The following is a 72,089-nucleotide window of genomic DNA, read 5'->3' as shown; positions in this document are numbered from 1 at the left end:
CAATCCAAGATTAAAAAAAAAATAGTTGGTTTATGTACAGTGAAGGGGTTGCTCGTGCAAGAAAAGCATGGTAATTAGCTTATTTACAGACAGAGTGATAGATATTGGAAGACTGTGAAAGGTAGAGATGGTGGAGTGGGGATTACAATGCATCATAAATGGCACATACAAATGAAGATCCAGAAATTATAATGCAACACAAAAGCAATGCCTACATTGTTCGCCTGATTTTTGGTATTAAGTGTGATCATTAATTATAGCTACTGGTAATATGTTTCTTCAAATTCTGTAGGCTTAGGTGTAGTTTTAGAATACATAGGAGCTGGTAGCAAATGCAGTCGTGTAGCTTTCTTGGGAGGTCAAGCAAGCGTCCTGGGGAAATAAGTCCTTAATTTTCACTCACATGATGGTAAAGCTGAAAATACTGACAAAAAAAAAAAAAGTAATTAAGAAAAAAAAAGTGTTTTAAGACTTGAAGTGTTTTATTTTATTTTATTTTATTCTTTTGGAGAAGCCTGAAGTGTTATGCAAATTATCCTGACACCACAACTTTGAAATAATTTGTAGTAAAGAAAAAGTGCTTGGAGTTTTCCAGTTTGGGGCAAGAAGAGTGTTCGGAGCTTTATGAGTAATATGGAAAAAAAATAGCATGGAAAAAAATCATATACATGACAGAGGAAGGTCATGAGATCACTGACTTCTCATGTAGTATGTGTGCTATGTTCAGTATTTGACCTTTCACATAAGGCAGAGCAGTGGCAGAAGGACCACCACCAGGGATTTCTTTGCTTCCATTCGACAAAGACCAACACTCACCCTTCTGTACTTTCTTCTGCCTCTCAGAGGCTTCCAGTTAGAGAGTCTTTTCTGCTACGCTATGTCTCGTTGGCTTTCCAATAAGATGTTGTATACAACAGTGGAAGGCTTTATAAATAAAAGATGGAATTACAAGAGAGAGAAGCAAAAATAAGGAGTTAAGGATAGCAATTTGCTATCTTTGAACAGGCAAGAACCAAGGGAATCATTTTGCCAAGTATACTGATAATGCAGAGCCTTTGCTTCTGAAAGGAAACTAATAGGATAGAAAAAAAAAGTTAAGCTTTCTAAAATTGCAGGTTAACAACTTATGTTTCCCAGAAAGTACATAATAAATGAAGCATTTATACTGCAGAAACTCAAGATTAACTCTGGGATTTTCTTAAATCAAGTTGGTGTTAATTTGTAATATACCACAGTAAGATCTCATATATCTGATTTAATTTATTGGCTTGTGTTTGTGAATGCAGTCACAAGTAACCCCAAGGCTAAAAGCATGTGAATCACTCCCAAGACCTCCACATCCAGGGAGTTACCAATAGTTCCAAATGAGACATGAAGTAAGTTCTTCCACGTAGACAGTCACCTCTGATTAGGCGCCCAGTTATTGCTGCTGATGTTGACAACTTCTGAGTGCCAACTTGCTCGCATTTTGCTGTTTTATGCCATGACAGCTCGCTTCTCTACAGCCTACCTCCATCACAACAGCATGCCATGGATCAGCAGAAGTGCTGAGACATCTCAATTGTATTACTTGATGAGGACAAAATGGCCAATAATTTGTGAGAACGTAAACAGGAATAGGATTTGAAGGGATAACGCTGTCAAAAGCTTACAATATCAGGAACGGTGGAATAGAAATATGTTGGTAATGGGGAGGATTCAATACAGCCAGCAAGATGCCTTTTGTCCTACAGATCCAAAGTGCTCTCTGGGGTTTAAAACATGGAAAACTTGATCCAACTAGCAAGCACAATGTCTGCCAACGCTACCTGGAGCTAACTGCCCCACCTTTTCATCACAGCCTGACCTGGGTATAGCAGTCATCACAGCTTCTGAAGTTCCCCTTCTGGTTTGGGGCCAAGTTGCTTCCTCCTCCCGCAGCTCCTCCTGCCACTGCTCCAGCCTTGCTGCGTGGAAACCCTCTGTCCTCTCCCACAGGTGCTACCATCCTTACCATTTTCCAAGATTCTCCTGCTCTGAGAACTGCTAATGTGACATCAAGGAGAATTAAGATCTGCTATCTGAGCTGCTGAGCATCTTGAAAGAGCCAAGGAACATCTTAAGACCACAGTTTTGGTCATGGGCTTGTGTGCATTGAAAGGGGGATGAAGAAGACAGTTTCTGATGGAGATAGATATTCTGAGGAAGATTTCTTGACTCATAGCCCAAAGAGAGTTCACTTTAAAGCCTTGCTCTCCCTTGTGGTAAGACTGTTGATATAAGGAATCCTAATTCCACCAGAAGGCTCACTCACCCCTCCTACATCACACCACAAAGCCACATATGAAGCAGCAGCACCCTTACCTGAGCTGGGGATCGGGAGTGCTGGCACTGCAAGCTGTTGGCCATGGTAGAAACCAAGCTAGAAAGAATGATACAACTCCATCTGGGGTCTTCTGCACAGTGCGGGGTGGGTACTGGGGGAACAAGTCTCCTCTGAATTTTCCTATATGGTGATTCTAAGACTTTAGGTACAAAAACACAGAGTGAAAATTAGAAGCATCCAGGCAGTTAAAAACTTCATAACTAATACATGTATTATTGATACCAATTTATCAATTTTTGTTCTCAAATTTGTACTAATGGGATAAAAACGGAAGAAGACAGACCCAAGGAGCTACCTGATAATACGATAGAATTTGCTTTCACAATAAAACGGGGCTAAAGACAAGAAGAAATCAAGTGAAAATCGATGGCTTACGTTACACTATAATATCTAACTTTTCCTTCTGGCCCACATGTTGTATAAATCTATGCCACCGCCACATAAATTTTATTGGCCTAAAACGTTATCTAGGCTTTGTTAGTGTAAATTCCCTTCCAACCACAGTAGTCAGATCATTTGTTTCTGGAACTATATAACATCACCTATTAAAATCTAGTCTGACTTTCCCACTGATCAAGAGAGAAACAGTGTTAGGAGACATATTAATAGCTTGAATGCAAATAATTCCCTTCTCACTTCCCATTAACATTAACCATTATAATTCACTGTCTTTACATACCTTCCTTGTGTACTGAAACTACCAGAAGTCACGAAGCACAGACATCCTTTATTTAGATGAGAAGGTCAAAGTTAGAATGGAGGACAACCAGGAAAGAGGGTTTCTGCTAACAGGAATCATCCACCTTTTTTCAAAATTGAGTTTCAGTTTGAATTAGATGAAGTCTTTTTTTCCTCCTAACCCTCCACTCAGCAGGAAGCTGCCCACTGAGCTGCCTCTGCCCAAATACCAGCAGCAAAGCCAGGTGTCAGTGTCACTGAGGGCTGGGGGCTCCCAGACTGCCTGGCTTGGTGGCCAGTCTCCCAGGGACTGCTGTGGGCAGATGTTTGTGGGAGATGGGGTGACCTCAGGACTCCGCTTTGGATATGCTGCAGAAGTTCACCAAGTGCAAGAAATTTCAGTCTCTAAATCCTGGAATCTGCCAAATAAGATTTGTCACGTCAGCAAACTTTAATCTCTTTGTCTGGAAGCTCTGCCTAAGGTAGCAGCTTTCACACCAGGAAACAGAAAGACAATGGATACCAGACCACAAGTCGTGCAGTGAATCACACCGACAAAAATGGGAATGAAGCTGTGCTTTCAGTTTACAGAAACTCCCCGAGCATAAATGAGTATCAAGAACCTCTTTCTAGCGGTGCCTATAGAGTGGCTGAGCTTTGGCTGGCTGCACTCCTCCCTCATACTGCCCAAAGACATCTCTTTTGCACCCTTACACACCCAAATCCTTGCCCAGGATTCCCCTGCTCAGGCTGGGGACTCATAGCAAGGATCCTCCTTTTGAACAGGGTGTGTACAGCACCCAGCACAAGAGGGCTCTCCAGCGCTCAGCTACCACAAGCAAGAAGAAAATACAAATAAACCTCCCATTAAAACCATTATCAAATTATATAATTCTCTGACAATGGATATTCAGCTATATTATTTTTGGAGCTGCAAAAGACTTTATGTTTAATTAGCAGTCCAACTACCAATATATAAGAATAAGAATACTATCCTAAGAATATTCTTGAATATTGTTGAAGGATAATATTCTCAGCAAAAGAATCAAGTCCTGTAGATTGCTGACTTCCCTTTAAAACAGAAATGAAGCCAGGGAAGGTCAAAGGATTTCATTACCTTGCTGGAGGTGCTCAGAAATGGTGCAGGAAGACGCTTACATTGCTAGCTGAACCTTCCAGCATGCTCTGCAAAGGGACAACCACCCCATTGAGCAGTTATCCTAAAGAAACCATCTGAACATTAGGCTGCAGCACACTCATTATGGATTGTTTCAACTTGCAGCTGACATGCTTATTGAGCAAAAATTGCTTGGAGCTATGTCTCAGTTTCATATAATCCTCTGCTAGGCAGACCTTTTACAGCCCTAATTTCTACTGTCAGCTAAAGTAAAAAAAAATATGACTTGTTGCATGCTTGGAGCCCGGATCAGGCTGGAGCACATTTGCATTTTTTCCTATCTTTTTGGAGGTGCAGTGACCACAGTGAATAAACTCCCAGTCTATACATGGTCTTCTGCCTTTGAGCCAAACAATCAAATGTTCCCTGGAGGTTCGACAGTGCAAGACTTTCTGCACAGAGCCAGAGGCTGACTGAAGTTTTTGGAGTTTTCATGCCAGTCTGTCACTGTGTGGTTATAGTGAGAAAACAGTTCATATGAAAAACTACACCTTCTCCTTCTGCAGATGTGCTTCTTGTGTGTCTGAGTCAGAGCTGCTAATGTTATGGACACATCCACACCACCCACCTCCTTTTTTATAAGAAAACAAAACAAAAAAAAAAAAAAAAAAAAAAAAAAAAAAAAAAAAACAACCCTGAAGTCCAATCAAAGAGTGGATATAATTTTTTTTTTCCCCCACTCAATTTAGAAAACAGAGACCACACCTGACACCTAAATCAAGTGTCTTATCTGAAAGCTGCAGAATATCAGGGCATGCTGTGAAAAGGCAGCCAGCCTACCTCATGCTGCTTAATTGGCTCATCTGAGATAGGTAATATCAGTTTTAATTTGCATTGCCTAAAGCTAGAATCAGTGTTTTGTTTCCACATTGCAGGAGCATTTATAAAGGTGAATGCTATGTCAGACTGGATGGTGAGAGGATGCCTGTTCTTTCCTTCAGTGGAGGACTGAAGGATCACCACTGAGGATCATTCCTCAGAGGAGGAATGGAGGATCATCATGAAACTACCAACAGCCAGAAGGTTCAGAATAAACAAATGGAGGTGGTTCCTCATGCCATGTGTAGCTAAGCTGCAACAACATGCTGGCAAGAATTTCTACAGATGCTTAGGCTGATATCAACATCAATTCAAAAGGCTACTGAACAGATTCAGGAAAGGAAGTGGATCTGTCCCGAGCTCAGGAAACCCCTGCACTTCAGATGGCAGGCATGCTGGCCACCACTGTACACAGAGGACGGGCAGTGGACTGAGCCTCCAGCCTAGCTGCACGAATGCTGTGGCTGCTGCCAGCAGAAACACCTCAGCAGGAGAAGGGGGAGAGAGACATGAGCCTGCTTGGAGCTGACCCCAGGCAGCCAGCAGCACTGCCAGGGTTTGCAGTTTGCACGTTGGTTCTCATATCAAGGTGAAAAATGCTCTGACCTACAGAGATGTAATTGAAACATCAGGTGAAAACATGAAAAGCACCACACTGTAAGCCTGTCACTTGGTGAATTTGGCTCTTACATCTTTACCGGGCATCTGAACAGATTTCAGTCTCCTTGAATCTGTTAATTAATGAAAACAATCTGACAAAAACTATCCTAGTTTGTGAATTAAAAGTACAAGTCACCGTGTGCAATTCTGTTTTTTAATGGAGAAATAGCCTTATCAAAATCAGTTTTCTATACAGGATATTCATAGGATGTCCCCAATTCTAAGCATAGTATGTGATAGTATCTACTTCTTTGCTCTCTGGATTTCAAGATATCAAATATATTCCAAATGAGAAAAAAAAGTAGTATTTTGCTAATCCCTGCACAAAGTACAAACACAGAATTTGGCAACTCCTTCCCAAAGTTAGGCTGAAAATTCCACCAAGAGAGAAAGATACTCTGAAGGCACCCAAAGTTCTATTGCTGAGCCTTGACACAAGGCAAACCCTTCCTGGAGTAATGCTCCATTGGTAGAAGTATTTTATGGTAATCATTGCTGCATGGTGGCAGCATGCTCTAATGCTCTAGGCAGCTGACAGACAGTGGGCTGGGGGCAGCCCAGGCTTGTTAGATGAAATTTCAGGTCTGGAGAGAGAGAGAGAGAGGGGAAAAAAAAAAAAAAAAAAGCCACACAAAAGTGGCAAGGTGCCTGTTTCACAGGGTTTAATAGCAAGAATATTTTCACCAGTAGTCACCAAAATGTATTGCACTGGAGGCTGTGCTGGCATGAGAGAGGAGAGGTTTCACCTATCTGTATCCTAATGAGTGGGACTTAGCTATGCACAGGGCACTGAAGCTCAGGTCAGGTCACCAAAAATAATAAAGGATGAAAGCCACCTGCTTTCGTTCAGCTGTGTTGAGGTTGGCTCCAGGACCTTCTACATCCCAGACCAAAGCCCCACCACTGCTCTGACACCCTGCCTCACCTAGACCCACCCTGCCATTTGATTTTCCCAACCCACGCCTGTTTTCATTTAAGCTTTCAACAAGTTTTGATTATGCCCCTATTCAGGAAAAAAATCTCAAAAGCTGTTCTGCTTGATCAAGACCTTCTCAGAGAAGAGATTTAAGGCTTTATGGAAGAAGAGGATCCAGACCTGGTAGCTGGCTCACTAGTTCTTCTATGAGTCCGGCTCAAGTCATTTTTCATTAGTGACTCTCACCGCATTTCCTTTACTTTGTGACATTAACATGATGCTAGACACTAACTCACCACTCCAGAGACATATGTTAGAGAGGCAAAATATCTAGTCATCTTTAGGCAGCTTGCCACCATCCATCACCAAACCCATTTCAGAGACAAATGCAGAGAGCTGGATCCGAAAGTAGATTGCAAACCACATTACACATGGGAAACAAATACTATCCAGGAAACCTTTTTACAGGTCTAAATTATAAATTACTCCTTGGAAGAATTTTTATTTTGGAGAAGCATTTGGTGAAATGCTGTATTTGACCACAGACAGCTGGGCTACTTAATCATTTTGTATCATTTACATCCATAGCAACTTATTTAATCCAGAGTGCATATATGACTACAAACTTTCAGAGAAAAAGAACAACATATATATACCTCTACATATAAGTATATACTAACATAAATATATGTATATTTGTGAGTAGACTTACACACACTGCAGTATCTGATATGATATTGCATCTCATCTTACATTAAAGAAATTACATGAACAGGATTTTTTTAAAACTCAGTTCACTGAGGACACTGAAATTTCAAAGGCAAGAAAAGTTCTTATGTTAATAAACATTTCTTTTCAGCTGTAGCAGTTAACAGTTGCATGGAACTAATGCTACACAAGGAACAAGTCTGACTCATTTGTCTGCACCAAAACGATCATACAAACAAATGCCTCAGCTGTTATAAAGCTAACTTAGTTTCCCAATGAGCTCTTAGTGAAATATGTAAATACACTTCTATATGTATTGCAGTAATTTAATATTCAACACAGAGTGATACTGCTCACACAAATATAAGTAAAGCAGTACATGAAGAAGCAGAGGAAAAGGTAAAGGTATTTGCAGGAGTGAATGTTATAATTTAGAAAAGCACCTGATGAAATGTGTAAGGGTATATGGAACCAGAAGAATAAGGAGAAAACTCTGGCTTTTTCTTTCTAATCATTCAATGTGTCCTTCTAGAGGTTGATCACAGCCTCCTCAGAGCTGTTTGGTTTGAAGGAAAAAATCACGGCCTGCAAGAAGAGTCAGTTTTAAAGATGAACGTGAACACAACTCTGGCTAGTGAACTGCGAGTCTTCTGGGTAGCAGCACAAAGCATCCATCACAATGGTGTAAAGAGCCAGGTGTGCCCATCAGGGGAGAGGATTTACATTCACAAGAAGGCTTTGTGGTTGTAATGTTAACTTTGTCCACAACCACTAACAGGAAATTCCAGTGGTCCCCTTTTGCAATTTAGGATAAGCTTGTGTCTTGTATAGGACCACTACTTTCTAAGTGCAGTTCAACCTTACATTTGAGAAATATTCTTTAAAACAGAGGAAAATTTACACTTGGTACTTGCCCTCTTTATCAAAAAATATGCTACTCAGGGGCAACTGCGCAGTAGAAACCAAAGTCGCACTATCCTATATATTTGTTCCAGTAGCCTTCATCAAAGACAAACCGATTAAAGTTATTGACAATAAGCAAGATCCATATCAGGAACCGAGTAGTGAGCAGCCCTCATGCCAATGCCATGCGTCATATGAGAATTATGTAGGTTACCAGCAAGAGCCATTCAATACAGCACAGTTGCCATCTATCACGTTTATCTGCGTGTATATTTGGGTGGGATTTTCACCAGTTCTCAGATCTGCTTTACTTCAGCTATCATTTAAAACATGGGAAAATCCTCTTGATTTCCTGAGCAGGATGATGCTGGGAGTCTCACCTTACAACCACAGGGGCATCTGGGCAAAGACCATGCTCTCACTGGCATCCTCTGCATGGCTACAGTCACTGGCAACAGCACCTGTAGACCTAGCCCTGCCTTCAGCTCTTGTCTGCTACAGTGTGAAATGAGCACTGTGGTGCTCTTCAAGAAACTGTTTGAAAGAGGATAGGCAACCTGAAAGCAAATAGGTGATGAAAGCTTTCTGCTTTCCAAAGCAGCTAGGTCTGCTCAAGATGACAAAAGGCAAGACACTGGCATGTGTTTTACATAGTTAACAGCCCCCTGTGTGCAGCATGTTCCAGTTGAGGTTTAAGAACAATTCATCCCTTTGTAAAGATTGCCCACTGCAGCCACACTACTGCAGAGGTCGGGAAGAACTGGCTTATCTACTACCTGTGTGTTAGTCACACAAACTAAAGCCTACGGATTGAGCAACCAGCTGTTTTGCACTTTGGGGTTCAGAAGTCTGCCCTCTGTTAAGGACCCCCCATCCTGCTTATATCTTACCCATACTATTCCTCAGTGCTTCATTTCAAGTCCATTTCCCATAGACAGAAAGTGGTACAAGGCTGTCTTTTTTGTCTAAGCTACAGGCACACTCTGTATAACTCAGTTTTAAAAAATACTCAGTTCAAAGATGCAACATAAACGGGCTGGGTGACATTGGTATAAGCTATTTTGACAGTTACATATCATAGCACTAGGGAAATGAGCAAGCCTGCATGCTATTAAGCAAGGAAAATTCTGCTGAAAGTGATCAGGACAGAATTCAAGCCGGCTCCTAAGAGGCTGAGCTCTTTGGAGCATTCACAGTACCTGCTGCAGGTAATCAAATGCTCAGTGGGGCCAGTGGAAGGGGAAGGACTCCTGCAGAAGACAGTTCAGAGCACATACACTGCATGGATCCTCTGCGAGAGCTTTACTCTCTCCAACCACTGACTGTATGCAGACCCTGGGAAGACTGGGCTCTGGGTTTAGTCATCTTCAGTTAAATTCCTCACATAGACAGGTCTGAATATCTGCTAACACATACATTTGTGCTATGATTCTCAGCAATCCCCTATCAGTCCAAACCACTGTCAGCATTTTCACATTCAATAAATTCTTGGCATTTCTGTTGAATTTTGTTCATGGCACATGCACATTAGCTGAGCTCCACAACACATCTGTTGCGCAGCTAAGTAGATGATGCAGCCCAGGGGCTTGGCCACACTTCCAGGACTTGTTTAAGACTACACAGTCCAGTAGAGAGACTGGGAATAGTAACCTAGGGGTCCCATTTCTCAAATTGTAAAGTGACTTCCCTCTCTGTTCCAACCAGTATTTTGTGTGTTTCTCTTAATTTTTACAAGATTTCCTTAAAAAGGACATCTAGGACAAAGTGACAGGGTTGAATTTGTAAAGCAGGAACTCATTCTTTCCTTTAAAGTTTTTGTTTGTTTGTTTGTTTTCCTCCCCTCCCCCCCTATAGTTTTGGGGCTTGTACCTCAACCTTAGATGTTTCAAATCCAGAGATCCACAATTTCTGAGTACCTTGTGTGGCCATTTTACAGAGTCCAGATTTTTGTTAAGTGCAGAGCACTTTCTTAGTAGGGATCTGACCTTGTTAACACACACCTGAAAAGGGAGGTATCCAAAGGTTGTGGCCACTCTTAGAGACGCTGTGAACTGCTCTCACAGTGAGGCATGCTCTCTGCCACCCCAAAAGCTGGGCTCTCTTGACCTTCATTTCAGGCATTCCAGACGAGCAACAAGAAAGCTGCCAGCTTCACAGGGACATGTTAAAGATATTTTTAAAATCCTCTGCTCTCTGTCAGCTATAACACCCTTTCTGAAGGTTAAAATAGTAACCAGTTTCCAGCATCCACAAACCAAACCCCAATAGCTACTTTTGGCACCATCTGACACATTCTTGGCAGTCTCAGCAGGGAGGCCAGGCACAGGCTGGATGCAAAGCCACTGACATCCCGTCTAGAAACAACTCAGCCATGCTGGTGAAAACGCTTTAAAACACTGTATGCAAGGAAAATATCTTCAAACAAGATTATCATCTTATATGGACAAAGCACTACTTTGAAATCCACTGTTGCAGAACATGGCACACTCTTCTCTCTCAGCAAGGCACAAGCGCCGAGATCTGTAATCATAGCAGTAGCACTGCTAAAACCAGCACGACAGAATGTAAACGTGCTCCCAAGTCAAACAGAAGACACCAGAAGAGGGAAATCATGTTCCCAGAATTCCAGCCTACAAAAGACGTCCAAAAAATCAGATTAATTCAAACAGACGCTCAGTAAATTCTAATCGGGGCAAAATGTGGAGCGTTTCCCCTTTTATCACATTTTTCCATCAACTGTTGCTGTTACGCATGTGAAGTACCAGCAGTCCCTTGTGAGAAGCAAATACGCACAACCTCCAACAAAAGCCCATGCTTCAGCAACAGCACTCATTAACCAGGCCCTGGCCCACAGAAGGGCCTTGTTATCAAGAACCCCCAAACAGTGCTATTCAGTGCGCTCCTTTATTGCAAGCTACAAAGCAGCAGTGACTACAGAAGGTTATGATGATCTCTTACAAAGGGAAATCCATTAAATTATGTGCCTTACCTCAAAGGAAAACCAGGGTCTTGTCCATGCGGAAGAGCACTTCTTCGGTTTTTCAGAGAGGGAGGACCAAGAAAATTGGTTAGCAAGAGCATCACTTCTGTTTCTTCTGTACAAGGAAAACATAATTCATTCCTTCTCAGCAGTGAAAAGGAGAGGGCATGTAGTAGGAAAGAAGGATCCAATGATGTGTTTGCCTTGGTAGCATCATCCTAGGCTTTGAAATCAGCCCCTACAGGAGAACGCAGGAAACAGAAAATTAGAGAGGTATTTGCAAGGGACCTTAACCAACAGCTTGCCAGTTTATGCCAGCTTTCTTTAAAACGTCATTGTTTTATTTTACATCTAGTTAAAAATCTTCATGTTGAGCAATTCTTGAAGAAAGTCACTGAGAAGGCCTCAAATTCAAAATGCTAAAACAGAAGGATTTGCCATGTGGAATGACTTAAAGATGGAGGATACCTCACTGTAACTCAGCCTGCTTGATTCTTTTAACATGGTTGGGAATTTAACAAGTTAATGCTGAAAAAGGTCTCAAAATCTTTCAGTGGAGGACATAACATTTAAGAAAAGCACGCTTAATGGTACCCTTGAAATCAAAAACTAGTATGAAGAAACTACTCCATCAAAATATTGCTTAAATTTTGCTATCTCTAGGGTGCTACCCATACATTACACACAGCACAGACAACAGTATTTTAACCTTATGACAACAATAAACCAGGAGAGAAATCAGCTGGACTCCAGCTCAGAACAGGTAAAGGTACTAAAGAGAGAACAGATGAAATGAGGTTAGCTGAAGTTTCTTTCACAGAAGAGACATTTGAAGCTTTCAATCCCAAGCTCTGATACAAAACAGCTGTGTCTTTCACTTAAATGTAACAGAGCTCATTTCTAACCCTTGGGGCTGCACTAAAAAAGCTAGAGAGATCTGACCTGGGTTCACTATAAAGGTTAAAAAGATCAGGAGACAAAGGAAAAGAACCCAAAGTACACATAACCACTAGCCAATCAACCCAGTAATACCACTAGTGACTTTTAAACTTATCTCAGCATTTTGAGAAGAGCTCAGTTCATGACCTGAGCCTCATTAACAGATGAGTTTGGACCATAAATCTGAGATACAGGAGTAAGCATCTCCTAAGCCAGAAGAATACTCCAACTAGCTTGGCATAAAGGCTCATGAATTTGGAGAGAAAGTTAGTTGCTGCCACACAACTACTTTAGGTTTATGAGAAGTAGAGGGTGGGTTTGCTTCTGCGTCACAGGAGGAGAAATAGTCAGGTTCAGAGCTGCAGAAGGCAAAAGGGAGGCAAAAGATTTCCCGTCTATAACTAGGGTTGCTGAGGGGGCATGCAAATGTTCAGGAAAACTCTTGTAAGAGCTGTTAAACTGGCTGGCTGTGCCCTAACATATAAGGGCTTTTCAAACGCCTCTTGACTTGAATATTTTGTTGTCACTTATAGACAGCCCTCATGAAAGCACGTATTTAAGATAACTATGCATAATTCTGTAAACCTTCAGACTTTCACAGTGCGACAAATAAGCCTTCCTTGTGCCAACTCACATTTTTTCCCTAGAACATCATGTTGCAGTTTCTCTTCCCATTCAGTTAGGCTGCTTAAATAAATAAATCCTTGTCCCTCCAGTGCTGTATCACTCACATTTATATGGTTAGTCTACACATAACTGTTTTGTCCCTTCTGCACTTAATCCCTCAGCCTCTTGCTTACATATCAGCTTGTGTTCAGGATTATTCAATGCTGGATGGAATTTATAGCCAGAGCAATGCCCTGTTTGTCATCCAAGTTTTGCTACACTGGAATTAACTCACCAGCACCTGCACAGTGACTTATGAAGAAAAGCTAATCTCAGTTTATGGTGTGCTGGGATGCTTTTTGCCATGTAACAGTGGAATGAGTAATTTCCACTGAAACACAAATCACTTCTAAGGCAGTCCACATTTTTCCATGTATCGAGTTTTTCTCCTGATTCTTGATTCTGGCCCTTGGGTTTGCCTTAGGCATCATACCACTCAGCAAGCTTAGCAGAACAGGCTAGCAGGATGCAGTCTGACTTCAGGCTCAGAGCCATGACTCCTGAGCCTGGGTAAGGGTGGTTAGCTTTAAACCACCACAGCTTAAATTCCCCATGCTCAGCAGCTGGAGCTCTCCAATCACTCCGGCTCGTTAAACCTCACAGGGCTTTCAGCCACAGTGGTACCCAAGCACTAGATACCACTGTGGAGGCTTCCAAAGAGGGAATGCCACGTGGTTAAAGAAGGGAATTTTATCTGGATGCTCCCTACAACTGGTGAAATTGTGGCTAGAGCCTCTCAGCACTTACACACTACTAGAGCAGACTGAGTGGAGCATCGCAGTCCTCTGGTTAGCAGGGGCAGCTCTTGGTCTGCAGCTCCACAACAGCTCACAGATCCACCTGGAAGCAGCACTGTTGTTGGTGTGAATGCCTGACTCCCAGCTTGTCCTTGTGCCTCTGCAACACACCTGGGGATTCAAAAGCACTTGCAGAGGGGAGGCAGAGGTTCCACTACAATGCTGCAAAAACCTCAGTGTCTTCTACATCTTTTCTGTTGTTGTTACAGAGCTCATTACAACCCACCCACAGCCATAGTGGATTACAGCTAGTGTCGTTCAAACTTTTGTACAAGCTATGGAAATACAATTCAGAGCTTTTGCTTCAGAGCAGGAAAGAACAGAAGAGTGTTCACAAAGCTCAGGGACAATTCCCCATTCAAAGAGGTGGTTAGCATTTCCCTCTAGGGAAATATTAAGTTGCAGACCCACTAGATAGCAACTGATCGTACACACAGCCATGCTCAAGAGGTTAACGCTATGGTGTAATCCTGTCTTTGTGGTGTGTCAGGGCTAAACCCTTTCAGAAGCAGCTCGTCTCTCTGCTAAACCTGCCTGTACAATATATTTCGTTTTTCTTCTTACAGGTATTACTGGAAAGCTTAGGAAGTGTGATTTCACATGCAGCATTCAACTGTATAAAGGCAGCTGGTCAGGGATTTGATAGTTTGTGATAGTTTGTAATGCAATCACATGTAAAATCTCTATTTTTTTATTTTTTTATTTTGTGTGTGTGTGTGTGTGTGTGTGAATTCCCTAAGAGGCAGGGTGGTCCCATGATCAATTCGATGCATTTCTGCTCCAGCACTGTGGAAGCTGTTACCAGCTGTACCAGTCTTCCCCTTGAAATTGTGTTAAAACTTGCACGCGTTCTTTGCGTCTTGGAATTCTGCAGCTGCTGTAATTATTTCTACCTCATTTTATCTTGTCTGGGAAATTCAGATTTCAAGTTCTTTGGGGCAGGCTTCTTTTTTTTTTTTTTTTTGAAGCTGCTTATATTTGGTTTAGTACAGGGAGACTTGCATATCCATAGGGACCTGTATGATTTGAATGACAAATAACTACTGAACAAGAACAGTTTGGAGAAATGTGCTTTCTCTAGTTCTTGAGGCCTTTCCTCTAACATTGATTGCTTTCTCTGAGCAGATCCAGCATGAATGGAGCAGCACAGTCTAAGAAAAAGGCCTTGCATTAGAGCCCATTCATCACCCTCCCCCTGATTCCGTGGGGAAAAAAACTAAATAAATAAAATAAAATAAAAGCAGGAATTTGGGTGAAAAAGTTCAAGAAACAAGGTAAGCAGTGGAAACTCCTGAAAATGTAAAATGAACCAGCAGACAAAGCAGTCAAATTTTACAATAGAAAACTTGCATATGCTAGAAGGTCTATGACAGAAGCACTCCCTCACCGGATCAGGAGGCAAAGCCCTCAAGCTCAGTCATGAGCTGACTCACTTCCTCCCTCCGGCAGTATCATGTATTCAGACTTCAGCAACACGTTTAGGACAAACCAAATTTTATCCTTTCCCAGAAAGCTCCTACTAGCTTATTTTGGGCTCTCTACATGAGCCACAATTTTGTCTTTCACAGGAGCTCCCTGGTTCCCACCGAAACAGAGTCCTCACATTTCTGACACCCTGCATCCTCCCCACACAGGGAAGGCAATTCACTGATTAAGACCCGTTGCTGCCATGAGACAAGTATTTTAATGCCTTCAGTTGGAATGGGACAATGTGAAGGATGTGATATTCATTTGCTGCATTTAAGATAACTTCTCCTGAGCCAGACTGTGTATGATTAAACCTACGAAGCTGGGATCACTTTGTTATAGGGATGATGGATAGATCAACATTCAATTATACAGCTGCAAACCTGGGACTCTGGAAAAGGCTATAAACATGGCAATGAAACTGGACTAGATAAGATAGGCAACTCTAAGCTTTTGTTGTAATGTTTATGGACTCACAGTACTCCTACAAGTGTAGTCTCTGGGCATTCACACAGGATAAAATAGAATAACAATTTGCTTTGATCCTTCTCTTTCTGGTTCACTGTGGCCCTGAGTTCTCTGTTCTCTACACAAAATTGCTTTACCAGGTCATTAATTATGTGCAAGTGAGAAAAACTTCCAAGGCAAAGGGGAGCAGGAATGAATTCCATATTTAAGTCCAGAACTGGATAACCATGCAAGAGAGAGTGCAGGGGCCACTCAGACACATGCAAGACCTCCCATTCTCTCTGCTTAGGGCACATGCAAACTAGGCCCGAGTACATGAATGCTCTTGGCCACCACAGAAGTTGGAGCCCTAACTGTGAATTTCACTGGAAATTCTCTTCTTTGGCTCCCCCTCTCATCAGGCACGCAGTTCTCCCACAAGCAGCTGCTGTAGGAGCTCACAGTTCAGGAAGGAAATCACCCCTCTGGAGGCAAGGCTGCTGGTGTCTGTGTGGAACCAGGCCCTTGCACTTCCTCCACATGCAGTGAGAGATGGCAAAGGAAGCAGGGCACTGATGTGAGACCTGGCTCTGACAGCTGCCCCCGGAGTTCACCCACAGTGCTGTAGAGGCTGCCCATCAGGAGGAGCTCCTTGAGGAGCGGGTCCACACCACTCCAGCCTTGGCTATAGGTCCTCTGCAGCTTTGGAGCTCTCACTCAGGGACTGCTCACAGCAACAGATCTCGCCCCCTCCACACAACTCCGCTCATGGTGCCACACGGGGGAGCTTGTGCTGTGACCGAAGCCCTCAGCTTCCAGCCGACTTCCACTCCTGACTTCAGGCACTGGGCACAGAGCTCTGCAAGGGCTGGCTGAAAGCCACGTACCCAGTGCGCACAGACTTTGACAAAGATGTGCCTTTTCAGAACGATCTTCTGGTTGCTCAATCTTCAGGGCATATGCAGTGCTACACAACGCTTTTAATGGAGGTTATTGTAACTATGAGGTAACAAACCTATTTTTTTTTTTTTCTTTTTTGAGAGCTCATTCTCCTTTGATTGGAAAAGTTTAGGAAAAAAAAAAAAAAGCTTTGCTACACATATTGCAAAACTAACAATAAAAGCACAAGCAGTGACAGTCATTGATTTTGGCTTGAAGAAGCAGCCGAGTCCAGCACTCATAAATCTTCACTCACAAACTGTAGCAGCTTCCAGTCGCCTTTGGCCTGGTAGATTGAATGAAATGAAAACTACTGTATTTTAGAGGTATAAGCAAAGCAAGCCAAGTAATAGGGATCAATTCCAGCCATCCACTGAGATGACTTATATGGACAACAACCAGCCTTCAGTTAGCCTCACTCCTTGCTGAGCCGTGCCTGGCTGTGAGGCCACTTTGACAGCTGAAGTAAAAGCAAGTAAACAGGCAACCCTGAGGGCTGGGAATCTGTCTCATCACATTCAGCAGACAGGTGGACCTGAAATCTGCTTGGAAACCATTAAAATCACAGTCAGGCCTTAGAGATGAGACAGGATTAAAAGTCACCACCCAGGTTGTTCAGGAAATAAACAGTGTGGTATCTCAGAATGGTTTGGGATGGCAGGGACCTCGCAGACCACCTGGTTCCACCCCCCACCATGTGCAGGGACACCTCCCACCAGACCAGGTTGCTTAAAGCCCCATCCAGCCTTGAACACCTCCAGGGATGGGGCATCCACAGCTTCTCTGGGCAGCCTGTGCCAGCGTCAGTGCCTTGCCACCTGACTGGTAGCCTGAGGATACGGCATGAATATGATATAGCCGACCTGGCATGGCCCCAGCCGCCTGAAAAGGGACAAGGGCCGCAGGCGGGCTGGACACAGAGGGGACGAACATTTTGCCCGCTCTGGGGGGTCCCCAAAGCCCCCCTGGGCGGCGGGGAGGCTGCCCGCAGCCGGGCTCGGCGCGGAGGCCGCCCCTCGGGGCGGGGCCCCCGGCAGCCCGGCAGGGGTCGGGGCCGGGCCGGCACCCGCGGCCCCATAAGAGGCTTGGGGCGGCGGTGGTAGCGCCAGCAGGAGCAGCGGCAGCAGCGGAGGCAGGATGCAGGCGGCCCCCGGAGCGCAGGCGGCGCGGCCCTTCAAGCTGAGGAAGAGTTTCGGTAGGGGCGGCGGGGCCGCGGAGCGCAGCAGGGGCGGCGGGCTGCGAGCACGGGTAACGCTTGTCCTCTCTCCCGCGCAGCCACCAGGCTGGAAGAAGTAGCCGGCATCAGGGCCAAGTTCCCGACGAAAATCCCGGTAAGGCTCCGCTTTTGTCGCCGTGCTCGGGGAAGGCTCCCGGTGCCTCTTCCTTTGAAGTTTGGGACCGCGGGGCGGGATGCCTTCATGGCTTCTAAGCGGCTCTGATTAAAACAGGTGATTGTTGAGAGGTACCAGAAGGAAAAATACCTTCCTCTCCTGGACAAAACCAAGTTTCTTGTTCCCGAGGAGCTGACCATGACGCAGTTCATAACCATCATCAGGTGGGCTGTGGGCACCGGGGCGGGAGGGGGGTCTCCAGCCGTGGCTGCCTCCCCCCCGCGGGGAGAGGCGCTTGCTCGGGTGCTTTGGGGAAAGGAGGTGCCTCCTGCTTTCCCTCCTCCCTTCTGGACCCGTGAAGCCTCCTCTCCTCCATGCTAAGGGCAGCGTGTAAGGACTGTGCTAAACTCCGGCTCTGCTTTCCTCCTGCTTGCTGAAGCTGGTGCTGTGGCTCTGTTCTCCTGGCTCTTGCTGTGCCTTGCTCAAGCTGATAGCAACTCCTAGGTGTGAGCCGTGGGAAGCACGCTTGTAAGTTGTTCCTTACAAAAGCACTGTAGCAGAGAAGTCTCCCAAAGTACTTAGTACATTCTCTGCCAAAGCATTGGGAAATAGCAAGGCTTTCAGACTCCTAAAAGTGCACTGAGGAGATCTTCCTGGCTATTAGCTCCTGTAGGAGGTGCTTTTGTCTCTTGCACAGCTGATCTGTATGTTATGTCTTCAAGAACTCTTTTGAAGGCAGGCTTACTTTAAGTGTAACTGACTATGCTGTAATCACTTGCTGTAGCTGTACAGCAGGGGCTTTTGGTTTCTGCTTAGCACTTCTCCCCAGTAACTGAGAACTCAAAGCTCACTCAGTAGCCCTTGTGGTCTAGAAATGTAAGCCTTTCCTTGGAGCACAAGCCTCCTGGCTTCCAAGCACATGGTTAACTTCCTGCTGATGAAGACATTAAACCACAAATTGACTTTACACAGTGTTTCTTTTACATAGCTTCCCTAATAAGCTACTGTTCTTCTTTGTGTATTTCATAGACTAAAGTTGATGTTGTCTTAAATGTGCTGATGCTTAATCCTCTATTTCCTTTCCTCTCCCCTCTTCAATTAGAAGCAGGATGGCTCTAACGGCTACACAAGCTTTCTACCTGCTGGTGAACAACAAGAGCTTAGCCAGTATGTCCTTGACAATGGCAGAAGTGTACAGGGACTACAAAGATGAAGATGGCTTTGTGTACATGACATATGCTTCCCAGGAGATGTTTGGATGCTTCTTACTCACTCAAGGGAAAACTTCGAAATGCCTTCAAAAAACCTAAGGCTGGGGTCTGCGTGCTGCAGCGAAGCAGTTTTGCTGTGAGTCATGCCTGTGACGTGAAGCTCAGAGACGCTCCTTCCAATATGAGTTCATGAGCTCTGTACTGGGGAGTCATGACACAAAAGCTGGCAGGACCAGCTCAAGGCAGAAATGGTGGTACACTTTTCATGGATAATAACTTAGATATCTATTTTTATACCTGAAGACACTATGGGTTGGTTTTTGGTTTTTTTTTTTTTTTGGAACTGCACCTCCACTTTTTTTTTTGCAATACCAATCTTTGATGTAACTGCTTTTTAAGGTGTCATTAAAGTTTAAATTTAAGAGTAAAATAAAGAAACTTTTAAGTACTGGGTTGAACATTAGCTTTAATCTGGGGAAAGTCTATCTAGGTGATGGTCCTAGAACAATTCTGGGGATCTGAGCTTAATGGCTCTTAAATGAAGCACTGCTTGTATAGCTACTCCTCTTCTGAAAGAGATAACAAAGTTCTGGGTCAGCTTCACTGTGAGTGACTTTACCTGTAAACAACTTGTTAAGCTAGGTACTTGAGCTGCAAGATGACAGTAGTGTTAGAACAGGATTCAGTGCAGTGTAGTTTCAGCACCTGAATAAAAACTCCTGTCAGCTGTTATAGAAAATGCTGTGAATGCCTATGATAGACAACAATTGCTTCAAATGGTCAATACTGACTGCTAGGCAGCATAACCTAAATGCAGGTAATGTGACTAGAACTCTGACTTGAGTGTTCAAGATCTCTCTAGTCTGGCCTCTCTAGGAAAGATGCTCGCATCTTTCCCGTACAGGCACCTGCGTGTCCCTTCTGCAGAAGGGCTTCATTAAGCCTTCTCTGAAGGGTGGGGATCTGTTGTACCTTACAGTGGAGAGGTATGCCAGTGTCTAAAACTCCCTAAACCTAAATTATAGGACCTCTTGACAGAAGGCTGAAGTTAGCCTTCCTGGCTTCCTCATATCTGAGGAATGTATCAGGAAAGCTATGAATACTCTGAGCATGCATAATGAACTTAAAACACCAAGTCATTTAGGAATCTGTTGCAGTGTGCAGTTAACAATTTTAGGCAGCCTCAGCTTAGGATAGTCAAATTGTTACATCATGATGCAATTGTTTTGTTCAGTACTGAATTGACTTGCAGGGTGATTAATGTAGGAATTGCTAGACTGAAGGAAGAAGTGTTGACAGTATTTAAATTATGCATAAGGAAGGAATGTGTATGTAATAGCTTTTCGCAGTTGCTCTCTTGAATTTAAAGCTCTGAGCAGATTTGGGCTCAAGCCTCTAAACCTAAAAGCTACTGTTTTGCCTGGTAAGGGGTACCTGCATCACTGAAGGTTTTATTTACCAGCTCATAAAACAAGGCAGATTGGGAGGATGCAGGCACAAAGAAATCATTGACCTGCCCAACTCAGTAGAAAGGGGCAGGCTGTGTCAGAGCATGGGTTATGAAAACAGGCAGGCTTTGGGATCCCAGAATCTGTTGCTTGGATCAAGTTCACTTCTTATGGAAACAGCTTCCATTCCACAAATTGAATGCAAATAGCCATTTGTTACAAGCCTTCAGGGAGGCAAAGACACCTGTTTGGCAGGCATAGGGCAGGGCAATGTTGGACAGCTGTGGGAACCCCAGGGTGGGGGTAGCAAGGGGAAGTCTTGCTGTGTTCTAGCACTCTTGACAGCCCAAGAGCTCAGTTAATATTTTTCTTTGTTGGCTCCTCTGTTTGTCTTCCTGTCTTGTGTGATATTTGGTGCGTGAAGAGAAAAGTACTACAGATTCTTGGCTGGAACAGTTCTGTCTGACAGCCAACTTTCTTTAGTCTGTAATGTAGTGGCTGAGGTGTAAGTGTTGATCCTTCCAGCTCACATTGACATTAGACTGTGTGCTGTCTAACAGGCTCAATTGCAGATCCAGCCAAAAAGTTACTGCAGAAGAAGGTCAGTTGCAGGTGAAGAACATCTTTATAAACCTATTCAAACTGCCCTGTTGATCCCAGAGAGAAGTTTCATGAGCTGGTAAAGCTCCATCATTGGGTAACAGTAATAGATATGCCCTTCTACCAGGTGTCAAAGCAAGTAAGATTAACCATCAAAGGCAGTCTTCAAAGAGTCTTAGAGTAATAAGCTAGGAATTAGATGCCCAAATACATCAGGTATCCTGCCAGTGTGACAAGAAGCTCTGGATTGAACCTATTGTCTCTTCAACTGCAGGGAACAACTGAAAAAGAAGCAAACAGAAAAAGCTTTGCTCTGATGACTGACATAAGCAACTGAGATAACCACAGCTGCCTCCAATGAGCTGCTGTTTGAAGAGCTAATATTTGTTTTAGCTATTACCCATTGATTACAGACAAGTACGTAGTTCTGTAGTTCTTGCAATGAAGGACACCACTGGAAGTCAGTGATAAGTAAACTCTATAGTGTTTTCCGATGTACTACCAATCTATAAAGAGAAGATAGAGACGCTACTAATGTTTGTTAAAATATATTCATTTCTGAATTAAGATGTGGATATGGTTCTTTAATATCCAAAACCTCCACCAGAGAAAAGAAAATGTAAGGATACTTTTCTTTCTGCCATAGACTACCAGCTAAATCCTGGAAGGTGTGTGGTGTTCTGGCTACAAAGCTCTTGGGTATGTATGTGCTCTGCTGAAGTTACTTGTTTGGTTGGGTCCACAGCCCTTGAACCCTAGCAAAATCAAGCGTTACATCTCATCTTCAAATCAATATAATTGAAAGGACACTGAATTTAGGTGTGGAATGAAGACTAAAATTGCCCTTGCTGCCTTGCTTTTGAGTTGTTATTGTGTTTTTTTTTGTTTTTGTTTTTTTTTTTTAATTATTTTTAAGTGAGGATTGTGTAAAATAGAGTACTGGGTGAGTTGTGACTTCAACATAGCTGAGTGGAATTACACAGAAATAACACTGGGGGAGGAAAACGGTCTGTTTCCTTACCTTCACTTAGAAAGCTCTAGTTTTAATAACCGCAGATACCACTAGTGTCAATAAAAGGGAAAAACAAAAGCACCTAAAATAGCTGCTGCCACCTTTGCTGCACAAAATGATATTTTAATAAAGCATGCCATTTGTGTAATGTATGCCTACACAGTGACTGCTGTGGAAACAGGATTAAGTTTTCTTGTTGTCAAAAGGCCTGGGCAAGCTGCATGTACTCTGAATACTCATCAGGACAATGGGAGGAGACCACAGTAGCAATTCAGGAAAAACAACCATCTCCGAGCTCTGGGTTTTGTTCAGAAATAGAAAAGGGGGGAGGGGGAAAGTCTCATCAATGTATTTGAATTTTAAGTGGTAGAAGTTGTCTTTTTTTTTTTTTTTCCTGTGCCTGTTAAGACTAGAGATCCAGTTGTCTGTACTCTCCTTGCCACCACTGACATCCTACAGCCATTGCAAATGCAGGTTTAAAATGCGTACAACGCTTTATGGAGTGTGAATTGTCACTTGCTGCAAGGCAAACATGATAATATCAGTTAGGGTTTTCATGCAACAAGCAACAACAGGACCTTTCCAAACCGTTAGAATTTTAAAATTATTTAAGATTTTGGGGGTAGAATAAAATTAACTAATAGGGATACTAATCTTCTCTCTTAAGTAATGCAGACAACAAGTCTTGTGAATTTAGCAGGTAAAAGCAATAAAAAGCCTAACTGTTTCCAGGCAGTGTTAACTTTGCAGTAAAAATAATAAAAAACTACAAAACCCATGACTGTTAAACATGCTAAATGACAGACTTGATCTTTCTCCTCCCCTTCATATTCTTTTTTTCACTTGTGTATGAAAGAGCAAATTGGGAAAGTCAAATGAAATAACAGGACAGAACATAACCTTCAGCATCAAATTGTACTACTGTATTCCCATTAAGAAAGCCTCTATAGAAACTACAGGGATTAAACCAAAGGGCCTGACCAGGAGAGGAAACTATTTTTAGAACACTGTGTTTTTAATGTATGGGCTGTGAAGTGGAGGGGGAGGGAAGGAAGGTTTCCTTGGAAAACTTCCAAGGGGTCTCTGAAAGGTGGTTGAAAAATAGAAGTTCATATGTTACAGTAAAACATACGTACAATATTTTTTTAATGGCCCCCATATACCCCCCAGGATTTGTTACAGAAAGACATCTAGATGACTCTCCTGTACATAAATGTATTTCATTATTTTCATAGACTTTTGTGTCACCCTATCATATTTTAAACTAGGAAAAATCAAATTCTACCTGTACAAATATGCTTATTATTATTTTTTTTTAAGATACTTCTTAATGGTTGCTGTACACAGCTATTTCCACTGATGTTTTTAGGTTGTTCTTTAAGAGCACAAGTTTCTTAGCTATCTGCTACTTGTTCTAAATGACAATCTGGCCCTAGTTTAGAGGAACAGCTTAAACGAAGGTGACTACCTTAGGGTTCTCCTTTTACAGTCCTAATTGTGTCACTCCCTGCCTCTTGTTTTCTAGCAGGTGTTTGTCTTGCCCTTCAACTGTAATGTTCCTATGGCACACAACTGTTTAGTAGCAGCATAGTCCAGATGGGTTTTGAAGAGCATGTAGCAAGTATCAAAGCTAGAGTCTGCAAAGCAGAACTGCCCCTTCCCTGCAGGGAGACCCTCAGGAGGGAGGGAGTGTGCCCTGCTGTGTGCGCAGAGTTTCCAGAGCAGGCAAGAGGGGGGCCAGGAGGGGCTGCTTGGGCAGCTCGACACTTACATCATGTCCGGCAGGGACTGTAAAGGACCTTTATGAGGCTGCTTGTGATTTGTTGCAGGGTGGGCTTGGCTGGTGGTGTTTATTTTCACAAATAATCCATGATCCTGGCTTCACTTTCTGTGTAACAGCATGGTGTCTGGATCCTAATCAGGCCTTCAGCCCAAATCCTGCAATGTGTCAGAAAGGTGGGAAAGCTGTCAATTTCACAGTACTTGAGATGATGTAAAAGGGAAACAAAACAAAAACATAGGTTCATCTGCCATTGATTGAGGTCCTTGGTAGACCTGAAGCTTGTTTCCAGTTCTCAAGAACTGAGCCAAGACTTTACAGCCTGCCAGACAGATTTGCAGGGAAATCTTTAGGTCAGCCAAACAGTGGGTGAGGAGAGGGGACAGACTGGGGAGAGGGGCTAAGGATGTGTATCAGCACTTCCATCCAGAGCAGCTGCAGCCTTGTATTCTTCCCAAGCCTGCCTGTGACTGAATGGAAAGGCTGAGCCTCAGCGTGACATCACTCAGGCAACCACTACAGCCATTAGCTCACAAAGAGAAGTTATGAGAAAAAACACACATGTACATATGCTTTCAGATGGAGAGTGGATACAGCCTTTTCCTGAGTAGTGAACTCTGTCAATGGAAAAAAACACACAGGAGGGTGCTGAAAGTAAGACATGGTGAAAAAGAAATTCTCTTCTTAGTGCTGGCACTACTTCACAAGGAGACTTGGCCTTTACTCTGGGAACTTAAAAAACTTAAGATCAGGTGATGGATACAAGTATGGTCTCTGTCTGACCTTCCTTCCCTAAAAAGCTGCATCTGTGGTCAAAAATTAAAAGTCAAATAGCGATATGAGCTGCATATTTGAATGCTGACTGGATGAGGAAGAGTAACTCATTTTCCAGCCTCTTGATGCATTAGTCATCAACAAAATAAAACAGCCATCAATAGGAAAAACAGCTGCTGTGCTACAGGTGAGGGAAGGATCACTGACTTACTGCAGACATCTGTGGTGTCTAGACCGTCTGGGTAACCCAATCACAAAAGAGGTTAGGAAGATAATTTCACTATTCCAAACTATATTGTCTCTGTTATAAACCTGTCAAAACTGTCAAGAGAGGCCTCAGGAGAAATACTGCATTTTCCTGGGAGGCAGCTGTATTTGGTTTAACCCTCAGCTCTTCCCAGCCATCCTCGTGCTCAATGACTTCCATTCTCATTCTTTTTTTTGGAAAGGAACCAGGCCTTCTGTGTTTGCAGAACCTGGGTACAGATTCCAAGATTGCTGAAAACTATAAATAATATGCCCTGCGTTGCCATGTAACAAACTTGTATGAGAATTCACAGTTGTTCTGTTATTGTAATTCAGCCTGTGTTGGAGCCTCGGGTGGCGCCTGTGTTGATATGCTTTGGTCTCTCTCAAGCTCCCAAGCCTCTGTCAGATTTGCAGCAGGAGTTTAAATGGCCTGACTGAGGCTGTTACTGCCATTTAGGTAGCTCTCCCACCTTCCAGCAAATTTGCTTGAGATAGAAAAATATCCAGTCCCTTCTTGGATCTGCTGAAGAACAGCTGTGTGTTTTAGTGTTGCTCATTTATGTGAATTGTTTTAGCTTCAGGCCCAAGGTAGGTTACTGCAGTGGTTTTACTGCATGTCCCAGCTGATTTTGCCACAAAAGGATGCCACCTCACATGATCGCTTCTAGTGGCAGACTGCTGGGAGGTGGCAATCTCCAGGAAGGGTTGGTGCAGAGGGAGCGTGTTACATGAAACTGGGGGGGAGGTAGGGGAAGGGGAGAGGAAGGGGAAGGCTGGTGTGGGGAACTGCTACTGGTATAGGTGGCTCTTGAAGATGAGGTGGGTTTGCACTCTGGGCTATGCCAAGACCCTAAAGGTATCCTCTGATTCTGTCATCCAAAGCAGCTAGCCCAGTAGGCAACTGTTGAGCATGATCACTGTGTCACTTGCTTCACATAGGAGCATGCTTTATAAAGCAATGGAAAAAGCATTTATCTAAAGCGGGGGATACTTCGCTAGGATTGCCCCTTCTGCCTGAAGAGCCTGAGCCCCACACACCACACTGTGCACCCTGGTTAGTGCCTGGACCCAGCACAGAAAATGCTCGTGCTGCCGCGAGAAGGTAGGGCCCTTGCAGGTAAGGCCCAGGGTGACAGTGGAGGTGTGCAGCCCAGGGGATTGAACCCAGCTTCCACACTAGACCTCTAGTCTACCTTCTCTTTCTGAAAATTATCCAACTGTAAGATGTGTGAAAGGCTTTGGTTTTACTAGTGGAAAGTTTAGGCTGTTTTGAAGGGCCTGATCCAAAACCCTATGAAGTAGATGAAGTGATTCCAGCAGAAGCTAGAGCATGCACTGAAGTATTGCCTGGAGCCACAAGGGCTGCAGAGCTAGAGCTAGCATGTTACAATACATGCGAGGAAGCACTTAAACATAAGAGGTGGAGAGGAGAAGGAAAGGTCAAACTCTGTAGCAGACATGAAAGGTTTTATGTTTAATTTGCTGGAAAGTTTTTCTTCAAAACATGCTTTTGCCAAGTATCTTGTTTCCCCATTCAGACTGCTGTATTTTTCCCCCATCTGATTAATTTTATTTCTGCTCATTTGTCAGGAGGGAAAATCTAAATCTTAACCTATATTTATATGAGGGGAAAAGATGAATGAAAGAAAATCCTTGTTGGCTGTACAGTTACACATGTGAATGCAGCAAAAAAAATGTGCTATGTATGGGAACAGGTACTTGGGTAACACTGAAAAGCAAAATCAGGTTATTTTATTCTATGTCTCCATTTAAAAATGAGGTGGGGTTTTCTGGTCATTCTCAACATAGTAAGGTATTATGGGGAGGGTGGAGTGGAAGAGTTTTTGGGTTTTAGTTACATATAACTGAGAGCCACACACTTGGTCACACCGTGTTTTACAGATGCTTTCTAGTAAAGTATTTGTTACTGCAGTACTGCATAAAAAGCCACAGTGGAGTACCTATGTCATGCTACAAAAAAACAAAGCATGGAAGTGCAGCAGAGAGCAGTTTGCCAGCACATGGAGCAAGTAAATCTGTAATAATTCATACTATTCTGCATGCATAAGATCCAGAGCTGGCCAAGTCATTTGGAAAGTGGACACCATACATGTATTTTCATCAAGCAGAACAAGAAATGAGAAACTGAAGAAGGTGAGCAGTTACAAAAGATGTACTTGATCAAAACCTCTCTCTAAAAGTGCTGTAAACTAGTCAGCAGAGCTCCTGCAGGCTGATGTTGCAATGCCTTTTTCAGAGATTTCTCTACTTGGAGGCAAGATATATAAAGCATGTCTTGAAATACTAGTGGCTTTAGGATTGTGGCTTAGCGCTCATAAAGAGCTGAGAATGTATGCTTGGGTTCTTGCTTTGAGGAATAAGTTTTTCTTAACGTTAGCCTTGACTTCCTGCATTTCCTGGCTAAATTGTCTATTGCGTGATTAGATGATTACCTCATCTGATGATTTAAGAAAAAACTCTGGAAGGAGATTGTAGCAGTAAACTGCACTTCTATGCCAGGCTCCTCCCACAACTGTTTCTAAAGCACTGTCTATGAAACATACAAATCCTACATTTAGACGCACTATATAATGCTGAAACTCAGCTTCAGTTGAGGAAGGCAAGATGGATAGCCAAAAGTACATGGTTTCAAAAACTAAGGGAGAAAGAGAGAAGGAAGTTATATATGGCCTTTTAGCAAGGCTCTTGTTATTGAAAGTGCCATAAGTATTCAAAGTATTCTTCAAAGTGTCGTATCATGAGGTGGGACTGAGGAGAAGGAAACTGAATGGCTGATATACAGTTGCATGAAACGTACATGCAGCAGAAACCATGCAACTTGTCTGCTTGTTGACAATTATTTTCTTGATGCACCAAAGTCTACAGTTTGGTAGCTAAATCAAAGACTTCTTTAACAAGTAATTCTTACTCTCCTTGTACTTACACAAAGATAGATGAACTATGCTCAGCCCCATCTTTTCTGTGCTAGTAGAGCCAAAGTTTAAACTGCAGAATTAAGAAAGGGTTGAATCGTTTCTTTGAGAGTACTTTGTGAAGTGCAAACTAGGGAAAGACAAGAAACCAGGCAATTAGCCAATTTTTTAGATTTAAAATAAATAAAGGTTTTCAGAATTAATTTGATCATCAGTGGATTTATCTGTGAATCTCAGTAGAATTTCACCGAAGTATGAAAAACCAAAATCAATCTTACTTTCAGTATGTTTGTAAACAGAGCAGGAAGAACGCAACATAACTTGTCTATGTATGGTCTTCGAAGCTTAGTAGGTTATTGTTTGTAAACTCTTTAGAGGACATTACAGGCAAGCTGAAGTTTGGAGAGATGGATATGCTACAAACTGAGTCTTTAGGCTGTGCGCGTATCTTTTCATTTTTATGCAAGTCATACCTTTCTGGAAATCTGTGAAATGTTTATGTCATTAATATTAGAAGGAGCACAGACAGCTGGGACAGCACCTGTCTTTGAGACATTTGAGAATCAAATCCTTTGGACAGGCTAGGATGTTCCTCTACATTTGTATTTTCTGAGTCTTACTGACTAGGCCCACAAGTACTGTTTGTTGTACTTTCGCAGTTATCAAAGTTAGTGTTATACTGAAGTCTGCAACACAACCTTAATCAATAACTGTTTGAGATTTTTTGAGCAATGCTGGATTATGCAAACAATAAAAATTGGTGCCTCAAAGTTATTCTTGGTCTAGTTCTGGGACATAAGAGGAAATAAATAAGATTAATAAAAAAAACATCTACAGCAGGCCAGCAGTCAAGGCTCAGACAGATCTCAATCCTCAAAGTGTCTTTCTGGTTAAGGAATTTGGCCCATTTTCTGATTTACTAATTTTAAACAGAGACTAATTGAATGGTGATTCAAAAATGTAGTACATGTAGAAATAAAGTTAAAACAAATCCTGGTACTTCAAGGGGATTTGAAGTGAACATGCTGAATCAAAACAATCTAGCATCTTGTATTGTAGTTACTGCTACAGCTGAATACTTCTTATATCTACCAGTAAAATAATTAGTGATATTAAAAAATGTGCTCAGAATCACACTTGATACTTTTATTTGTACACATTCTTATTTCTATCCAAAGTAAATTGTTGAGGATCTGCTTATTTAATTTTGGTTAAGTGTGAGCTGAGCACTTTACAAACTTTTTCTAGGATTCTGGAAAGAGATGTTTTCTTCGTAACTAACTCTTTGCACCAAAAGTTATAATTGCATTGCAAGAGAACACAGAGGAAATCTATATAAACTAGAAACCTTTTTTCCTGACTAAAATTTTATTCATCTGCTTGATGTCATGAAACTTTACAAAGGTTTAATCAATGTCAGCTTTTGCCTTTTTCTTCGTAATCTTTTTTTGCTTCACATCTGGACTTAAGCTCTGGTTAAACAAATCAGAATTTATGGAGTTTACCACACAAATTGAGGAGTTTCTTCTCTCATGTCATTGTCTGCATACTAAGTATTTGCTAATAGAGTTGATGCTCATCTAACATCCTTATTCCCTGTGACTTCTAAGAAAAAAAAAAAAAAGAAAAAGGCAAATCCAAAGAATTAGCTAGTCCTGTGTGTATTGTGGGTTTTGCAATAAGAAACAAAAAATGTTGGCAAAGATTTTACAGGAAGGGTGAAGAAGGCTCCCATTCTAGCCTGGTCAAAAGAATACAACATACTTCATTTGGACAGGAATAATCAGCAGCACGAATACAGGATGGAAAACAACTGGCTGGTAGCATTTCTTCTAAAAAGAGTCCATGGGATAGACTGAATCACAAGTTAAGCATGAGTCAACACTATCGAGCTATTGTGAAAAAAGCAAACACCACATTGGGATTTCTAAACAGGAGCAGACCCTTCAAGATGTGTGAAATAAGCCTTCTGCTGTACTCAACAATGGTAGGGTTTTAGCTGAAAGTGTGCTTCATCTAGGCACTCAGTTGAATAAGAATATGAACTAGCTGAGAATTCAGAGATTAATGACAATAAGCAGAGATTTAGACAATGCCTATGATAAAGGAAGGAAGAAGTGGGGTGGTTTAGCAGAAAAGGCTGGAAAAGGGACATGCTATTCCTCACAAAGAGAAGGCTCTTGCTAAAGGAAAGGGAAGCATTTTTTTTCTTGTTTATATTGGCTACTATGACAGATATTTGGGCTTAAATTGCAGCAAGAAAAAAAATAGGAAAGCTTTCTAATGAAAAAGGTGCTGCAGAACTGGAGTATTTGTCTGGGAAGTTGTGGAATGTCCACACTGGAGGATTAGTCTAAATTAATCCTTCTACAAGGCAGTGGGAAGATTTCTGGATGTCCTGGTTTCCTCTGATTCTACATTTTCCATTAAAATATCTTTATTTCTTAAGCATCAGAGTGTTTTTTTTTTTTTTTTTTTAATGAGAGTTCTCAGATTACACTGCTGTACTGTAACCGCACAGACTTGTGTAATCACAATAAAGGGATGCAGAACTATAGAGGGCATATGGGTCCTTACAGTGAGGAGAAAGGTTAAGCTCACCAGAATACCCTAGCACAAGAGAAAAATTTGTTTCAAGAGAGCTTCTCGAATACTGACTGGCATTGATCAACTCCCACCAAGCTATGCCATCAATGCTGGGGCTTAGCTGGTCTAACTCCACTGCTTCTCTTCCTGTATCTTCATTTCACTGGCACAACCATGTGCAGCTGTACTATAGCTTTCACCTACAACAGAACCCCAACCCAGATTGTTACTCAAATACTTCTGCATGTATGAATGAGTGGATCGAGTGTTGAGGGGAGTATCTAAGAAAAAGTTAATGACACCATGGCCTAAACTCTTACTGCGATGTCCAGTCCCTCTACACCAAACTGAGGAAAGAACTTTTAAACACAATGTCAATGTGCCAGAGATTACTTACACATTAGCAAGGGGCTTCCATTTCCCTTCCCACCTCCCCTGTGATTCAACTGAAACATGGAACCCTGTTTATCTGGATTCTAAAAAGTATTTAGAAAGAAACACAACTACATTCAGAACAATGACTGAGATGTACTGGACAACAATTTACAGGGCATTAGAGAGGCAATGACTTCAAGAGCACTGCAGATCATCTAAACTGTTTTTGTAGCTTCCATCAAAAACTCAGCCTCCCAAGTTCCTCCCCTCCCCCAGACACTCATGACCCTTTGTCTGGTACCTGGTTTGGTACCAGCCCCGTACCATGATCACATCAAATATAGTAAGTTTTTTCTGCTTTTCTATTACTAATTGGATTTTCATCTTCTGTTACTTGTTATAGAGACACCGTGAATCAAGTTTTACTGCCATGTGTGTTTGCCTGTGCATGCATTTATATGATACATAAAATCTCTTTACAATCACTAGGCTCAAAACATGCAGGTTAACCCAAAGCAGTTTTTCTTATCACCTACTTGCCACACACAAAAGACATGCAGGCTACCTTACTTTCATGCAATTACTTTCAGAAGTTTGCTTTCACAAAGTTTATACTGATGCAGGTATATGAGTGTGGTTTCTAAACACCACAAGGTGATTTAAATCCATACTGCTGCTGAAAGTGTTAATGCTCGAGACTAACCTGACAAAATCCAGCTCCATGATCCAGAAGGTCCCATGGTTTCAGCAGAGCCCCTACACCTTAGATCACTTAGCCACTTCTGCAAGCGAATCCTATGATTAAGGCAAGTATTTTTTCCATTATTACAGAAGAAAAGAATAATTGTATGCTATGACTTTCCAAGAATCAAATGGCAATTACCATTGCTGAACCATACAGTCATTACTGATATCACTGCAGGCACTTGAAAATGCAGGGGATTAACAGAAAGCTAATACTGTGACAGTATTTTGAAAGACTAAATGAATTAGCAAAGGTAAACACAAACCTCCTAGCTTGACATCAATATTTGTAGGGCATATCAAGGACTTGATTAACTGAGAGTTTAAAGAGAGATCAATATTGTTGCTAATACGTGCTTACTGAAAATATAACTTGTCTAGCAGAGTTTTCAATAAGATTGTAGTTTATGATTAAACAGGTATTGGTACTAACATGTTAAGACTTTCACTTTATCTGTCAGATGTTTTCTTTGGTATCATACAACATTTTGACTAAAGGAGCCAGAAAAATAGAGTAGCCTATAAGCAGATCTCCAAATCTTGGAAATGGGGGAGTCATCACCAAGTAATTGTACTTCTAATTCAGTCCTATAGTAGCCACGTTTCTGTGCCTGTGCTGTTCTCAGTGCAGCATTTCTATCAATAATTTAGAAGAAAACCAAATCAACCTTCTCTACCATAAATTTATCACTGATAAAGCCTGCATATGCCTCAAAGTACAGGGATAAAAAATGAAAGGCAGGTCACTTGGACTGGGTAATGTGGAGGTGAGCACATGCAGTGGTAACAGAAGAGCTACATATAAAATCAGACTAGAGCTATAATTAGAGACTATACAGGGCCTTGTCTTGGAAAAGAAGATGATAATAATTTTATTATAGTAATTACCACGTGACACCAATGATCAGAAAAGACTAATAGAATCATCGGACACGTGGACAGGCAAGAGAATTTCAATCTTGTGCACCTGGCATTGGAATGACTACTGCTACATTCAAGCTAATGCGTACAACTCAGGATTGATGTTGTAACTTGGAGAAAGTTCTGAGAATTGCCAAGAGAATGATTCAAGTGTTGGGAAGAAAAATAACCCGTAAAGAGAGAGATTCCAGAAGCTCAGCTTAGTATTCCAGGAGCTCAGCTTAGTCCTTACCCAGGGCATGGATAACAGATGACTAAAACAGCCTTAAAATTTTTAATAATGGCAGGAAGCATTGATAATGGGCCCTTCAGCCCACTAGATAAATGAATGACAAAGGTCCAGTAGGTAGGTATTGGAAGTATATGAAGCAAAATTGGACTTACAGTTGTTTTTTTTTGTTTGGTGAAGTTCACAAACACAGGAACAATCTATTTTAAGTAATAACATTTTTTCCCTCTCTTTAGCACTTCAAAAGTCAAGACAGGATGTTTTTTGAAAAATGATCTTTGGTTCAAACCCTCAGTGTTAATGAAATCTTGCAGCCGTAAGATGGCAAGATAACATGACTGGAGAAGACCTTTCGTTATGTTTACCTCTATGTGAAAACTAGAAGAAGAAAATGGAAGTAGGACAAGATAGAAAAAAATGAAAGAATGAAAACGAGGACAGGGTTTTATTGCATTTATTTCAATTCTTGAATTGTTTGTTTTGATAAAGGACATTCTGTCCACTGCAATTTTAATGGTTTGTTTCATTCTCTTTCTTGAGCCAATGTGTGACGTTATTATGCAATGTCAAAGAGCTGAAAGGGTTCACAGAGCTAGGTGCATGTGATGACTTCATCATTTGTGTCATGTTGGTATAATCTGAGGTAAGGCTTGGTATTCTCTTCCAGTCATGGCCCCAGAAGAAAAATAATTTCCTCCTACTGTCCAGATACACTCACATTTGAAAGCTGTGAGAGAGAAAATAAAGACCATTTTCTCCTCATGTTTGAAGATGGTCCTTGGGGTCATCCAGAACTGGGGCATGCGTGATTTGACATTTCTGTTTTCTCAGCTCCAGAGTCTGGGACTGATACAGCATAGAAAAATACCTATCAATATCACAGCCTTATGTGGTCCCTTTGATAAACCTAACAGACCTCTATTTACACAGTTGGACAGACATATTGAAGGAAGAAGTTATGTGTTTTCCCTACTTAGTAGCCAGTGTCTGCTCAAATGTGAAAGGTGGTACAGCTGTTGATTTCATACAAAGAGCAAACAAAACATTAATTTTCTGTAAAGTGATTTCTCTTTTGGACAAAAAAATAGCAAATATAACCTGTCCAAGGGAAAATGTAGTCTTTGCCCATTCATGACAATCCTGGCTTTATAGTCTTCTCACTGCCATGCTCCTCGGAACTTTTTAGACATACAAGTCCACAGAGTCACCGCCCTATGTTCAGTTGTCTTTTCTCTGCCTGTCAGTTTCAGCATGGTTTACAGATCTTACAGTCACATTGTCTGAACTCCTCACGAGTTGTAGCACCATCAGCTAAAGCAAAGAAGCATTAAGATCATCATTGCACAGGAGGAAAACTAATGAAGAGATTAGAAGACAAGTACTATGCTTCGATATTCATTATGCAAGCGTGTTTCCTGCATCCCTAGACCATTCAAACTAATCTGGCTTTACTACTAAACTACTCACAGGTACTGCTGTAGAGAAGAAGCACAAGACAGAGTACAGTAAGGAGGATTTTCACCCTTAACAAGTAGAACCAGAAAACAATTTGTCTCTGAAACAGCTTTCCCCATGAAGTTCTGGTCCACCACTCTCATAGCTGTAAGTTCTTCTTAACTACAATCGCAGTTCCTGATATGTTCACCTCGCTATAATATTCTTGCTACTTTTAAACACATATCTTTCTCTCATGGCATCAGATTCCCCCAAATGGACAAAATGCACAAGAGCTTGGACTTGTTATAGTGGAACAAACCCTTGTCTCACCTGCTCTGACTTGCAGCTTAAGCCCCCAGAAATAAATCATCAGAATAGATTGAAATAAATCAGCAGCTCCTCCCTGACATCTTTCCTCTTTTCTGAATCTTCTAGATAACTCCCAGCTGTCTCTGCCTACATGCAGAAACTTTGTCCTACTTATAAAGCAAAATGTTTTAACAGAGCTATGGTAGAAAAGACGAGTCAATTTTAACCTAAATGTAGTAAATTGGATTGTAGTCCTGTATTTTTAACTTGAGTCTGTAAGCTCGAAGATTCTTGGAGATTAAAGTTTGCTTTGGTTTGCCCTCTATCAAATCTCACTATACTGAATTAGCAACAGCTGCTATTCCTGGCTTTATTCCACTCTCAAAATGTTTTTGGTCTTGAACCATATGTTTCACACACAGTTATTTAAAGACTTTCACTAGATAAGCCTGTTGAGATGAATCATCCCTCCTGCAAAGGTGACATGGGATATACAACAGGGTAATAAGAACACTGACTTGGTTACATAGCATAAATAAAATCACACGTCAGGAGTGCATTAATGTGATAGAAAAAGTGACTCAAATTAAAAAATACATATCCTAACTGATGCAGAATGAACTTTCCCAGACTAGGTTACAAACTCTAATAGGGAGAATTAGGATGGTTTTGTGTGTGTTAATTACAGAGTTAGTATCAAACACATCCCAATTTAACTGCTGACCTTTCTTTGCCCTATTTTTGTTTCTCTTCCTGCCTGAATACCAATTTTGCTGGTGCAGAGGGGAATAATCATTAAAACTTTATCTCAGTCCCTCACCCAAAATAGCCATCTGGTTTTCCTTCAGATGTCTTATGGAGTTTAAATGTTATCTAACTAGAATTTTAAGATGTCCCAGGTACAGTAAGTAAATGCAGTAAGGAAGCATTTATGCATACTTGGCCTTTGGTAGTATGAGCCTAAATAGGTTTCAATTTTCTTCATATCTACGGTTCATTCTTGCTCTCTTTACATCTTATTTAATGTAAAACACGTAAACTTCATAATGGAGCAGAACTGCAGTCTCTCTTTCCAGGTAAGCACCCAAGCAAGCTGACAATAGCATCGTGCTCCTTCTCACACCCAGCTCTCTGTCCCAGGCTATTTGGAATTTACATTTTTCCTTTTTACATAATTCCTTTAGAGTTATTGCACCTTCAGCCACAACGGAAGGACTTCCCTATATCAGCTTCAGGATGGTGTATGGTCTGGTAGCAAAAGAACTTCCAACAACAGTGGCAGATGTGTATCATGACCACTATCTTTTGTGGGTGCTCTGATTACTGATGTACCATGTATAGCAGGTATCCATTTCCATCTTTAACTATGAAATTTTCAAAGAGATCGCATGCAATCTTCCTGCTGAGCTTGGGATTTATGATAGTTCCTCCCATTCCCTGATTAGGTTGTCTCTCTTCACCTCCACGTGCTATTTGCACTGAATCCCAAAAAGCTTGGTTACAGCATTACTTTAGTTCAGCATAAATCTGTAATGCTCTTTCTACAGGGGCAGACCTACCCGTCCTTGGGACATCATTCCTGCTGCCTCTTATGAGCACTAACCTTTTTCATTTGTTCATTATTATTTTTTTTTCTTCTTTCCTTGATACTAGTTTTCAGACAGATGATGTTCTCTGGCCTGATTCAAAGGATTCCTGTATCTACAACTATGGGTAGTACATAAAAAGCAGCAGGAAAAAAGATCACTGGAAAAGAGAAAGGGGTAGAAGTTGTGGCAGTCTAAAGTTCCTAATGACTACAAGAAGGGAAACAGGCAATCATTACCCTAATTTTTTAAAAGGAAAAAAAGGAAGACCCAGTGAACTACAGGCCACTAGGTCTCACCTCTGTACCTGGTGATGATCAGAGGGCTGTAGCATCACTCCTTTGAAGACAGGCTGATGGAGTTGGGGTTGTTCAGCCTGAAGAAGAGAAGGCTCTGGGGAGACCTCATTGGAGTCTTCCAGTACCTGAAGGGAGCCTACAGAAAAACTGGGGAGGGACTCTTTGTCAGGGAGCGTAGTGATAGGACAAGGGATAATGACTTTAAACTGGGGGAGGGAGGGGGGGCTAGATTAGATGTTAGGAGATTTTTTTACTCTGAGTGTGGTGAGGCACTGGAACACGTTGCCCAGAGAAACTGTGGATGCTCCATCCCTGGAAACGCTCAAGGCCAGGCTGGATGGGGCTTTGGGCAACCTGGTCTGTTGGGAGGTGGCCCTGCCCGTGGCAGGGCAGTTGGAACTGGGTGATTTTCCAAAGTCTCTTCCAACTCAAACCACTCAGTGGTTCTGTGATTACTGAAAAAGAAGAAAAAAGATCAATCTTTTCTGGCAGCAGCACAGGCATCTCCTTGATTAAAGTGACCACATAACAAAGATTAACTTAGAATTCTGAATTAATGAGGCCAGATATTACCAGCTTTATTCAAGAGTTGAATACAGCAACTCTTCCCTAAACATTTCTGAAATGCCTACCCTTAATATTATTTGTTCAAATCAAAATTTCTTGTGAATTTCAAGCATGGAACAATTAAAAATGAGCTTTTGTTTGAGAAGTGTAATCACTAGGGAAAAAAAAAAAGTTTCTGACTGAAATTTGCCAGATTTAACTGTTTTGCAGTAAAATGGATCCACTTGCAAACCACATGAATACAAATAAGAAAGACCAGCAAATAATCAAATATTCTTACTATGCTTTCCAGAGGTTGTTTTACCTGACAATAGCAGTGAGAGACTTTTTGAGACAGGATCTCTGGTCCAGTCCAGCCAGGTTCAAGACAAGGCTGATAGGAAAAGCTAAGGTAGCTTTGAACAACATTAAAAGTCTCCAGTTCCTGCAGCTGCTCAGGATACAGGCCAATCCTAGGATTAAAGGGGGAACAGCTGGCCACTCTGATGCCTGGCTTCCCACAGTCCTAAGTCCAAACATTTTGTCTGTACTAAAAAAAAAAAAATAAAATATTTTTCATAAGAAATCTATGATAAGTAATGGATTCTCCTGCAGCACAACTGGAATAGTCCTCTCAATGCACAATGTCACATTATTTTTGGAAAAGCAGAAAGTGGAGCCAAATGAGTGATCTCACTGGCTAGTCATTTCTTTGAAATAGTTTATCATGTACATGAAAATACACTGCATTACATCCCTTCAGAAGTCATCTTTGTTTTCTTTATAATTACATTACAGTGTTTTTCTTGATGCTTAAAATTCATTACATATGACTTAGGTGGCATTATAGAAACCACTGGAAATCAACTTGTCTTGTGCATGCATATCTATGTAGTTGTCCAAGAATGGAATATAGGCAAAATAAGTTATACATAAGCATATCTAGAGGTTGATCTACAGGTATTTATGAATTATAGTCTAAGGTTATTTCAACCTCTCCATCTCCAACACAGTGACAGATATATACACATTTACATCTGAAATCCATATCAAGTATGGGAGATGGAAATGTTCCACATTTCATTTGCTGGCATTTAGAAAAGACACCCACAAAGCCAAATAAAGTATTAATGCTGACTGCTAGAGTGTGCCAGCATTTCACAACAGATATAAATGTGGGAGAATTAACATTTTTTGTGTTCATTCTCCTGCAGGCATAGCTGAGGAATGTTGAGATATTTTCAACCACAGCTATATTAGGATAGTAATAGGTATGCATCTCATGTGTAGAACCAGTTTTGTAAGTTATACTGCAGATGATGTAGGCTAAGACATATAACTCACAGGACTGATGAGTTCTCGTGCATCATCCATTCATTTAGCGTTGTGCAGAATACAAGTGCATCTTCACTTTCTTGCAGAAATGCATCGGTTTCCCAAGAATATTGTTTTATCACCCAAAGTTATATACAGGCAAAACTGTCAAGGCCAGGAGAGAAGGATAATGGGATGACTGTTTACTCCTGGACTTAGAAATGGGTTTGTGGTGAGTTATTCTAATTGGTTGGACACCCTCTTTGCTTCCTTTTACACATACTATTATTTGATTCCCCTCATTCTAGCTTTTCTGGTGTACAACCTAAAATACGTTAAGAGAGGCAATGGCTTTCCTAGGTCTACTAAAAGGTGAGTAAGGGTAAGTTTATAGTTATCCTTATGAAGAAATGTTTTTGGACATTTATGTTTATATGATTCCTTTCTGACTCTGTAACCCATTGCAGAGACCCATAATTGTGCTATAGCCAGGTTTCATTGCTGATATAATTGCCAAGGTGTCTAGGAGCACTGTGAAAAGGAAAGCTCAGCTTGTTCATCTTCTCTGAGAAGGATGTATTTGTGAATCACTGGTAAATCATTTCTTCATAGATAGTGGGTCTCTAAAAGCATAAATAAAATAAATGTGAGTAATATAAATACTAAGAATTCCTCTCCACATAGGAAGAAGAAAGTTCTACTGTTTCAGTTAAGAAGTCTAAAGCATCCTTTAGTCTCTTCTTTCCTGGTATATACAGTTTATCAGATTTTACTTGATAATAATGTACCTACACGTATCTCTTGGATTGCTGATAGGTTGCTTATAGTTACAACAGATATTTTGAATGGCTCATGCTGGAAGGGACCTCAAAGTCTACCTAGTTCCAACCCACCTGCCACAGGCAGGGATGCCACCCACTAAATCAGGTTGCTCAGGGCCTCAGCTAACCTGGTCTTGAACACCTCCAGGGATGGGGCATCCACAGCTTCTCTGGACAACCTGTTCCAGTGCCTCACCACCCAAAAATCACCTGCCTCAGCTAAAGAGGAGAATCAACATCCTTCTTGTGCTGGGCACCCCAGACCTGGATGCAGAACTCCATGCGGGATCTCACAACAGCAGAACAGAGGGGGACAATCACCTCCCTTGACCTGCTGGCCACTCCTTTTCTAATGCAGCCCAGGATGCAGTTGGCCTTCTGGGCTGCAAGCATGCACTGCCAGCTCATGTCGATCTTTTCGTCCACCAGAACCTCCAAGCCCTTCTCTGCCAGGATGCTCTCAATGAGTTTTTCACCTAGTCTGCACTCATGTTTAGGGATTGCACAGATTGCCCATTTATTCTATAGAAAGGAGCAAGAAGATAAGACTGAAAACTTTTTTTCAAAACAGTCAGAATTGCTTAAGATGGATATAAAAAGGAAACAAATTTCCCCATTAAGCACAGAAAGATTCAGAACAACTTAAAAGCTATGGCTTGGAAGTCTCTAAACCCATTAATATTCTAAAAATATTATCAGAGTAAGACTAGAAAAAGGCCCAGATTGTACACAGAATTAACTTTAGCTGTGAGCAAAATCCATGCTTCTACTCAGTAGCCCACACAAAGGCAGAACTCAATGTGAAGTTGAGATTGAACCATTATAACCCTGAAATTTTCCTGTTGGTATGACAAATTAAATTAAAACCCACATAAAAAGTTATAATAGTGGTACAGATTATATTCAGTTTCAACTCAGTTGCATTCAGGAATTAGAATCCCATCAACTCAAGTGGGCATGATCTATTGCAGAAGCTTGTTTAATATAAAATCAAGAGATCCTAGTGAGTTTATTGATAAGTTTTTAGAATGGACTTAGAATTTATGTACAGAGCTTACTTGTGCTTCACAACTTTAAATACTAAATGCAAATATCTGCCAAACTTAAAACCAAGTTTAGCCAGAAAATTTTTACACAGAATACCCTTAACTAATCTATCAAAGGATAGTTACTTCTAGTGATACCATTCAATTTCCTCTGCTACCTTTTTCTTTTTTCCATCTTTTCTTTTTGCTATCTATGGTTTATATTTTCTGCTTTGCAGTAACACACTTCACAGTTATAGACTGTCGTCCCATCTTTCTTCAGTTTTCTCCTCTCTAGACTAAACAATGCCAATTCCTTCCATCCTCCCTTCTGCTCCCTCCAGACTGTTGCTCATTCTTCTTACTCCATTCTGGATTGTCTCCAGTAAGTCTACATTTTTTCTTGAATTATGGTGCCCAAAACAGTACTCCAAGGCTTACCAGTGTCAAGGGCAGTGGAAGAATTACTTTACACATGCTGTGTAGAACATTTGTGCTCCAGGATCACTTAGTTTTGTTTAAACATGGTAATACTCAGTAAGTAGTCACACATGTTTTCCAGGGATGTATGGTGGCATTTTGTGTTTTGTTAAAACATAATAGGATTTCTAGACACAGGTAGTGAAATAGATTTGAGATTTTTGCCTACAAAGAACATGAGAGCTCTGATGCCTTCTAAGATATGCACACTGCTACAAAGTGTTCAGTTACCTTTATCCACCTTTAAGTTGAAACACTGGTTTTGTTAAAGTACTTTAAGTTATCATTAACCTGGATGTCACCATTAACTCTAAGATTATATAGGAAGCAATTTTTTTTTTTTTAAAACTATTGATAGGTCTGGCAGAATGATCTTGAAGCACTGTAAATATTTATTTTAATAATTGACAAACTTACTTCATTGTGTTGCCTTACATTGTATTATATTTTACCAAGAGGATTTTTGGAAAACTTCAATAGTTTTTGCTACCAATTTTTTTTGTTTCACTTTATAGAAAAACTGAAAGCATACAATTTTTGCCTGGTGTGAGAGAAGGTAGTGTCCTAATCTTCGATGACTTACTGCTTATTCTTCCACAGATTTCTTGCATGCCCTAGGGCAAATGACTTAACTATCTTGTATTTCCTTGTCTTTCAGCAGCTATTTCAGAAAAATGTTCTTGTTTTGCTTCCAAACCAAACTTCTTTCTTCCTGTTTGTTGTTGGATGAATTTCTGTTTGACAATAGAAAAAGACCAAGAGTCAGTTAGCTTCATGTTAAAGCGGATTACACCATTGATTTTGAGACATTGGCTTCAGGGATGCAATAAAATTATCTTCCTCTGTTCTGCTCAGTTTTCTCAAGTCAAGTTTCAATTGGTTTTAAGGAAAAGAATTAAATTTAGAAGCACACCTAGCGTCAGTGCTTAGCTGAATCAATAAAAATGCAGAGAACCCCCCACCATATTTATAACAGTTCGACCTTCACATACTCTCAGAAAAGCAATTTTTGTTAAACAACTGTTTAACACACACAAAAGCTTTAGGTAACATAGATAAGTTGTGGTGGCCGAAGTTTTACAACAACTATAGATAAAATACTTTACAATTTGGCTGCCGTCCAGTATTTCCTCAGCAGGAAAAACAGAAAGCTGCTGTATAGGTTTCCCTTCTTTGCCCTAGCCCCCATTTTCATTTATTTATAAATTAAAACGTCAAAATTTCTTTTGCTTCTATCTACCTTTTAAACCAGCAGTGACAAGTGGTGAAAAACAATTCACAAAATTGTCTTGAAGAGTCATGTATGTCTGTAATCTTAATAGCAATTTCCCTGAAGTGAATAGTTGTTCGGTATTCCTTTGATACAGTCGACAGAAGATTTCTGTAATTCCCCAGGGTACAGACTTTTATTCTAATCTTACTGATCCAGAATTGAAGTTAGTCTGCTGACTGTGTTATTTATAGTCTATGCAAAAAAACACTACTATTGAACTTATATGAACTTCCATCACTTCTCTTTCAAGATGTAAATTTCTTTAGCATTATTAGTATAGAGTGAAACAATCATTTTAAGAATACTTATTCCAGCTTTCCTCTGCTGTAGTGAAGAAAGATTTCACTTGCAGTCCCACTTTTCTTTTGTCATCTAAAGTTACATACATTTAAAGTTATGTGTATTATAGCGTGTTTTCAATAATGCAGCATCAGCTAATTAAGACCAAAATAGTAAATAAATGAGAGAAATTACATCAACTTAGCTAGTTACTCCTGGGTTTGCAGCCTGCCTCTCTAAGCCAAGCATTGTTGCACTCTCCCCATACCAAAGCATAATTTTTATTAATTTTTAACAGCAGTTTACCTACATAATAAATTAAGTACTTCTAGCCACTGAATTACACAAGTTATATGAAACAGTAAATTCCCTAGTTTGAATCTTCCTAGAAGACAGCTGGTTGTGGTAGAACATGTTAGCGAAGACACACAGTAGAATCTCCAGTCTAGTCATGCAGCTCTGACCACATGATCCATAAGTTAAAATTCCTTATTAGAGTCGTAACATTCATCTCCTCCGTAATTCCAGCAGCAGTACCTGTCTGCAACGCATAATTCAGTCTCCTGGCTAGAAGCCTTCCCCCTGGGAAAAGTGGTCACAAGAGCCCTGTTACATTCAATTCTTTTCTCATTGTGATATGGCCCTATGCTGACTTTAGATCGGTGAAAAATGCAGGGAATGTAGCTCATTTACCCTGTAATATAGAAAATAAAGAAAAAATACTCAGCTATTACAATGGGTAAATCAAATAAGCAAACAAAATCCAATAGCGTATTCTGAAACACAATTCAAGTGCTTTTTGAAATAGGAGTATTCTATTTTGAATCAGAAACAGTTCTTGCCCCCCCCCTCCCCCCCCCCCGTGCCAAAATATCTCTCACAGAAACAGAAATTATGGTTGTTCCATTTATGGCTTCATATTGTTTAACCCTTACTGACATTGACAAGGGATGCTCCTTGGTTGTAACAGCAGATTTCCTAAAGAAAGAGGATTAGGGTTTAGGAAATAAATAGAAATTAATCCACAAGGTAGTGTTACGCTGCTGTGAAAAATAATGTAGTTTAAAGTGAACTGATATTATGTAGCATATTGAAGTATGCAAAAATGGAGCTAAAACCCATGAAAATCAATTTAATATTAGATAATATGAGAAGGTTGGAGTGCTATGAAGGTCTGATACAATCTTTGTGAAGAATCCTATTCATTTGAGGGAAAAATTCGCTTCAGATCCACAGACATATGGTTTTCTAAAACTACAAGAAAATCTGCATTTTTCTACCATAGACTAGTGTCTTAACAATGGTGGTGTTCATTGCTTTCTTTCACACTCTTATTTCCTACCTATCCAACTGGACCACTGCAGAGATCATCTGAATAGCAGCCCAAAAGAAAAAGGGTTGTGTTGTCATTGTAGGGATCATTTGCTTTTACCCGCTGAAGCTACTCCTGGCTTATTCTTCCTTCCTGCATCTTAACAATGCTTAAGAAGTCAGAAGACAGGCATCTATTGAGTAATGAGGTAGCCCGATCAGAAAGACTGAAGATGATGGTCAGCTTAATGGAGGAGTCAGATCCACGTTGATATCTGCTATCTTGGAGGTTTAGAATAAAAAATATTTTTTAAAAAGCTCTTTTTCTTGAATGTAGTCATTTTGCAATGGACTAGGTAGAGGAAAACAAGTCAGGCTGTACCTATCCTTTCAACAGTGCTGGGCTGCTGATAATCCCTAAAAGGTAAAATACTTGATTCTAATTCTTCTTCCTCCCCACACTCCCCACCAACCATACCTTGTTTATCTGCTACTTTCATGAAATTCATATGGCTTATTTCCAACGTACTAGATGTATGCATACCTAACTGCAATCCAAGAATCCATTAACACAAACCACTTACCAGGACATTTCTGAAAAAGACTGAAAATGCCCTTTACATTCCAGTTTAATGCAAACCTCTCTCTGTATTAAAAACTGAAGTTATAATCATTCCACCATGACCAAGTTCCACACTCAGATCTGTGAGTCTGTCAGAAAGTGGTAAAAGAGCAGACTCAGCTTCACATGAACACAGACCTTCCAATGGCCATTTACGGGTGATACCACTTCACAACTCCGGCATTGGCAAAATGTGCATGCCAGACACAGGAAACCAAGAGAAAATTAGGCCAACCACAGAAACCTCCAAAATTATATCATTTTTATAGTTTAGCAAGAAGATGGATGTTCTCACTGTGACTGACCTCCAAGAACTAGGTTTTTAAGCCAAAACAAATATTAGCTTATTTTTTGAAGTCCCTGAACTTTCATATAATATTAGACAAGGCAATCCAGCTTAGTTTTGATTAGCTTTTTAGACCAGTAACTAGTCCCTACTTTACTTCGCAACTCTAGATCAGGAGAACAGTATTTGTTTTTTATTTTTAAACCAACCAAACAAAAAGCACTACTAAACAAAAATGTTTCCTGCAGATAGCAATCAATCTCAGAAGTTAGTGTTGTCTATATTAACTCTAGAAATAATTTAGAAATCAATGCTGATGTTTAATTGTAACTAGACAGTTGTTAGAAGTGTCCACTTCAATCCAAGTAAACATTGAAAACGATTGCATTTGCTAATAAAACTACTAATATACTAAAATTAACATCAACTGATATGAAATAGTCTTGATTGGAGAAAAAAGGTGAGATGGGAACTAACCAAAGTTTTTTTTGTTTCTCTATCAGACAATGGCATTCATTTATTACAATGACTTATTTTTTCTAAGAAAGGTTTGCTAAGAAGTATGTTCATGGTATAAACTTGGATGGTAATTGACCTCAATCTCTGCATTCATTTAAGACACAGTGACCACAAGTGAACGATTATCAGCTGAGAGCCGATTTGCCAACTATTCTACTTAAATCACATGTCACATGAATGGTTTCTGTGACAGGCCTGGTTCTTAAATTTTAAATGAAAAGAATAAACAGGACAGCTATGGTCTGTTTACAGTAGAGGCAGAATACACAAGTTTATTTTGTGATTTTCACTAACCTTACCTTTTGTCTTAAGATTCAACGTTATTTTTAGCTGCTATTTCTACCCCATATATAACAACTTTTTCGTCATTTCCTCATATGATAACAATACCGGTTAACTAAATTAAGAAGTTTTTAGGGCATTCTTGATTCCTAGAATCTTTCAAAATCAAAGCATTATAACTCTACCTGTAGCAAGTGTATTTACTCAGGTTCAGTGAAGTTCCATCTCTATCTAACATATGGTAGAAGTATCTCTATAATAAAAATAAATACAATAATTGATTACTACATAAGTGAGTGTGCAATCTCCAACTGAATTAATTGCAAAGAATTGATGTTAGAAGGTATTCAGCCTCCCTGAGATGTTGGTTCTTGGTTCTCTCAGAGCAGCACTATCCCAAATTACTTATGTTTGAGCACTTGCAGGTGGAAGCAATTAGGAGAATTAACCAGGTCAATCCAAATACCATAGCACAAGTGTATCACTTGAATTTACACCAACGTAATACTGGTTATGTAGGAAATATTGTCACTGGCCAAAACAAGCATTTCAGCAATTCCTTTACAACTGTATAAATGCCATGCTGACAAAAGGTTCTGTACTTTAGTTTTTATTAAAAATAAAAATCTGATTATTACTTTACTAAAAGATTAATACTTTGTTTAATGAAAAAGTGGCAGCCCTAAACAAGAGGGTGCTCAACTCAAAACCTGATGAGAAGGAAGAAGTAAGAGGAAAGGGGAGTCATTCTTGTCCCAAGATTTCTGGTAAATAATAGGACCTCTTGAAATATGGGCCTTCCCATTAAAGGATCACAATGAGCTGCCTTGCGTTCCACTGTATTGTAGATGATATAAGTATTAGTTCTCTGTACACTATAAAAGAACTCATAGCAGCATATAACCACACAACCAAATGTATTACTTTACATTTTCCTTTGCATCAGTCTTGAACTCTTAGTTGCATGATAGAGCATTTTGTACATTTAATATTTATCCTAATCCTTACAGCTTCTATTTGAGCTAGATTAATCAGGATAATCCTGTGTACAATGACAATTCCACTTCTGTATTTGCATCCTTTCAACTCAATTACTTCTAGCAAAAACAAATAATAACTTTCCTACCAGGATAACTTTTCATTGCAGTTCAAATCCAGCTCACTTTTGGGTAACACATTTGGGATCCATATTATAAACGGTTTCAAACAAGTAACTGCCTAAGCAATCAGGCTAAGAAATATGCCTGAAATTCTTTTTCTCTTTCTCTAGATAAAGACCTTTCAAATCTCTGCAGACATCCTTAAGCAGCAGGATTGGAAGATTTCTTTTTCTTGTTACAGTCTGCAAACTAAAGTGTGGGAAATCAACTAGTTTGCCCAAGTCATTTATGTGACTGCAACAAAGCGGGAAGTCAAATGCTTCCCACATTCTACAGACGTGTGAGCAAATTAAATATGCTGGTAGAAAAAAACATTCCAATTTATCCAGCTTGAAGAGGAGCAGTAAACATCTGCATAAACGCAGTTGAAAAAAAGGCCTAAGTAATCCAGTAAATGACAACTTGGTTAACCAATTATGTAATACCATTAAGAGGTATTTATTTACTGTTTTCTACCTGCAATTCGCTCAGTTTAGGACAAAAGAACTCATTGTCTAACAAGAGGATCTGACAAAAGGCTTTTTAAGCACAAGATGCAGAGTAATTGATTATTGAAAAAATAAAAGTAAAGAACACTACCATAATGCTGTAACAGTTATCTGTAAGGACTAAAGGAAAGAAAAACATATCACCTGGATTTTTAGGTTTCTAAGCAAACATTCTAATTAGCCTTTTTTTTTTAAACCAGAGATTTTTGATTTAATCACATAACATACATATTCAAGTACAACCCAACTCCTTACTTTCCTTTCAGTTGAAAATATTTCAGAATTGTTTAGAGAGTGCTAATAAGAACACGATAAAAATTAAGCTAAATCTTTAAAAAAAAAAAAAAGGAGAAAGTAAGAACTTTTTTGGTGATAACAGCTAAGAAGTTTTGTGGCCTATGTAAAATTGATTTATAAATCTCATGTTTACACAGCTCTGAATTAGGATAAATATGTTTACAGTAGAGGCAGAATACACAAGTTTATTTTGTTACTACCAAGCACAGTAGTTGTCTGCTTTAAAGAAACAAAAATCAACCAACTAAAACCAACTTTAAGATCCAAGCCTTGTTTCTTCTTCTTGATACTACTGAAGTACTGACACCTTCTGGCAGTAACTGAGGTGGCCAAACAAGAGTCTCTGGTCCACTTCCATCTACCTGTAAAGGACTGCCAAAACTAGAATTCATTTGGTTTCAGAGTGGTAAATTCTAGTGTATTTCTGGAATCTCTCGCACTCAGAGTAATATTGAGTTCTGCTGAGGAGTAACAGAAATTATTAATGAGGAAAACTAATCTCATTTCAGAAGAGTCAATTTTATTAAATTCAATTATTTATTGCAATAGAAGAAATGCATCTAGTTGGTTTTTTTTTCCTTTTAAATGAGATAACAAATGTTGCAGAACTGACCTCCTTTAATACAGCAGACAAATATAACTCAAGCCAATGGATGAAAGACAAGCTAGACTTAAAAACCTAAAGAGCAAATTCATCATTTGAGCACTTCTGCTGTTGCCAAGTGTTGCAATGATTTTTCCTTCACTGCAAGTACTTAAAGTAACATTTTCTAAAAGGGAACCTCTGGTTCTCCTTGAGATACTGCACTAGAAATAAACTAAAAGAAATCCTACAGTCTATATCAAACAGGAACATAGAGTAGCGCAACTCATTTTTTTTTTTTTTTGTCTTATAGACACACACTGTATCTCAAAACATTTTGCACGCCCTTGCTCCAGGACATAGGTGCATTTGTAACGCCAAACAGTAACGTAGAAGCTATTAAAGAATTCTCCCCAGAACAGGACCTCACACAGGTACGTACCACGTTCCACTTCCAAAGTTTTATATGTTAAAACATGAATCATGGGAGCCTGGAGAGAGTAAGTCCTGCTGGAATAGAAAATAATCCTTCACAAATGGTATGTCTCCATGACAAGCATTTTCATCTGCTGACCTAGTATTTCCTCAAGCCTCCTACATGAAGGAAGTTTGTTTCCCACTTTTCTACAGAGGACAGGAGGTCACCAGTACTCTGAGATCGCCTTGTCGAGGCGATCGGCTCCGGGGCAGACGCGTTCTGCAGCGAGCGGCGGATCGGACAGGCAGGGCTAATTTTTCCGGCACCGAGTCCACTCGAGGGAGCCGCCAGAACCCGGCAGCCTTGGCGAGGGAGGTGAACGAGGCGAGGAGGCGTAGGCGGAGCCAGCAGCGCCCCCTCCCCGGCCGTTCAAAAGCTGCCCCTAGGGAGCGCGGCGACCAGGACGGGCAAACAGGGCGTGGCGCCTCAGAAGGGAGCGGTGCGGCAGTTGGCGCAGGCAGGGCAGAGCGCTCCCCCCCGCCCATACGAAGACCTCTAACGGCGGTCTGCCGCTACCTCAGCTGCAGTGGTCTCCACCAGGCACAGTGTGCTCTCTAGGAAGTCTGTTCACACCCAGGCCGACTGCCCGCTCAAAACTGCGGCAGTTCAGGTCTCCGGGTGCAGGGAGTGCCTGAGCCTGTTGCTACCACCTGCAGGGGGCAAAGAGACTGTGTGTGTGAGGTGCCAGCAGGTGGACGACCTGGTCCGCCTCGTGGCAGAACTCAAGGAGGAGGTCGAGAGGTTGAGGAGTGTTGAGTGTGAGACAGACTGGTGGAGCAACTCCCTGTGTGGCCTGAAGGACAGGTACCCGGGCTGAGATACCCCAAATGGGGGTGGACGCCCTGCCCAGGAGGAGCTGGAAGCCATCATGCAGCTATTAAGCTATGACTTGGTTGCCATCACGGAAACATGGTGGGACCACCCTTATGACTGGAGTGCTGCAATGCCTGGCTATAAGCTCTTCAGAAGGGACAGGCAGCACAGAAGGGGTGGTGGGGTAGCTCTCTGTATCAGAGAGAGTTTTGATGTTGTGGAACTAGAGCTGGGAATGATAAGGTTGAGTCCCGTTGGGTTAGGATCAGTGGGAAGACCAACAAGGCTAGCGTCCTGGTCGGGGTCTGTTATAGACCGCTGAACCAGGATGAGGAGACAGATGAGGAGTTCTACAGGCAGCTGACAGAAGCTGCAAAATCATCGGCGCTTGTTCTCGTGGGGGACTTCAACTTCCATGACATATCCTGGAAGCACAACACAGCCCAGAGAAAGCAGTCTAGGAGGTTTCTGGAGAGCATGGAAGATAGCTTCCTGACGCAGCTGGTTAGTGAGCCTACCAGGGGTGGTGCCCCGCTAGACCTTCTCTTCACAAACAGAGAAGGACTGGTGGGAGATGTGGTGGTCAGAAGCTGTCTTGGGCAGAGCGACCACGAAATGGTGGAGTTCTCTATTCTTGGAGAAGCCAGGAAGGGGACCAGTAAAACCGCTGTACTGGATTTCCAGAGGGCCGACTTTGAGCTGCTCAGGACCCTGGTTAGTAGAGTCCCTTGGGAGGCGGTTCTGAAGGGCAGAGGGGTCCAGGAAGGCTGGGTGCTCTTCAAGAGGGAAATCTTAATGGCGCAGGAGTGGTCTGTCCCCACGTGCCCAAAGACAAGCCAGCATGGAAGAAGATGGGCCTGGCTCAACAGAGAACTTACAGAGGGTGCACTCAATGCCCTCATCCAGATCATCGATGAAGATGTTAAAGAGGACCGGCCCCAGCACCGAGCCCTGGGGAACGCCACTAGCGACTGGCCTCCAACTGGACTTGACTCCATTCACCACGACTCTTTGGGCCTGGCTATCCAGCCAGTTTCTAACCCAACGAAGCATGTGCCAGTCCAAGTCAAGTGCAGCCAGTTTCTTGAGGAGAATGCTGTGGGAGACAGTGTCAAAAGCCTTGCTGAAGTCAAGGTAGACCACATCCACAGCCTTTCCCTCATCCACCAAGTGTGTCACTTTGTCACAGAAGGAGATCAGGTTCATCAAGCAGGACCTGCCTTTCATAAACCCATGCTGAAGGTACACAACAGAAGAGAGCCACAGGATAGCAGCAAATAGGCTCATTTATAGACTCTTACAGCCAAATCTTACGTTATTGCAGCCAGATTCATGTCTCTTACCAGTGTGAAGTGACCTCTACTGTTCAGAAAGGGATTTCCCTTCTTTTCTTCCCTATGTCAATAATTTTAATTTGGTACTATATTATTCCCATTCCAAGGCATTGTTGGAACTATTCTCATCCACACATAAAAAGACAAATCCAGAGAAATAAAACTAGATAAAACATACCAATTACGCCTCGCAACCTGGTAGTTATTCTTTAAAGCAAATAGTAAGAGCAAAGAAAAGTCTCAACAACACTTAGATAAAATCACAATTTTGAAAAAGTTAAACATGAATTGCTATGTAAAAACAGGAATGCTGTGGACATCTAATACTTTATGCAGTAACAGTATCTGTCAATAATAAATGGACAATGCCGCAATATTGCAAATTCCATTAAAATACTATAACTCAATTTTTACAAAGGTTGTAAAGACCTAGTCTTTAAACATTCCTTCATCCTGTAAAAACAATTCTGTTACATCAATTCACGAAAGAGAGAACATGAGAATAACTGCTGTAGCTAGAACAAAGATTTAAACAGACTCAGTTTAATTTGGAAGAGTCACTTACCTATACTTTCAAGAACATTACTTGACTTGATTTTGGATGCTCTGTCATATTCATTCACAATAATACTTAATATTTGCACTTCATATCACCTTTCTGACGAAGAAACAGGTAGTAAGCACTTTCAGAAGCAATGCTTGATTAGACTACCATTAGTTCATTTAGCCTTTATAGTCCAAATTCACTCTTTTCATAGGACATAGAAATGTTATCCACTTCATCAGAATTCTTTGAAACCCTGCAGATAAAACTAGATAAATTACATAGAACTAAGAAAAAAGTATGTTAAAAGCAAACAAAAAACACTGCCAACACACACATTTGATGGGTGCTATCTGCTCTCAGTTCCTCCTCCACACCTGAATCATTTTCCAGCCACCCTCATATCCTCCAACTTTCCAATGCCTATTTTATAAAACCAAAATCTCCCTTTCTTTCCAATTATTTTTCTTTTCATCAGTACATTTTATTTCCTCCTCTCCCCCCATCACTTCTAATAATTTCTCCCATTTTCAAGTTGAATTTTTTTTTAAACCTGTGGAATATTACCTTACCTAGAGTCAGTTTGAACTTATGAATAGTCTTGCACAAATTACTTTACATGTATGTTATCATGCATCTTTCACAAAGCAGAAAGAGAACTCCACATTTAACTATAAATCTTACACATTATATACATTATTATATTACACATGTAATATATGATTACATATAACGTAAGGGGCTTCTACTATATTAGACAGATGTCTTCTGAAAAAGAACCCCCTATGATGGGAAATGAAGTCAGAACCCAAGACGTCCAAAGCACAAAACACAAGAGTTGAACATAGATAATCTTAACACATCTACTTTAAGAACATAAAATACAGTCAAGAAGCGTTCTTGCATGAATAATTTCCTTAATACCTACCATTGAAATAACATTCCAGAAAGTTTTTACATGTCCCGTGGCTTTTAAGGCATTGGTTATGTTTTTTACTCTCCTGTCCAGACAACAATGGCGCACCTGTGTATGACAAAGAAGTGTCAACATAACACTTGTTTTATTTCCTCTTACTTTCTCTTCAAAGAAGCTAGAGCAGAACAATTGAGGCACTTTCAATAACTGAACTGCAAAAACAGGTAGGGCTGTACTAGCAGATAAGTTTAAAACAGCATTGTTCTCACATGTAGATTTCATGGCAGATATCCTATATTCCCTTAGAAGTACCTGTCCTTGACACTGGTAGTTTGTTTCTTCTGATGATCCACTAACACAGTAATGTGTGGCTCTGAGTGAAGGTTATAGTAAACAGGCAAGAATAAACCATGTGAAGTAACCTTACTATTCCCACACTGATAAATAAGCAATGGAGAACAACCAATTATTTTTACATTTTCCCTTCAAAAGAAGTATTTATCATTATGAACGTATTTGTAGCAACACAAAAATTAATTCTTGCCAACAGTTCTAATGGCTGGGAACAGAAATATTTATTGTTAGCCTCTATTCATCAAATCATCTGAGATGTAAACGCAATGTTAAAAAACTGTCCTTCAGGAGCAGGGATTTTTTAGTGGTACATGTGAGAAGCTGCTTTACAGCATCATTGTTTCAATTCCTTGTAGACCATGCCTTCTACACATATGTAGAAATAGAAGGACCCATTTGCACAAAGGTACACAAAACCTAAGCAGCTTCTTTAGTCCCTTTAATTTTATGGATGCAAGTTTTCTTAAACAGTAAAAAAAAGTAGGCAGTATAAAAAAAAACTCAATAACTGTCTTTCATAGGCCAAACTCAAACTGTCTTTTTGCAAAAAATAAAAAAAAGGCTCAAAGATGGAGAATAAAGTATTTATGTCAAGAATGGACATCATACATTTCATATTCTTCTGTACCTTCACCTGCTGCAGAGAAAGATATTCCTATTTCCTGAAAGGATAACAGAAACAAACAAGAAAACTTTTAGATATATCTTTGAACAGACTCATATCCTGATTTTTAAAAGGTAAAAAACTGAAAAGCCATCACACACTTTCACGAGTAGTTAGTCATCCAAAACAAGAACCCTCCTGGTTTCTTTCCCTTCAGCTACTCAGATGACTGAAGCTGAGTTTGTTTTGAGGACAATATTCATTTGTAAGCCTCATCCCTTGAGGACTAATATTTTCCTGTGTTCTTGGACAAGAAAACATGGAAAGAGTAGGTGAAACAGAGGAACACTAACTTTTTTCAGAAATCATTCCATTGATGGTAATATTTGGGTACAAAAATATAAACATTTTTATAAATGTGATGTCCCCTTTCTGCAGTTCAAGCTATTCCCACCCAAAACATGTCTGTCTGTATCATAAGGTAAGTACAGAAAGCTAATCATTAAGAGAACAAATCTTACCTTACAGCGAAAGAAACATTATCTGAGTACCAGAAGCATAGTGATGACAGTGAATACTGAACTGTAGTTTTACTCCTGTCTTGGAGACAAAGTAGGTTCAAGAGAGAAGGAGGGGGCAAGAAAATGATCATCCTAAAATGATCTTAAAAATTAAGACAAACATTTTCTGCTGTTTTCTGCAAAGGCAAAGCCATAACTGTTGTAGGAAGTTGTATCATATCTATGTGATTTACATCAAATGCTCAGAAGTGGCTGAAAATAATTTGGACAAAAGTTTAGCATTAAGCTTTGAACACGAGAACAGAGATACTGAAGGCTTTATTCCAGTCTGTATAAAACTGTACGTTTCAACTTGCTTTTATAAAAAGAGATGACAAATCAAGTCAGACTAAAATATACAGTTGATTTTCAAACTATCTTATTGATATTGACAAGATCCAGAAGATAAATTTTGACAATGATTAAAAATGAATTCTACTGTGCATAGCATACAATTCATTCGAATATAGCTCTCTGAACATGACTATATTCAGGATGATTAAAGATTTCTTCTTCTGCTTCTGGAGTGAGCTGGATATTGTCTTTGATTGGAGACAATGGATCTGACTTTTTACAAGAAGGAAGTTTTTCATAATCTCTGTGCAAAAAAAAAGACAAAACAAAACCCAGTAATGTTAGGACATTATATGTTTCTAACTATACACCTATGAGAACATTTGGGTTGATTCAAAACAAGACCCCTCAACCCAGCTACCCACTGATCCACAAGTAAGACCAGAACAAAAGTCTATGATAGAAAGTTTTAGGTCCAATTTCACTGCTGCTGAACAACTTCACTGAAAGTTATTTAAATGGTTTCAGATATCCTATAAATAAAATTATAATTACTAGCTTTGCATTTGAAGTACAGTATGCATAACACAGAGTAGAACATGGTACATGCTTCATTAACAACTAGTCTTCTGAAGAACTGTAGTATCTTATGTATCCTGTGAATCTTGAGGTAAGGACAAAACATTTTAGTGTCCCACATGGTATTTGCCGTCAAAAAATATATTTGTCCTGAGACATAAGGCTAATTTCAAAACAACAAAAAAAAAAGCAAAAAAACAAAAGCAAAAAAGCCCCCCCAAAAAAATCAGATCTAAGTAAGTCCTGGCAGCAGGGAAAATATTTTGAGAAACAAAAAGAATCTCCTAAAAGCTAATAAACAGCTATTTTAATTACATAAAATTAAGTAATAAGTAAAAAATACACGTATCTTAATTTTATCCAGAAGAACTCCATCAATTCACTATCATGTTGAAGGCAGAACAGAACTGACAATCAACCATCCCAAAATGTAAGAGGCATACAAAGTTAAATAATAACAACCTTGCTTTCAATCAAGTCTGACAGTTTTTAATGCAGCTTTTGCATCTAGGCTAAGTCTTTCAGTGTTTGAAGTCAAACCTAATAGCAATATCTTTCATTTAAGTTATGCTACACTATCTGCACTACCTCAATAAATGGATTTTAGTCAGGAGTTCTTGCTGGTTAGAAAAAATTAATTAGAAGTAAAGAGCATATTTACCAGATATCATACTTCATGGTTATATTGAATAATAAGTGAATTGGCTCAGGCAATTAAGAACTATATGTAGAAGATATCTATCTTAAGCTGTTAACTTTACTGAATCGTTTGGAGCAAACATGTATAAAGTCTGCTTAGAAAATTTTTTCTTTGGAAAAAATTCTAAGAAGTTCATAGGCTGCTAACTAAAGGGTTAAAGCAACTTACCTTTTAAACTGGAAGTTTTTCCATAGTTCACTAATGGTGGCTTGCAGTCCCAGCTTATTTTCAGCATCACAGTGATTTCTCTTCTGCACAGGGGACAGTTTTTTTCTTAATCCACTTACTTTAGCTGGTATCAATGGCTTGAGCTTTGTCACAATATGTGACCCTACTGAACTGGATTTGTGTAAACCAGGAACCTGTGAGATTTTTAATATTAAGTTATAAATGGTTAAAATGAAAACCTATCATTTCTGTATCAGAAAAATAGATACTTACAATCACAAAAATAGAAGAGTTTTACATTGCGTTGAGATGATGCAATCTGATTAGCCCCAACAACATATTTACATAGCTTCTCTAATTGAAAATGATTTGTGCCACAGAGATAATACAGCTCTAAGAACTGGCAAAACAGCATCTGTAGGTCTGTGAATTTTAAGGAGTTGCAAAAGCACATTTATTTGAAATGCTGTTTTTAAGGTCTACTGAATATTTTTTCCACGAGAACACAACAAAAAACTTTTCAAGTCCACCTTCAGAATTTTAAGAGAAGCCATCCTTTGGTATTACTCTGAAAAGTATCAGTACCCCAAGGATTATTATACCTCCAGTCGGACATTTTTCTGTACCTGGAATTCAAAGCAGTTGTGCTTGGCTAGAACACGCATCTCAAAGGAAACCAGTCAGAAGTTTGAAGACCTCAACTAAAGCAAAATGCATTGCTTCAGTAGATAATTTATTCTAGAGATTATATATCCTTTTTATTAGAAATGCATACCTAGTTTTCAATTCTCATATCAGTTTTCAAAGCACCAAATCTGTTTCTTGCTATTTATAAGCACATAACTGATTTTGACAAGACCTAATTCCTGCATATGTTAGTTTAACTTTTTACATCTAGTGCTCCCATCCCTAACCACATTTACTTGTAGCCCTGTCAAATGCTACTCACTCTTTCCCATACTAATAAGTTACTTTTTCTCCCCTTCTGCAGTTTCATTCACAAAGAGTAATGAGTTTATTTTAACAATAAAAGAAATACACTTCAGTGTGATCAGCTGGACTTTTTCCTACTTTTGTGTACGACATTTAATAAGATAAAGATAACAAAGATGGTATTTCACTTCTTCCTATTTGTGCTATAAATACATGTATATATAACAATAATTCAATGAATGTAATGCGCTCCTAGAAAAAGTTAAAGCTTCCTTTGCCAAACAAGTTCATAAATGTCCATTTAATATTATTTATCATTTTTTGTCTTAAATATTCTTGTAGTTTTCCTCAGTTTTGGGGGAAGTATCTAATTTGAAGCACTAGAACAACATTTTACTGTCTGATCCATTCTACTACCTAATTGTAAAATACCTACTCCTCAAAAGTACTAGCTTCAAAGCAATCACTCACTTCCAGCCTGTTATTTTGTGTTTGTGATGATCAAATTAATTATTAAAATATAATAAAACAGCTGCAGAGGAAACTGAATAGTTTCCTAGTCCATAGTTTTAAAAATTTCTTATCATACATAAAGTTGGCTACATAATATTAGCATTTAGGACACATACATTTTAACTAACACCAATAATTTTCCCATTTGGACATTAAGAATGAAACATTTTGCTCTAAATTAATCAATATCTCTTTTGCTGGACCATCTAAAGAAGATAGGCACAGCTCTGCCTACCTCAGGTGCTTCTGTCAGAAAATGTAAATGCTTGCATGAGGGGAAGCTATTGACCAACTTTTATTTTATTTTTAATACAGACGTTAGAAATCTTCAAAGATCCCATATGTCAGTTCTTTCCAAAATCACATTGCATTTTGTCCCATCCTCTCACCACACACTTTCTATACAGTTGTCTGTTAATTGAAGTGACATCATTTTTACCTGAATAAACTATACAGATCTTGGAATTCCAAACAGAATTTGAAATATATTTAAAATGCATACTAAGAAGTTAGGAGAGTACTGGAAAGAATAGAAATAGATCCTAAGAACCATGCTTAACAATGTTTTGCTGTTTATCACCCCAGCTATTTCACAAAATGTGTACACTCTCCCATAATACTTCATTTCTTTCTATGGTTCTGAAGCACAGGCCTGTAAGTTAAATTAATCAAACCCAAAGGAGGCAGAGCTGCATGTTCAGTACCCATTAAAAAACTTTAAACCATATTAGATTGTTTTCTTTTTGTCAATATTAGCCTCTTTGTTGAGGTCACAATAACTTATGGAGCAATAATGAGCAGTAAAAAACATGTCTGGAATGTTTCACAGAAATGACTACAAGGTCCTAGAGAACTCATTATTTTATAGGCATTGATTAGAGAAAAGTTTGTTAGCTTTAACATTAGAATTGAGAGGCTTGGCATTTCACATTCTAGATTGGAACAGAGCAAAAGCTGACAGCTTCCCCATATCACCTCCTTCAATTATTAGATTTCACTACAGGTCAGCTATGTTATTTAAATAATTCTGATTTTGGTGATGTATGTTTTAAGTGATCATCCACTTCTTTGCTAAATCCAGAACTCACTATTTCCTTCATTACTTTCTTGTGTGTATAGTACCAGTGAAGATTTTCCTTGTTTTACACTACTAAAACAAAAGCGAAAGTGAGGCAGAAGTGGTGCTCCTCATCTCCATCCCATGCCTTCAATTCTGACTACTTGTTCCAGTGGTCTCAGTGGTGCTACAACTCACAAGAGCTTGTGAGTACAGGCGAGCCGAAGTTCCACAATTAACCTTTTGGTTGTTGTTATCAAATGACCTTTCAGTCAGGTAATTTTTCCAATCCAGCTGATTAAGTATTATTGCTAGCATATAAAGGTAGCAGAGAGAATGCATGGCCAAGAGGCCTGGTTTAAAATAACCTTACTGTCATGATGGATTTTCAGCTGATTTATATTGCCTGAAGAGCTCCAAGCATCCTGAGAATATGCTTAGATTATATGTACGTTACTTAAGTACCTTCATACCATGTATCGCCCAATATTTAATACGTTCCTTCTCTTAATATACCTTTAATGCAAGAAATGACTATTTAAGCAAAACAGATTAAACACATTAAAAGCAAAGTCATACAACTTCCAGTCTCAGGATGATTTTATTTCATTGCTTAGTCTTGCTGAAGAGAAGCAGGCAAAATGTTAATCTAATGAAAAAGCATCAGTTTTATAAATAGGTGTTTCAGAATGGAGAATATAAACATATAAGTCACAACTTAACACCAATTAATAAAGTAACCACAAGGTGCCACTATTGCATAAAACAGTACTTTTGCAAAAAGCTTGTGATTTTTAATCTATGACAAAGAAGCTAGTAGGGGTATATTTAAAAAGATGTGTCTTCTTTTGATTTAAGAATCTTTTGGCCAATTCTAAGACAACGTCTAAGGAACTAGAACACTCTCACATATTAAGGTTTTAGACGTTTTGTAATCTAGATAGATGGGTAAAGCTCTTACAAATGCCGTGAAGACAGGGAACACAAATTCATTGTTAGGCATTTAAGCAACCCCAGAGAAATAATGTTAAGGGTGCCCAACAGGAAATGTAACTAAAGTATTGACTGTGAAGGAAAGTATAGACTCAATGTGAAAGGAGAGTCAAGTGTTAAACAATGGCTATAACTAAAACAACTAAACAAGGATGCTTCATTAAAACTTTTCTAGTTTTTTAAATTTAGCCAAAGAACAGGAGACTGCTGAACCAGTAGATTCATCCATATAGTCAAATAGGATTATCTTATGTCTATCTGAACATGACTGCAATTTGCATCATAAAACTTAAATATTTAGCATATCAGAGGAAAACTATTAAGACTTTTTCTTTATCTTGGCTACTTAATTTATGCTGAAGTGTTTAAAACCCCCCAAAGTTGCAACCACATTAGTCACAGGGGGCCTGGTTATATTTCATCTCAGCTCTGATACAGATGAGTAAAAAAGCAATTTTCTTTTGCTAACAGGCAAACATTGTTAAATATTCATTCTAGAATTTTTAGTGAAAGATCTAGAAAGAGACTACTTCTACTGAACATTGAAAATAAATGGTAAAATTAAAGGAATTCTTACCTTGATCTTTGCTACCATATTCTTTCTGTCAGTTTGAACAGCAGAAGTTACTGGAGGCCTCTGAGTACCTCGATTATCAGCCAGTTTTGAAGTAGAGCCAAATTCCTTCAAAAAAGAGAGTCATTTGACTTTAAAACACCTTTTTACATTGTGTATGTTTTTATATCCACACATCTATAAACTATAATGCATGTTTTCAGCAATTCTAAGAACTTATACAAAACCCTGAGCATATTTTTAGTAAGAAACACTATGCTGACACACAAGCTGAGAGGACTTCAACAATTACAAAAACAGAATACAAGCATGCCAACCACTGCAATGTTACACAATGGAGAGACTAAATACAAACGTGAAGAACAGACTTGATTTAAGCTAGTAAGTCAATCTATACTATGCGAGTATAATAAAACGCTGAAGAGTTGTGTGACCAGGAGTTACATAATCTGCAGAGTATCAATTAAAGAGAACTTCACAGCCTAATTTCTTTCTTAATGAAAAGTAAAAGCAAATGCTAAGAAGTCTTGTTTTCTTACTTCTGTTTCTGAATTGTTGTTACATGATTGTGGCGTCTTTGGAGACTCCAAGTTACATTCTGATGGCTCACAAGACCCTTGAGACTGCAAGGAACAGTTCAGTTCTGTTAAGGGGGAGGATTCTTCATCAGATTCACACACCACCCCACTCTCTGCTTGTACTCCATTAATGTCATCTGCCTGAGATGCCACACAGTTGCTTTTCTGTTGGTCAAAATGCTGTGAAGATACAATATGAGATACAACAGGATTTCCTGAATTATTTCCAAGGCTACTGAACCACCGGAAGCAACTTCTCTGTGTTTCCCCAGGAAGCAATGAGGTAGTCCTTGTTTTTTCAATTCCTAAAAGCAGAGAAGCATCTTCAGCTACGGGTTTTGCCTCCAGTTTCTTGCAATCCCCCTCAACATCTTGAATTTGATCACTGTCATCCTTTGCTCTACAATCAAGCTCATCTGCTTCATTGCAGAAAAACCTAAGGAGGAAAAAAAAAAAGTTAAATATAATACAGGTGAAGGCAACAAAGAAGGAAGTCACTGCAAAAGGAGTATTTCGTCTAAAAATCCAACAGTTACTTCTATACATCCATTGGATTTTTGAATTGCACTTGCAGACAAGATTGTTTTGACCATGGGCAAGTAACTATGGTCTTAATCTTCTAGTCCTTCCTGACAACACTTAAAAGACAACAGTAAAGTCATTCTGTCAACTTATGTTTCACTAGAAAAAACATCTGTAAATGCATCGTTCATTGACTAAAGATACCAACTAGTAAGTCCTTCACCTGAAAGACTTAGGAATCCTACAAAATTTAAGGGTATATTTATTAGTCGTTATAAAGCTAAGTAGTGATGAAGCTACACTGCTTCTTATTGAGGAATCCCGAATTTGTTCTCATTCTATGGCAGCAGCTTTGAAGGGCTTTTTTTTTTTTTAAAAAAAAAAAAACAAACAAACAACAAAAAAACCTGAGCATTTATTTGGAGAAAAAGCTACCACCACTGACAATTCTTAATCTTTGATGCAATGTAACAAGTTTCTGAGCTCAGGAGGGTGCAAGTTAGAAAATGTCAGTATAAAATTATTTTACCAAGTTAGACATCTTTGAAACATTGAAATCTTTAGATTATTTATGGTACAAATCACAGTAAGACAGAATTGTGATAATCATTTGTAAAAACAATTCAAGTAGTTGTAGTCAAACACAACCAACAAAAAACCAGAGAAACACAAAGTTCCTCTTCTCAAAGTGCTGGTGCAGAAATAAGGAGCATTATCTGAATGGGAATGGGTAAAAAGAGTTGTCAGACAGTATGACCAGGTATGGCTTTGAAACAAACAAAAAAACAATGTAAATATGTCAATACACAAGTAGCTGCTTGATTATGTGGCACAAAGAGGCAGCATTTCTTCTTATTAAAAAAATATAGTTATCACATGACCCGTAATAGTACTGCCAATTCCTAGCTAACTGATATCCAGAAATTAGACTGTATTGAATCGCTTCATAGCCTTCATTACTACAGTAAAAAAGTTGACATTATGTAACTATTTATGATATCTTTACTTATATATCTCACATACTTCATGTCTAGCACAAGGAGTTCTCCATCTCAGCTCAAGGCTACAGGTGCAAAAAACAAATGAAGTACTGTTTTTCTCTTTTTCAGTACTCCAGTTATTTCAACAACCAGGATATCAAATAGTATCTTGATACTTATTGAAATACATGATGCAAGCATACCTGCTTCTTGTTCCTGGAACAACTACAGCATCCCTCTGCTTGTTTTTCCTTTGCAGAAAGGAAGCAAATGTATTTCTAACTCTGGGCAGTGAGTTAGAGTTTTCTTTTGTGGTGGAATTCCCTGAAGAATCACTGCTTTGTATTGCAGAGACATTATTTTGTGGCTGAGCATTTTCATCATTTCCCTTGAATTTTTTTGCTTTTGAAAATGAATACTGGTTCAACAGATCTCCATCTGAGAGTTCTTCCAAATCTAAAGACAATTTAAGAATCACTGTAGAAGCTTGTTCTAGAATTAAATAGTTATGAAAAGACTGAACATCACGTTATTTAACCTCACAGCCCTATTCTTGACAATACAGTTCAGAAATCTTTAAACACAGTTGTTTTCTAGTATATAGGCTTAAAGTAACTTTTTAGGCTTAAAGTAACTTTTAAAAAGGTAGATGGAGCAAAGGCGTAACAGCTGAGATTAAGAAGAGTGCACATTATAATTCAACTTTAAGTTTCCTTTAAGAATACTGAGCTAAAAGTACGTTGCTATTGAACCAGTTAATTTTGATAAACAATGGAATAGAAAAGTACCAGGAGTAACAAAGGAAAAGAAGAAACCCTAGTAACATCTGAAAGAAGGATGCAGACGAGAAAATACTTGAGAAGAGAAAGAAGAAAAGAAAAAGGAAGAAAAAGAAAATAGTTAACCTATCAAGTGAAGTACAATGGAAGCAGAGAGCTCTTTCTATAAATAGCCAACAGAGTATTTCAGCCCATATAACTTAGGTGTCCATATAACTTGTCTTTTGTATACAAAAGACAAGATAGCACAGATCTACAACTTCAGAAAACTGGAGCAAAAGGTACCAAGGGAACTAGGCAGCACAGTGTTAGAAGAGTACAGAAAACTAAGTTTTCTATGCAGCTAAATCTCATCTCTATGAAAGATAACCATTTTCATTTCTTTGCATACTATTAAAAGATATAAATTAAACCCAAAATAGCTAAAAAATTGAGCAAATTGTATTAAAAATAATTGCAGTTAAGGACAAAATTGTATAACAAGTCAGTGCAAAAATAAACTGCTACAGAAAGTTTGCTGCCAAACTGGATTGTTACTTAGGCTTTTATATTATTTTTTTCAGTCTTGCAGATCGTTAAAAACAGAACACAAACAACAGAAGTTAAAAGTTTTATACCTCCTATTCTATAGGAGATATAGAATATACCTATAGAATCCTTTCTTCTCTACTACATTCTATTATTTATTAAATAAAAACATACCACTTCTTCGTCTTTTCGTTAAGAGCTCTTTGCTTGGAAATTTTAACCCTTTGATACTGATTTTCTTCTCAGTGCCTTTGGTTGTTGATTTCTCAGGTAAATGAGTTGTATGAAGAACAGTATCTGTACTAGGGTCAAGCTTGTAGTCTCTGCTCCAAATGCTATTTATATGATTAGCATGTCTGTCATTCCAGTCACGACTTCTCTGCTGCATAGGCTACAAAAAAAATTGTAAGTCAGAAATAGGCTTATAAATTTGCCTTCTAAGTAAGACTTCCTGATTTGGCGTTTAAGGGCATTTTGACATTTGTACAACCATTGCTGACATGGCTACTCTACACAAACATTTTCTCTTTGTTCCCACATTTCTTACATTTTTTTCCCCATCTGTGCTGCCATGAATTCTTTATTCCTATATGGCACAAGTGACTTACTGTTCTTCTCAAAGTTAGAGGTTTACCTCTATTCTAAAAGAATAATTTGGGAAAATACTATCCTCGTGATAATATATACTTGAAAGAAATACGCACCCCTAATCACTTTGAGATTTTTCTTTTTCAATTAGTTACTTCTATAAACAGGATTAAGGATTTACTGAAACTGTCTGAAAGTAAAACAAAGTCAAATGCCTTAAAGAGTATGAATTTACTCTTACAGAGAATGAGATCTAAGAATTTTGTAAGCCACTGGTCACCTGATTTATGGTCATCTTCTCTGGATGCCCCAATACAAACATTTAGCTAATTTAATCGAGATTAAGTCTTCTACTGTAAATGAACACAGTCAAGACAGAAGATTAAACAAAAATCCCAAGTCTCACATACTTCAAAGTTCTCCATTAACAGCTTCCCATGCCCTGGATTTTTTTATTACTATTATTTTTAAGGTAAGAATAGAAAGATGTAGGCAGTTATTCAAAGAAGATCTCAAGGTATTTTATTGTTCCTATTATTGTTTACTAACTACTTTAGTAGTTAGTAGTTTAGTTAGTAAACTGTTGTTTACTAACTTTGTTTACTAATATGTACATTAAGGAGGTTTAGAAATCACTTAATTGTGCAAAGGTGCAGTCTAGGCTGCACAATTATTTACGTAAACTTTCTCATCTTAGATGAGAATAAAGTATTACATGACAAGAATCCATTCAGGATTATTCTGCACGTAACCAAATCATTTCTCTTGACCACTTACTTTCCTAGATATTTAAGGTGTTCAAGTGCCAATTAGGTCAGAAATATTTATCTGCCTACTTTTTTCACAAACTGCAGAGACTTTAAAGCAAAATGAAGAACTACACAAAACTAGGATAAGAACATGATGGCAAAATTTGCCATTGTCAAAATAAGCAGTGACCCAAGAACTAACAATTAAAACAAAGGAATAGAGTCAGAAAATAATTAAAAAGCATGTGTTATCAGAACAGCAATCCCTCGAAAAACAATGGCTGTTAAGGCCATGCCCTTTTATTTACATTTTTCAGCATCTTTTAGATGATATACTAAGAGATTTTACTGGTTATAACTATTAAAAATATAAATTTCAGTTTTCAGGTGGCATACGAACAGTTCATTTTTCGAGAGATTGCAAAACTGCCAGAATGCATCAGCATCTGGCGTTACCTTGTGGTCTCTTCAGATGTCTATTTTACAACTTGTTGTAAAGTCAACAGTAACTGCTGTTGTTAACTGTTTTCAGTAATTACTATTAAGAGGTTTTTGAAGATGCTGAAAAGGTTTGTAGGCTAGGTGTCACTTCAAAGACTTCTGCATCTGCAAATATGAGTATGCTACTAATAATCTGAAATTAAAAGAGTGAAACTTTTATGTTGGATTGTTCTTTGAATCATACTTAGTACGTTTGTTGAAAAATACAATTTCTGTCATAACAGAATATCTGTAACTGCCAAGTCAGTTGCAGGTAACATTCAGCTGTATTTTTCCATGAACGTTTACTTTCAAACTCATGTCATTATCTTAGTATATAGCTTTAGAACAAAGGTTTTACCTGTGCAGTATCAGGGTTATAGTTATCGATGCGTTCCATTGTATCAATATCAATATTGCCGATGGCAATTTGAAAAGCAGTAGTATCACCAAAGTGTCTGTCCCCATTGCATTAAAGGAAAATATCTGAGTATCACAATAAATTTCAAGAAGTGTAGCATTAAAGTCAGAACAGCTGCTTTCAATTTTGAAAGTGTTATTACTACTAGCCTACTTAATCTGATGCAACAGCAATCATAATAGATCTGTAGTGCTTGGCAAACCTGTAAAGTTGAAAGGAAAGCCTTCAATCATTAACTGAAAAGTTGCCATCTTTCTTCTTAGCCTCTGGAAACACCAGAGATTAATCAGCTTGAAAAACATACAAAACTAGTAGTTACTTAAATGGTCTTCTTTCTTCATTTTCCATGAGGACATTTCTGACACAAGTAGTCTTCCTACAAAGCAAGTAGCATTTCACTATCTAGTCGAACAGTGAACGCATAGATTAGGCGCTTACAGCAAGAATTAGAGTGGCAGAGGTAACATACAACACAGGCACAAACTAAAAACAGTCATGAAGAATTTAAACCACCGAAACATAACCTGTGTTTAAGAAATTGTGGTCTACATCTTCAGAGAGACAGCTTCAACTTAAAATGATAGTAATTAATTGAATATTAAGAAATGACCTATGTTTAAAAAAAAAAAATAGACCAGAGCAAAAGAGAAGGAAAAACAACCTTTATAAGACTGCATGCAGGCTTTAGCCAATAGCAGAGGCACAATGGAAGAAAATGTAAGACACCACAACCGTTCCCACCTATTTTGCCCCCACTATTTCATTACAGAAAGGATACCGTCCTGCATAAATTAGTGTTTCTGGATCAATATCATCAGCATACGCATTCAGAGGAACTAATTTTCTGTTGACAGGATCAAAAACTAACTGATAAAGGAATGTATTATTGGCACGTGTAAAGCCCTGTATGTATTCTTCTGATACGGTTATATTCATCTTCAAGTAATGCCCCATTTTCTTAATAACCTGTCCAAAAAACACAAAACAAATCTGCTTAACTGCTGCATTTAAACAAATACAATTCCAAAGGTATCTTTAAAAATATTATTCCAAGACCTTCAGAGTCTTAAAGAGAATTTCAGTTTTAGCACATAATAGAAGCATTATATGAAGACAAATACAGTCCTCGAGAAACTCAACATCCACAAAAAGGTAATTACTAGATATCTTTGCTTGCCCTTAAATGTATGATGTGTTCTGTAGCCAAAAAAAAAACCAACTTAAACTAGATAGGGGATGAGAAAAGGGGTAAGGGGGAAGTCTTGTACAATATAAACAACTTAAAGTGGCAAAACAGTCACAGAAATAACACAACCCAAGTAATAAAGTCCTCTGGTCCAAGAAATAAATATGAAATCTGAATAAGAATGCAAAGTGTCTCCTTAAGGTATATTTGTTAAAATTAATGGATAACCAATTTTGTAATTTATATTACCAGAAACTGAAAGCAGTATGTGGATGCTTTTAGCGTACGAAAAAGATGAATTAGTCACATTTTTCCTGTTACTGGCCATAAAAATACAGATTTATTCAGTAGTCCCTCCTATACATTGTTACTGAACCACACCTACAATAAGTTCCTAATAATTCACTGACTACTGCATTTTTCTATTCCATAAAAGGCAGATTATATTGTTTTGAAGATCAATTCTGTCATACTGCCAGAGACAAGAATCTTTTATTCTCCCCAGATAAAAGAAACAGTTGTATTGGGTCATGTATTCTAAATACAGGCCATTTACTAATCTTAGTAAGAGATACCAGTTCTGATGGGCACTGTTGGACTACCTTGCATCTTTTGACTTTCCAGAAACACTGCTGGGAAATAGCAGTGAGGAGTCATGTAACAATGTACTAGGTGAAAAGCTTTTCAAGTGAAATACTGCCATTGTGCTCACAAAAAAGCAAAAGTACATTAGCTTAAACAAAATTATTGGAATGGGAAGATTTCAGTTTCTTTTCTACTTCCACAGTTACTTGGATGTATGTTCTACATTACAAAACATTTTAGAACATAAAAACATGCAAGAGAAAAAACACTGAAGCATACATGTAACTTAAGATGATAATGCAGAAAGTTAGACTGCATAGTAAGTAATTTTTGGATTAGATTTACCTGCCTCCGGGACAGGCATGTAAAGTACTTTTCTTAATAGCTCAAACTATTCTCCATTACTGTCTACACAGAAGTTATTCCCACTCTTAGCATCTGTGATTCTTAATATTAGAATTGCTTTCATTACATACATTGAAGGAAAAAAAATATCTTATTTTGCACTATACTATTTTTGATATAATAGAAAGACATTATGGAAAAAATGTCTGTGTCAAGATACAGATAAGTAAACACAAGAAGTCAATAAAATAAAATTCACTGTCCTATCCCTCCTCCAGAGAAATAAGAGGGTACTTTAGGTACTGGAAGGCTATGTTCTTCTCAAAACAGAGAAAGCCAAGAACCGCACGTTTTCAATTCCGTGTTAACACCAGAAACACGGATACAAACTCCCCAACACAGAATGCTAAACACAATACCCAACACAGAGTGCTAAAGCAAGATTACCTTTATAATATCTGGATTGTTAGCAAGTTTTAGCAACTTGCATGCTTTAACTAAACCAATTCCATGGATTGATGGCAGGTAGTCACAACCAGAAAGAATACACATGTAGCGGAATTTCTCTTCTGTGAAAATGTTTCCAAGCTGCTTGCAGTTTCCTAATCGAGCTTGATCTATCTCTAGTCCATTTCCAAACTTGTCAATTTTCAAGAACACCTGGAAATTAAGAGGAAGGGGAAAACAATGATTTTCACCTGTATAAGATCATTGTTCCATTTGTACATATGCTAGTTTGTCGCACTTGATGGAAATAACAGAGGTGGGTGCTATTCTTATCTCTTCAGTTTCCCTGAAATATTGTAACGGAGTAAAGTCAAACATATTTAGTAACTTTGAACTCTGCTTTTAACGTATCAGTGAGAGATAAGGGCTCTTAAAGTTTTCTTCCTTACCTTTTTACATCCAAAAGCTAAAAGATCAGAATCTTCTGTAATTATGGCTTGAACCAAGCCAGCCTTATTAAGATAAGCCAACTGAGCATCAGCTTCATAAGGAGCCACAATGCAATCAACTCCACGGGTTCGTGCAGCCTGTACATAAACAGGAAACAAACCAGCATTTAACAGCAATTTTCAGCAATCACCTTATACACCTGGAAACAAAAGAACTCCTACTTCAAAGAACTGAAACACTGATTTTTATTTTCTAATCACTCCTTATGTCCTTCACCAATTAAAGCCCAATTTTCCACATTTAAAATTCAAGTTTCAAGGAGTTCAGACCTATACAGACTGATCTACAAAAACAGCCTTTCCTGCATTTGTCTGTAACACTGCCCATACTGACCACAGCTGCAAGCTTCAAACTCATACACATTATAGTTTGGACAAAGAGAACAGCAGTAAACAAGCGTAATATTTTGAAAGGCTTTTAAGCAGCCAAAAACTTATCCATAGCCTAGTTTCAGGAACTATCCTGAGGTGGGTGTTTAAGGAGTCTCATATCTTTCATGGCAGAAAGAAAATTCTAGATGCTATTAAAGTCGGTTTATGGCTTTAAGAAGAGTTGTATTTTAATTGACAAGTCACTACTATTTACAAAACTGGGCATGATAAACCTAAAGCAAAGTTAAATTTAACTACACCTAGCATAACTCAGTGTATGCAGTACAGTTACAGACCAAGAGACAGGAGGTGTGGGGAATATCTTTCTTGCCTATGGAGATGAAGTAGTGGTGTAGCCATACATAGCAGAGTAAGACATCCTACTAATTGGATTTTTTTCAACTGTTGATTGCAGCAGCATCAGCAACTTACTTTAATGACTTCATGAGCCATAGCATGAGTAACATTTACACTGCGTGCAAAACATTCCCTAGCTTCTGAAAGTTTCCCTTCCCGCAACAACTGCTTCCCCTTCAGAAGACCAGCTTGACGCTTCCTGAAAGATAAATAAAAATATCCACCAACATCTGATTATTTTCACTTAGAAGAACAGTTATTATAGAGGACTAAAGAGTTACTGTTGGGAAATGGGGAAAAATTGTTTCACAGCTGAGCACTTCCCTAGTCTATTCTACTGTGTAACATTTGAAGAGTAACTGCAAGTCACTGTATCACAAAAAATGCTTAGATTGGCACATTGAAATACATAGTGAGAAAACAGTGACAACTCAGACCAGCAATGAATAGGAAGAGTTGCACCCATACTTGGGATGCAATAAAAAAATCTTGGGGGTATGTCAGATACTCACTGGTTTGGAGGAGGGAAGGCATTGTTTATTTTGTTTCAAACACTGGAAATTGTTTGCTCCACACTGAAGGAAACATATGCCCAGAAGAACTGATAAGTAAAATTCTCACAGCTTCAGTGAGATGTCCAGATATATACAGACAATCCTGAATCCAAATTGGAAACCAGTTTATCTGATGATTTGTAGACAATGAGGAAGATGGTATCGATTTTAGGTAAAATTGTATCAGGAATAAATATTTTTGACCAGAGAGATCATAAGAGTGGATTCAACTGAAAGCTTTTAACACATTACAGGAAGTAATGCTCAGAGATTTGCTTCCTTCCTCTATAAAAGTGCTTTCATTTATGAAGTGCATTTCTATTTTTGGAATAAAACCTCTAAGAAGAGGCTTGTATGATTTTAAATGTAAATTAAGTGAAGTAACGCTATATTGCAGAAAAGTTTACCAAAGATTACTACCTAACAAGTCTGAAGTTTCTCCATCTATGAAAATGAACGGTAATGTTAAACATGCTACTTTACTCGCAAATCAATACTTACTCTCGTCGCGCCTTTTCCACTTCCTTTTTAGAAGGTATGGTGCATCCATCAAATACCAAAATTGGTTTAATTCCAAATGAGAGCAGCATATCAACAAGTTTCATACAGAAAGCTACATAACTGTATCAACAACAAGAGTAAGAGAAGAAAAATAAACTTTATTTTTCAAAGATTTTAATTGGAAACATATTTCCCTAGCACCGCATGAAGGATAAGAGCACACAAATGCTTTAAGAAATTCATGCTTCATCTCCCAGCTCAAAACCGGACAGACTGCTGCTATTGTGGAAAATACCATAAGAACTCAAGCAGCATTCAATTCAATTTTGCTACAGTAGGATGCACACTACCAAAGTTTGCAAGTTTCAACATGGATCATCTTTTCAGTTTTAGCAATGGGCAGGGAAACAGTCAGCAGATGAGCACAGTATGTTGTCTTTCCCTGAAGTCTTTTGAAAGGCACAGTAAATGAACTTTTGTGGAGTGGAGAAGCGACAAGGTATGAAACCTCTCTTCATGGAACTATCTGCTTCTTGCTCAGATGGTGGATACGTGCTATGGACAGAAAAAATCTGTACAAGATCATTTCATCAGTAACTAAAGTCAATAGCAGCTATAAGCAGTAAGTGCATTACAAACTACGATGATCAGTGAAAAGGTTTTTCACGTTTCTTTCAAGGACAGAGTTTAAAACAGCAACAGCAGCCTTTCTATCACTAAGGGGGAAGGGAGGGGAAGAAATGGGACACAGGAGCATTTATTCTGAGAATACAAGCATGGAAAAAGCTGGATTTAGAGCTACAAAACAAACCCAAAAATAATAATGATTTTTTAAAAAACAAAGGTGAATAGGCTTGTAGCTATATAATAACTCAATTCAGACGAAATTTAAAGCACGAAAGGGATTTTCACACTACTGTTAAAGTGCCAATCCAAGATCAGTGATCACAGGCACATGGAAAAATATGTATTTTTAATTAAATACATTTAGTTATGTTCAATCATTCCATGACTTTCTACAATTATAACTTTTTTTTTCCTGCCTGCCAATTTATTTTAACTGAACTATATTACTCTCAGAACTCCAAGGGATTTCCACTATCTTTAAAGGCAGGTAGCAGAGGTGTATGAAAATCTACAATTCTTCTAATCAACAGATGTAAGAATTAAAGATTTGAATCAATTTGTGAACTATCAACTCTCTCATCTCCAACCAGACATTTAATAAAAATCTCATAGATAAAGCCTAGTCCAGACTAACTAGTGTTGTTTTATTTCTGAATAGATAAAGATTCATATTTTTTTTTTTCCCCCCATCTAAAACTCAGTTTTCCAAAGAGATGGCAAAAACACATGCAAATCTGACCCAGGCTCCAAAGCTGGACTTGAATCATGGCCACGATTTTTATTCATTTCCTTTCTTAAAGGTATGGTAATATAAGTGAAAATTATAAGTGAAAATGTGAAATTCGCATTACGGTAGAAGAGCTACTGATGCTAAAAATATTATATATTAAGCAAAAAAAACTAAAAATCAGTGCAGGATACTTTATTTGGAGCACAACACGCCTATCTGAACGCCTTGGTATTGTTACAAGGTTTCATCACACAGCAGCATTTATAGCCACTTTGTTCAAATAAGGTTCCTGGAAATAGCACTGTATGTGAGACATGATTTACATCTACAGAACCTCAGAGCGATTAGGCTTTTGGGACGTGCTTGGGGGGGGGGGGGGGGGGGGGCATACGACCCAAAAACTTCGCTTATTTGCGTTTATATCTTAAAATGTTTTAGCTTATATTCCCCCACCCAGTATTTACTGGGATATATATTCCGCCCAGCTGAAGCTGAAAAGGCTACGTACTTACAGCCAGCATTCCCACTTCCAAAAATCGCTACTGGGAGCGGGAGCTCAGCAGCCACAGTAGCTTCACCTCAAGCTAACGCGCCTCTAGCCCGTATAACGGCCACGCGCGAGGCGCTAACAGCCACTTACTGATCCGTCGGCTCCCCCTTGGCCAGCTTCTCGGCGCAGGCATAGGCGCCTTTGTGCAGCCAGCAGTAGGTGTCCACGGCCACCGCCTGCCCCCGGTACTTCTTCACGTGCGCGGGCTCGGCGGCCTCCTTCAGGAACTGCAGCAAGCCCTGGATCCCCATGGCGCTGCCCACGCCGGCCCGGGGAAGCCCGAAGCGTTCGCGGGGCCCCCCGAAGACCCGGGCGGCGGTCCCGGCTCCCTGAGGGGGGACGAAACGGCCCCAACCGCCGCCAGCCCCGCGCGCCGCGGCCTCGCTGCGGGGGGAAAGGGGAGGCCGGGGCGCTGCCCGCGCAGCGGCCGTACGGGGCTTTCAAGCAGCGCGCGCTCAGCCCTCGCCCCGCCCTCCCCGCGGCGGACTACAGCCCCCGGCATGCCCCGCGAGGCGTCGGGGTGGCCGCCATTTGGAGGCGGGGGGCGGGAGCGGAGCTTGTTATGGGGCTGGGGGGCGTGAGTGGGGGGGCGGTGGCCGCAGCGCTCCGTAACGCTGCTTGTCTGCGCCTGGAGAAAAGCACGGGCAACGTCCTGCAAATGTTGGGCCTTTGCAGCGCTCAGCATGTGTGTTTTGTTCTTTTTATCCCGGCTGTCT

The 72,089-nt window shown here is 39.5% G+C and overlaps 2 protein-coding genes and 2 long non-coding RNA genes across 5 annotated transcripts; 1 reads left to right on the top strand and 3 right to left on the bottom strand.

The window, feature by feature from the left end:
* Window positions 1-194: 194 nt before the first annotated feature.
* Window positions 195-12,041, bottom strand: LOC137853680 (uncharacterized). Its single transcript, XR_011094658.1, has 4 exons — window positions 11,916-12,041; window positions 11,216-11,444; window positions 2,344-2,504; window positions 195-424 (listed from the first exon to the last, which is right to left on the bottom strand). It is a non-coding gene; the product is annotated as an uncharacterized lncRNA (long non-coding RNA).
* Window positions 12,042-17,503: 5,462 nt separating this feature from the next.
* MAP1LC3C (microtubule associated protein 1 light chain 3 gamma) lies at window positions 17,504-19,451 on the top strand. Its single transcript, XM_068676311.1, has 4 exons — window positions 17,504-17,656; window positions 17,737-17,792; window positions 17,910-18,016; window positions 18,895-19,451. The coding sequence occupies exons 1-4, from the start codon at window positions 17,599-17,601 to the stop codon at window positions 19,100-19,102; spliced, it is 429 nt and encodes a 142-aa protein (XP_068532412.1). The 5' UTR covers window positions 17,504-17,598; the 3' UTR covers window positions 19,103-19,451.
* A 20,002-nt stretch (window positions 19,452-39,453) lies between these two features.
* On the bottom strand, window positions 39,454-49,169 carry LOC137853678 (uncharacterized). The gene is made up of 2 exons (XR_011094657.1): window positions 48,014-49,169; window positions 39,454-41,205 (listed from the first exon to the last, which is right to left on the bottom strand). It is a non-coding gene; the product is annotated as an uncharacterized lncRNA (long non-coding RNA).
* Window positions 49,170-53,434: 4,265 nt separating this feature from the next.
* On the bottom strand, window positions 53,435-71,864 carry EXO1 (exonuclease 1). Of its 2 annotated transcripts, none has more exons than XM_068676300.1 (13): window positions 71,464-71,864; window positions 69,467-69,586; window positions 68,487-68,610; window positions 67,623-67,760; window positions 67,174-67,386; window positions 65,389-65,576; window positions 64,551-64,647; window positions 62,550-62,763; window positions 61,269-61,521; window positions 59,525-59,999; window positions 58,989-59,093; window positions 54,916-55,109; window positions 53,435-53,772 (listed from the first exon to the last, which is right to left on the bottom strand). In XM_068676300.1, exons 1-13 carry the CDS (start codon window positions 71,622-71,624, stop codon window positions 53,631-53,633), a joined length of 2,424 nt encoding a protein of 807 aa, XP_068532401.1. In that variant the 5' UTR covers window positions 71,625-71,864; the 3' UTR covers window positions 53,435-53,630. The 2 variants fall into 2 exon arrangements, with proteins under 2 accessions (XP_068532401.1, XP_068532400.1); XM_068676299.1 differs by having other exon boundaries at window positions 62,547-62,763; window positions 71,464-71,860.
* Between the last annotated feature and the right edge of the window lie 225 nt (window positions 71,865-72,089).

Source organism: Anas acuta, chromosome 3 (genome assembly GCF_963932015.1).
Source record: "Anas acuta chromosome 3, bAnaAcu1.1, whole genome shotgun sequence".
Lineage (NCBI taxonomy): Eukaryota > Metazoa > Chordata > Aves > Anseriformes > Anatidae > Anas > Anas acuta.
This window is presented reverse-complemented; position numbering and strand designations above follow the sequence as displayed.

Excerpts from the sequence above, each read along its gene's own strand:
- MAP1LC3C (XM_068676311.1), top strand. The coding sequence starts at position 17,599 with ATGCAGGCGGCCCCCGGAGCGCAGGCGGCGCGGCCCTTCAAGCTGAGG. Across the intron at positions 17,657-17,736 it reads CAAGCTGAGGAAGAGTTTCG|CCACCAGGCTGGAAGAAGTA; the intron begins GTAGGGGCGGCG and ends TCTCCCGCGCAG. Across the intron at positions 17,793-17,909 it reads AGTTCCCGACGAAAATCCCG|GTGATTGTTGAGAGGTACCA; the intron begins GTAAGGCTCCGC and ends TGATTAAAACAG.
- EXO1 (XM_068676299.1), bottom strand. The coding sequence starts at position 71,624 with ATGGGGATCCAGGGCTTGCTGCAGTTCCTGAAGGAGGCCGCCGAGCCC. Across the intron at positions 68,611-69,466 it reads GTGGAAAAGGCGCGACGAGA|GAAGCGTCAAGCTGGTCTTC; the intron begins GTAAGTATTGAT and ends TTTATCTTTCAG. Across the intron at positions 65,577-67,173 it reads ACAATCCAGATATTATAAAG|GTTATTAAGAAAATGGGGCA; the intron begins GTAATCTTGCTT and ends TTTTTTGGACAG.